Source organism: Rhamphochromis sp. 'chilingali' (assembly GCF_963969265.1).
Source record: "Rhamphochromis sp. 'chilingali' genome assembly, chromosome: 1".
Lineage (NCBI taxonomy): Eukaryota > Metazoa > Chordata > Actinopteri > Cichliformes > Cichlidae > Rhamphochromis > Rhamphochromis sp. 'chilingali'.
The window spans coordinates 23,210,108-23,271,055 of NC_137929.1; the positions used below are offsets into that span (position 1 = coordinate 23,210,108).

At 41.0% G+C, this 60,948-nt stretch overlaps 1 protein-coding gene and 1 long non-coding RNA gene across 4 annotated transcripts in view; both read right to left on the reverse strand.

The window, feature by feature from the left end:
- Nucleotides 1-13,439, reverse strand: part of fgf11a (fibroblast growth factor 11a) — a 105,660-nt gene extending 92,221 nt beyond the window's left edge. The window contains exons 1-2 of the mRNA XM_080891446.1: nt 13,412-13,439; nt 11,264-12,340 (exon numbers count right to left, since the gene is read on the reverse strand). Coding sequence (XP_080747572.1) covers nt 11,264-11,456 — 193 coding nt within the window. The 5' untranslated portion in view covers nt 11,457-12,340; nt 13,412-13,439. The remainder of the gene's footprint in view (nt 1-11,263; nt 12,341-13,411) is intronic.
- A 40,669-nt stretch (nt 13,440-54,108) lies between these two features.
- Nucleotides 54,109-57,852, reverse strand: LOC308407399. 3 transcript variants are annotated; one of them, XR_013973668.1, is made up of 5 exons: nt 57,739-57,826; nt 56,976-57,041; nt 56,470-56,625; nt 55,925-56,017; nt 54,109-55,627 (listed from the first exon to the last, which is right to left on the reverse strand). It is a non-coding gene; the product is annotated as an uncharacterized lncRNA (long non-coding RNA). The 3 variants fall into 3 exon arrangements; XR_013973669.1 differs by lacking the exon at nt 57,739-57,826 and adding an exon at nt 57,583-57,731; XR_013973667.1 differs by lacking the exon at nt 56,976-57,041 and having other exon boundaries at nt 57,739-57,852.
- Between the last annotated feature and the right edge of the window lie 3,096 nt (nt 57,853-60,948).

The window sequence follows — 60,948 nt, forward strand, 5'->3', positions numbered from 1 at the left end:
GTCTTGCTGGCTAGCAGAGTTGTGTAAACACAGCAGTTGCAACGCCAATAGTTTCTACACCGCTAATACCCGTTAGGCGGCCCGCGACGACAGCTGCCACTGATGCATTTGTCTTAATGTTAAGTATGCAAATTAAGAACTAATAACCGAGCTGTTCCACTCAAGCAACACACCTGCACTCCTGTAGAGAGCTTGTGCTCGCCAAGATGTGCTGCATGATGAAGTAAGAGAAATAGTAAATAGAAGTAGCCCACTGTGCTAGCTTTGCCCTGTAAGATGTAAAGGATAAGCTAAGTATTTCCTTTTATTTTGTGAAAAGGAAGTAGGCTAAAGCAGCTGAGGCAAATTATTAGACTACATATAAACGTACATTGCATACATGTATTTGGATTTTGGCATTTCACAGTTTCAAAATGGGTTTTTCCAAACAAACATTTGATGTTATTGTAGCTGCAAGCATCTTGTATGCTAATTAGCAAAGAACCAGTTTCAGTTTGATTTCAATTACACCACTTCAGAACAAATCTCAAGGACCATGACTTATAATAATAATTATGATATAATCACTTGGCTTCGGTGCACCATTCGGTGACCACTGATTTAGATGCTTAAAACATAGTTGGTGTAAGAGTGCTAATTATTGCAGCTTATACACACAAAAATTCAACCATATAGTGTAGCATTTATTCGTGTCCAATTTACACCTTAAAAAATTTGGTTGCAGATTATTATGCCAATTCATCTTTGCTAAAAATTGAGAGATGACATTTTTGTGATATTTCTGCTTGGTTTAAGGACAATAACAGAGCAGGCTGATCAAAGATCTACAAATTGAAATTTTTCATTTGACTTATAAGATTTTAATGCTCAGTGCAGACTTAATAAATGGTGAAGAGGACCTTCTATCACTCTCGATCCGTCTCTGCCCATTTCTGATGAATGACAACCTAATTGCATGATGGATAATTTAATGGCACAGGGAAAGCCCCGGGATTAGAAGAAATTCTCCTCTCGATTCTATGCAAACTCTCATGTTAAGGCAAGCATTTCCACCATACATTAACCGCACACACACGTATGGCTGCGTGTGTCCATACGTGATGTGTGCAGTGGCTTGGGAAGGTTGCACTTTGGCTTGCCTCCAGCTTTCCAGATTGATGGCACATTAAAGTGAAGGGCACGTTATGCACCTGTGCTTGTGTACCGCTGGGGAACAACACACAGGTAGACAGGATGCCGCAATCAGCAAGATGACTCACACACACACAAACACATGCATATACATATGAATTATGTGTGTGACATATAAAAGAAATTAACAGAAAATCCTTTACATAAGAAACGTGTGTGCTGTAGGTTCCAGTTTAAGATTTACACAGTATTAAAACTACAGACCTGCCTAAAGAGGGTGATACAGTGTAGACTGCAGCTCTTTTATCACCTGTGTGTGTGTGTGTGTGTGTGTGTGTGTGTGTGTGTGTGTGTGTGTGTGTGTGTGTGTGTGTGTGTGTGTGTGTGTGTGTACTGCAAATGTAAACTGCAAGTCTGTCTATGCAATTTGCCACATTTCTTTCCAAAACAAGTACAGTAGTGTTTGTGTTACTGTGCACACATTGTGTGCGTATCCGTTGGAGAGTTGTCTGAAAAGCTGTACCTGTTCAATGTCTGTACACTAACACAATCAATTATGATTATATAAGGAAGACATTTGCCTCTGCTGCCTCTCTATAGACACTCGTAAGAGGCGTAATGCAGGATTATTCGTGCAGTGACTTGGAAACAGCACTGTAAATACAGTACAGGACAAGTGGTAAATATCTGTGGGGGTCCTGGGATTTGGTCCTGCGTGTGCTTGTGTCTCCCTGTGTTTGTGGCTGAATACGTTTCTCTTCACTGCAAAATACAAATATATTGGAAGCAGCCCTGTTTATCATACAGTATGCTGCCATATAGCCGCTCTTGCTCAGACATCAATAAAAGGGACACTTGATTCAGTATTACACTTCCATGAGGAATTTAGTTAAAATTGGAATGAAAGCAGCAGTAGTCCACTTGCCACACTGAGTTCTTTGGATGGATCATATGCCAGAAGCTCTGGATCTTGTAATTTAGGTTAATATCATTCATAGCAGTCTTAGAAGCCCCTGGCTGTTAAAGTCCAAACCCAGCTCATTGGGCAGGTTTTCTGTTATAAATTTACTTTGAATGACTTGTGCAAGCTGAAGTTTATGGACTGGAAACTAGATCACACTTTGGTTGGTATATAGTAGATTGCAAAAGTCTTGAACCACACTCTTTATATTTTTCTAGGAAAACAGGAGGTAGGTGCAGGGATTTGTTGAAAAACATGCTAACCTATAATAAAAAAGGTAAAAAAAACTAAAAAAAACTAAAAAAAACCTGAACAACACAGCTTGAACTCTTCTAGACAGGTTTTCTTGTAATTTTTTTAAGTGGTGTTCAATAATAGTTCTCCAGGCTTCTTAAAGGGTATTCAAAGCTCTTCTTTTCTTTCATTCTTTGTCAAGATAATCCCACACTGCTTTATTAATGTTGATGTCCAGGCTCTCAGTGATCAATGGTATGTTTTCCTCTTCAGGTATGCTTTAACTGGCAGCGTGTTTGGGATTGTCATGCTAATAAATGAAGCTATTCAAGCCCTGTGTCAGGTCTTTGCTGGATCTTTTGTCCTATTTCTTAAAGACACGACTTTCTATGCTGTTCATGTGCCGCAGATAGTTCTTAGGCCTGCCACTTCTTCTTTTGTCCTTCACTTAACCAGTTTCTCAAATTTTGTAGGGACATTAGCCAATTAGCAAAACATGCTAAACTACTAGCAGATTAGCATGTTTTGCTAATCTGCTAAGAGCTCTTTAAGAATCATCTTGTTGGTAGTGGTATTTTTTTGTTGTTGATTCAATTAAAGGAAAATCGAACAAATTATATTTTTATGACAGGTTATTAGTAACAAAGTGCCCAAAAAAATAATTTAAAATTATTTGTTGTCAGTGCAACACAACACTGGTTCGTCCTTTTAGTTATTCCTCTGAAAATGATCATGTGCAAGGACTGGACTGATATAAGTGAAAAGAAATGTCCAAAGAAAAACTCTAAAAGACCTTCAGAAAGCCTGGAGATCTACTTCTTATGACCAGTTATAGAAGAAAACATAACAAGTCTAACCCCATGTTAGCAACATTTTAAAAGAATTATATAAAGAAGCTATAAAGAAAAGGGTTGCTCGTGTGTGCTGTGTGCTGATCTGCCACGGGCCAGAGCACCTGTCAGTAAATCCTACACCACCACCCTGTGATCAGAGTAAATTAACACGTAATCAGATACAGACGCAAGCAGAAAAGCATGCACACAGAGACTTTTCCCATAAGGCCAGCTTATCTTTGCACATCACTCGACAGCACTTTTGATGTGGTGCGTATGTGTTAGAATGAGAGGTTTATACACACAAACACACACAGAGAGAGTAAGAAAGGGAGATAAAAATGGCATCTGATTTCATGAGTTTTCTTTTGGAGAGCCTCACTTCGGTCAGGGACACTGTGTGGTGGAGCTGAAAGAGAGATCAGACTCCGAACGCGTGACCACGACATGTACGTGCGTGTGTGTTGTGTGCTTATGTGGATCTCCCTGCACTGCTGTGTGTCATCATGTTAGACAGAAGGGTCTCGTGCCGCTTGATTGTTGCTGCAGTCGTACGTCTGTCTGTGTTCCCTGTACCCCTAAACTGTCATCGCCATGTGATGCACGTTTCGCCCGGCTCCGCACAGAGACCATGCGGCAAATTGATTGCATATCAAATGCAAATGATGGCTTCGCTGCCCTCAGCATGTTAATATAATGGGTTAAACTACAAGCATTGATTAAAGGGACAGTCTTCCTGTAGGGGTTTGTGACATTGAGAAAGGCGATGTTGGGTTGGTGGTGATGGTGGTAGCGTTGGCTTGACGTTATTTGTTATTTGTTACTCGGGCTCTCAAGATGGTAAATCACAGTGTCTGATGCCAAAGCAGGATGTTGAGTATTAGGATTGATGAACTCAAACGTCTTCCCATGCACACACAAACACTGAGTTTCAGTTGTGTGTGATACTCAACTGGAGGTCATTTGAAGAGCAACGTCTTCAGATCTGAAACTCATCGTGGCACTCGTTGCCCTGCTCTAATTACACTTTGACGCACTCAGTGCCTCGCTGTGCCGTGTCGTGCCAACAAAATGCCATATAAGCAGCTCGCTTTATTCCTACTAGGGTAGGAACTACTAGACTTCATAAACCAAACGTGTCCCAATCAGCGCTCACCCACAGTTCAGACAGATGCCAGATAAAATACAACACACACACACACAGATACGGGCACTTCCACCAGAAATATTCGATTTTGTTTGATAATGATGATTGATGCTGATCCAAAAAAACTCTGCAGCAAAAACAAACGCCGGTTGTCTCCATAAATCAATTGTTTGGGAGGGGCGGGACTGAAAGCCCACATTGATCATCACACAGGGCAAATGTTAGCATCTCTGAATCATTTATTCTGGGCCCCATTTCATACACAACATCTGCCGCACTGGCAAAGACGGAGAGCAGAACCGGTTATAAAACAATGGATGTAATCAGCTACTAATGCACTGCATGAAGCATGTGGTAGTAGTAGTTTGGCTGACAGCAGATTGAAGGCTGGTTATCTCTAACTAACTGTCAGTAACAGAGAAACTGAAAATAAAAATGTGGTACACAAAAAGTGCTTTACGATGGCTCCTGTGAACTCGCACCACATGAAAAGCTGAATCAGAGATTTTTCTGGTAACAATGTCTCCATTAAATCCATCCATCCATTTTTCTTTAACATGCAATTAATTCAAGTGATATCAGAGTGTGTTTTTGGGACCCTTGAAAGAGCTACAAATATTTGAAGTGTTGTCTTTTAAACTCCTGTCTATAGTTGCATTTTAATAAACATGGGCCATTTTCTAATGTTGGGTAAGGACTGTGGTTTTAACCCTTTCACGCATAGTTGTCACTACAGTGGACAGCTATTCAAAGGCTGTTTTCTCCTATTTGTGTCAGTGTTGATGGTGCACTTGCACATAAACCATTACATTGGGCAATGATCTGTCACTCCATATCCTGCCACCCACTGGTCGTTTAATGTTACTATAGATGTATGACGTGTTTCATTGTAATTATTGTTATTTAACCCTTTCATGCATGAAATTCTGATTGTTGTTGTCATAATTGATGCATTAAAGGGTTAATTAAATAGACATGTTGTCTTTCCAGTCACTTTATCTGTAATGCCCAATAACATTGCAGTTAAAATCCAGTTTACAACCTTGTAAAAACAACATTTTTGGTCTTTGTGGATAATAAGTTTGTTTTCTGATAGTGATAAATGCAACCTTGCGGTGGCGCACCAATGAGTGATGTCACAGTGGCAAGGTCTATCACATCCATACAGTCTATGGTGGGTTGAACTTTTCCTAGAATGTATCATCTGCTGAAAATTAGTACACCGGTATAATTTTAGAAGATAAAGCTGGTATAGGGCATGCATCACACCCACTGGTGATCAGTTAACAACTCAACCACATGTTACATCACATGGATTCACAATAACAAGAGTCTCTCTAGTGTCCAGTGAATAAACAAAGAAAGGACCAAAGAAAAGATGATTAGACACAGGAAGACACTGAGAGACGGACAGTTATAAGAAAGCAAGATGTCCTTGAAAAGATAAGTGTATGTGTGTGTGGAGGAAGATCGGGGTGATCAAAGCTATGGGCGAAAAGAGAAAAAAAGAGAGGTGAGATAGAGAGAGAAGGAGAAAGCTGATGGATTGACCAGCAGGAGGAGAGAGGGAGAACGCTGATAAAGAGAGAGACAAACAGAGAGGCAGAGAAAGAAATATAGTTACCTCGTTTGGCCTGTCCAGAGTGTCCGGTCTACGAGGCAGTAAATCGCCCCGGTTCAATGTGTGCTCTCCAAACGCTGCCGCACGTTATTGATAAATCAGTGTGTGTTAATGAGAGGAGCTGATGTGCCCTGATGTATCACGACACAACAATGAGCCTCGGACACACTCACACGCACACACACAGAGTCAGGCTGAAGTGTGCATGCCCACTATTGTCACACTGTCATTCCTCTTTTGTCTCTGATACAAATGCACGCAGATTTTCTCTCTGTGCTGCACACACACACACACACACACACCAATTTGCCGTTGCTGGATGAACACTTGGCCCCCGTGCTGCAGAAACAACTCCGAGTGTTATTCTATCCTGTTAACAGAAGAGAGGAGGGTTTCCACAGCAGCTCCAGCCGGCAGTCAGAGGACAAGACAAGCTATACTGGTTTCGCTTTGATATCCAATAGGCGGCTTAACATCCTCATTAGATCATATCAACCCTGCTTACACACACAAGCACAAAGCCGGGGTGAAATTATCTCTCTCCTACACACTCTACCTAAATTATCATAAAATCTCATCATTTGTTTGTGTTTGTCCCTGTATGAGTGTGTGGGTTTGTATGTTTGTACTTGAAATTGTGTCTCTGCTCAGGGTGGTTTGTGTGTGTGTAAGTGTGTGTGTTTGTGTGGGGCAAGATGACCTTGTTATAAGCTGAGTGGGCTGTAGTGCTGGGGCATCATTAGTATGGTTTAGGTGAGGGTTAGAGGGTGTGTGTGTGTGTGTGTGGAGGTGCAGGAGTGAGATAGCGGGAGACGTGGGGTGACAGTAGAAGAGGGAAGGTAAGGGGGAGATGTATGTGGGTCGGGCCAGGACACACAAACACACGTCACTCCGGCCGTCACTACAGCACAGGTACAAAGCGAATGTTTGAGGACACATACGTGCGCACGCACACACAATTGTTTCAGAGTACACCTCCTCCTCTCCTGCAATAGCCTCAAATGGTCTTCAACAAAGGGAACCTGAAGTATCCAGTCACAATGTAGTGACGTACTAGCAGAGAGCGGTTGACACACGATAGCGTAAACACGCACGCTTACAGGCATACGGAAAGACTGAGGTGCACGTTTGAGGTGTCTGTGGAGAGTCCCTGACACACTGGTCTGTAAATACGGTGGGCAGATTGTTAAACTGGCACACAGCAGCTCATCTGTGCTGACTCATGCCACACAACTCTCTAGATTTGAAGTTTTCCATCGGTTAATGTATTCAAAATGGCACTACAAGATTACATAATTAAATGAGCTCTGGTAGGCTGAATAAATCATTTCACTAATGCTTTCTGCTTACTTATAGGATATGGCATTTTGTGTGCTTCGTCAAAGGATTGAATCCCCACCTAAATTTGCACCAAGCTGTGTAATCTCCTTTGGGGTTCCCTGGAAAAGACCTGCAGCACATCATAAGTGGTATCAAAACTACCAACCTTTCCACATTTTTCTCCAATAGGTTGTATCAGAACATTCAACAATAACTCAAGCTGTGTAACATTCGCTATAGAGTAGGAAGCAAAGATAGATTAACTTCCAGGTTCTTAAAGGTAAAGTCAATGTAGAAGCACTTTAACCCTGCAATCTCTTCAATAACCAGCAGACTAGTAATATTGGCTTTATTTTTAAACACACAACAAGACCCATCAAACATTTTAGACTTCCTGGGACTAAAAAGGTCCAGTTACTTCAGATGGAAACAAGTAAGGATGACAGAGACCGATTTTTAATGAACAATGGCAAAAACAAGGAGAAAAAGCAGCACAGATCACATTGCAAGTGGTCTGATGTTACAACGTTGGCTCGGAGTTAAAGATTCACTGCTGCTTTCTGGTGAGTTGTGGACTAACGTGTAACTTGAGTGAGTTAATGGTGCTCTGGGGTTGATCAGTGTTTCTCTACCTGCCTTGGGGATACTTGCACATGTGCACCTTATTCATAAGTTCATGTGTTTAGCTTCTTCTTTTTTTTACTGTGAAAGCTCTCGTGTTGTAATATGTCTGTAGTTAAATCTGGGCTGAATTTTAATTTAACAGTCTCAGAGTTAAAAGAAACCAATAAAAGGCAACCAGAGCCAAAGGAGCTCATGTCAGATAACAGCGACCAATGAAAATACATGACTATTCAACAGACTGTAAGCCACAGCATGCAGAATAAGCCAAAAGAAGGCAAATGAAGCCCATGGAAACAATGGAAGGCAGTTGGAAGCAAAGTGAAGGTAAGCTGTAAGCAAGCTGGTCTGAAGTGATGCCAGGAGGAGGAAGAAGAGGAGGAGGTAGAGGCCACAGCTCGAGAATATTCCAGTTGTTTATTCCTGGCCAGGGGTCAACTGTAGCCTCGGGTAAATCTCTGAGAGGGAGGGAGAAACTCACACACGATGAGGATTCAAACTCGCACTCACCAGCTAGCATACACACAGACACACGGGGGGGGTCCATGACACATGCACACATGATGAAGATATCTTGTCACACGCGGTGCTCATCACAGGCTTCTGTAGATCATAACTTGAAATGGAGAAGCTGGTAATGTGTCTCAAACCACAGCCTCCATACGTGCCCGTGATTACGATAATAAATCCACAGGAGTGTGAGAAGCAGTGAAGCCAGCAGGATGTAAATGGCTTTAAACAATGGGAATGGTAGCGCACGTGGCCTTTTCCCAAGGAGCTGGCAATGCCACGGCCTGTCCAACATATTTTACAACCATAATTATAATATAGAGAGCAGCTGCCTCTATGGCAGATGCTGCTTCACACGCCAGAGGTTTCCCTACGTAATTATCACAAAGAACTCGGCATACCGCTAATAAATATCACACAGGTGCACAGGAACATGCATACTTTGCACAGAGTAGCAATAAAGGACAGCGGAGGGCAAGTAAACAGGAAAAGGCAACGTCCAAACTGGTCAGTCGACTATCACATCCGGTCACACACACAACTGTTCAGATTGTCTAAAGTTTTATTAATAATGTGAAACATAGTAATGACAGCAGAATGTTGATATTCCTCAATATAGTTCCCAATCATCTGAGTTCAATTAGATGCTTAAAAAATATAAGAAAGACAAATAATTAAATATACAATTAAGTTTTATGATCCCCAAATCCCTAATCTATGGAAGCCCATTTCTGCCACTAAAAAAAAAGTATTTATAACTCAAAATTTCAAGTTATTTTCTTGAAATTTTGACTTACTTTTCTCAAAATTTCGAGTTAATAACTCAAAATTTTGAGTTATCACTGCCAATCAGTAATTACGTGAATGATGTCATTTCCTTATTACCCGGAAGCTGAAGCCCTCAGCTGCAAATGCTACAGCTAAGCTATCAGTATTAGAGCCAGTCATGAAAGCACAAATTGCTGATTATCTTCAGCGTGGCTTCACAAGTGATGAAATCCTTGTGTTATTAGCTGAATTAAATGGCGTTACTATCAGCAAACGTACTCTCGAAAGCACCAATTTGTTGTGATCCGGTTTTGAGGGGGCATTCCATGTAGATTACTGACTGGCAGAGCTAACTCAAATTTTCAAGTTACTTTTCTCAAAACGAAAAGTAACTTGAAATTTTGAGTTAATAAGTCAAAATTTCGAGAAAGATAACTCGAAATTCGAGTTATCGATACGTTTTTAATTCCATACTAATCTGATGGTAGGGTTAAATCTGAAAAAAAAAATCAAGGCACAAATATAATAAAATGACATACCTGAAAAATGATGTGCTTCATCTATTTTGGTTTTTTCCCCTGTCTCTAAAGCATATATGGCTAGCTCTAACCTCAGAGTTACACCTATTCCTAATCCTTTGTTAATTCAGTGAGGCTCAAGGCTCAAGTAAGTCAGTCGACCAGTTGACCAGTGTTGCCACCTTAGCGACTTTTTTTCTAAAAAGTGACTAGCAACAAATCTGGCGACTTTTTCTGGTGTTATTGGAGACTTATTTATGACGACTTTTTGATGTGAAAGCGCGTATCACTCTTACAGTCAACAAGCGGCGGGTACTGCCGTGGGCACCTTGCCTGTGCCAAAGCGCTATCAGGGCAGGAGATGTTCACACCAATGCATCCAAACTGCAAATGAATCGCGCACTGACTGTAACACAGTCAGTTCTTCTTTTGCTGTTATGTGGATCACAAGGTTTAAAACTACTTATAAACACACACAAAGTAACTCTACCAGAGTGCCTATTTCGGGTCACTTCTGCCAGTCCAAGCCCGGATAAAGGAGCAGGGTTGGAATTGTGACATTAAAAAAACAATAACTGCTAAAAGAAATTTTATTTGTAGTTCTAAATAAATTCTAAGTGCATTTAGGACATTTTTTACTCACTTTATGTCTCTTCCACGATGTCATTTCTGTCTCCAACAACGTAGGTTACAATTACATTAGCATGACCAATTATGCAAATTAGGTGATGACGTCATTTAGTGACTTCTAGCGACTTTTAGGACAGCCAATAGCGATTTTCCTTACTGAGGAGTTGGCAACACTGCCAGTGACCAAGTCCACTCCACTTGTACGTGTGCCTGTGTTTCACGACCCAGTCCTGCCTCTCTTTATCTAAATTTAGAAAAGTATTTTCTAACAGACCCCAAAGGTTTATATCAGGGGCACAAACCCTCTTGTGCAACTTGTGCAGCAAGGTCACCCTAATCAAACAAATCAACTGTTTAGTTCAGTGTGAAAAAAAAAACTTGCAAACAAGACATGTTAGTCCAAAGTGTGTTTAACCTGTTTTGAAGGAAGCACAGGGAGAGTAATGGCTGTCAGAATTACAAATGAGAGACCTCTTGACATTTTTACTTCCCAGTAAATCACTGCATGCATGGGCCACATTTACCGTAGGCTTGCAGATTACCAGAGTGTGTGTGCGTGTCTGTGTCAGTGTATGAGTGTGAATGTGTCCACATGCACCCTGACAAAGTCATCACTAAAGTCACAGCACAGGTTGGCTGATGCCTGTGGTGAGTGTTACAGAGCTGAGTGTATTAGCTGTAATTTACTCTGTCCATTTCCTGTACGAGCCCTGTTACAATAAACACAGGACATGTTGGGTACAGCTACCAGGAAGATGGGCTGGAATGTTTCCCAGATTCAGATTAAGTCCTGAACTCTGAAATTACAGGCTTTACAGCTGAGGATTAATCTGTCGTCTGGCAAGTCAACTAAAATTCAGTTATCCAGCAAACAGAGCAAAGAAAAAGAGGGGATTGGGTGGGGGTTACAGAGGGGAAGTGCCAAACTGGAAAAGGGGATTTGAATGAGGAAGGCCTTTACAAACTCACCTGGTCTTTTCTCCATTTTTCTCCCTCGACTGCCACATAATCGAACTTTTGATATTAATATGAGGATTTGCTTCTGGCAAAGTGACTTGTTGCTCTTCGGGCAGGGCTTTCGCTTGCTGGCGATCTGCCGGTTTGCCTGGGGGTCCTTGACCTCCCTGCGCTGGCGGATGAGGGAACTGGCAAGAGCGGCCATCTTCCCAGTGCTGACCCAGCTGCCCCCTCACCAGCCTCTGGCGGCTCGGTGGCACCCAGGTGTCGGGGGGTACCGTGGGCCACCCCCCTGCCCACTCACCCAGGGCGACGGAGCACCACTGAGGGAGGGGTGCAGAGCGGAGGAGGGGGCTTCCTAGGACGAATCAACTGGGAGGGAACAGAAAAAGAAGGAGAGGAAGGGAGGAAGAGTTGGAGGTGGAGGAAAGAGAAGGGTGGATCCTTTAAAAGCCCTCCCAAGTCTGACAACCACTGCTCACGGAGGTTTGGATGAGTGGTCGTTTGCCTTTATATGTCCTTCTGGGATTTGTGCGTTGTGGTTGGGAGACCGATTCAAGTAAAGCTTTCACATGTCACTCTACCTCTGCCAGGACGAGTCATGTTGTTATCCACCCAAATTCCAGTGCAGTGTAGCCGCTATCCCTCTGACACCTCTGTCCCAGTCTAAGAGTACTCCAAGCACAAATGAAGTTTGTCTCAAAACGGGACTCGTCGCATTATAAAACCAGAACCATTAAAAAAACGATGAAATTTAGTCCTCTTCACCTGCTCAGTCCCAAAAATAAGAAGCCTGATGCTGTTCACTGGGACAAAAAAGGGGTCCACACATTAACTCTCCAAAATGACAGGAGTATCACTGTTGGGACAGCCTGTGACTCCCGTCCTTTCTTTGCCTTCACCTGTAAAAATTCTCCACCTCGAACACAGTCAGAGCAAGAGAAGTAGAGGAAGAAGTAGTGACTGTCCGACCTGAGGTATCAGCTCTGCAAGCTGATGAAGGGATGCGGCTTCTGCTGAACGGAGCGCGGCTTGTTTCCTCAGCATCTTTCAGGCTCCCCTGGAATCCCCGTCGCGTTCACCCGCGCCCTGAGAGAAGACAGGGAAAAAGACGGAGACTTGACAAATCCAGCATTTCCCAGAGATAGAGGTGACATTCATGAACGAGAGAGCGCGGGGACAGAGAGACAGACAGCGACACAGAGGGGGGGAGAGAGAGAGAGAGAGGGAGGGAAAGAAAGAGAGGGAGGGAGTGCAGTGAGTCTATCTATCCCTCCTGTCGGATCAGGCTCACCAACTCTAACAGCAGCGCACTACACCACAGCAGAGCGGAGCGCTGTGTCCTTCAGAAACTCATGCCACTTCACAGCGGGGGGGAAGAGAGATGAATGAATAGAGGGAGACAGAGAGAGACGGTGGGAGGGAGAGGTGATGAGGAGAAGGGAGTGACAGAGGAAGGGGGGGTGTGCAAGCAGGTAGCTCTGCCTTACGGTGGGTGCTGTGTTGCCGGTGCGCGTGCAAAAGTGTCTACTGGTGGGTGACAGCAGTGTGGTGTGGTTCTGCCGAGTCCACCTGCACAGTCCGCGTCCGTGTGAGAGGAAAGTCTGTGTCTCCGGTATAAGGCTTCTCTCAGCCCGATTGCACACGTGCAAGGGAGTGAATATGGGAGATGGGTGTGTGTGCATGTGTATACACTGTGAAGGTGTACGGGTGCGAGGGTGTGTGACACAGATGACCAGCATGTCGTGTAAGTGTGAGTGTGCATGTGTGACTCGCTTTCCGGCATGTTCCCGTTCACAGTGCATTCACCGAGCGTGTGCTGGCAGCGTGCTTCACACGCTCAATCCCTCCCTCCTCTCGCTCTGTCTGTCTCTCGCTCTCTCTCACACACACACACACACACACACACACACACACACACACACACACACACACACAGACACTCCCTCCCTCACTCTTTCTCAAATCTATTTCCCTAAACCCTCCCCTTTGCTCCTCTTCTTCCCTCCCTTTTCTCCTCCCCCTCTGTCATTCAGATCTCTCCTTCTACGTCTGAGATTCACCGTCGCCTCCTCCCCTATCTCCCATCTATCACCTCTCATATGTTATACCAGTTCAGACCAAGCCACCTCCACTCCACAACATCTAAAGTGATGTTACCTTAAAGAGTCCAACTAAGCAAGGTTGTCGGTGCTGCATTCTCCGCCGTGATGAGGACATACAGATGCTGTGACACATAGCCTGATTCAGTCAGGACCTCCTATCTCTGCCGTCATGTTATCTGCACACAAACACAACATCACATAGTTATGGGGTCATATCACGCAGAATGAAATGAGAGTGTTTACACCCAGACTTTGGTTAATGGGCCTAAATTGCACTGTAAGGTTTTGTACAGACACCAGTATGGAAGACAGGCTAGACAGCTAGCTCATTAAACGCTCTAGTAAAGTACATTAAACATCATGTAAATTTACCCAGAACTCACTTTTCTCAACTTAGAACAGGCAGATACTCACTTTTAATGCCGTGGCTAACAAGACGCTGTCTGTTCTTCTTAGTTTCCATTTTCTGTAATTCAGGCTGGAGCTCAGTTTCCTCCAGCTCAAGCACAACACTCAAACGCTCCACGCGTAGCATTTCTGATAGCATTTGTTCGTTCTTCCAATAAGAATTAATTATTGACCCATAGTGTCCCGGTTTCTTACCAAACTGACCATATTGAACTAATGCACATTCCCAGACGTGTGCGGTTAACCTGAACAAAGACAAAAAAAATGTAAAAAATAAAATATTAATATATTTGATGAATTGCCTTGAAATTATGTATTCATGGAACAATGGACCAGCTTGCTAACCTTTCAAGGATACTTGAGGGTGTGTGGTAGTTTGTCCAGTCGGCCTACTTTGTGGCCTTGGAGAAGGAATTCAACCAAATCAGTTGGAAAGTTGGTTCGGGAGCATGTTTTGGTGCTGTTAGACCCGTTGGGTGTCAGTGTCCAACTGTTATTTCTTGCAAAACCTTCACAGACAGGATTTCTGGACACAGCCAGGGCCTAGAAGGTATTAGGTTTGGTGGTGTCAGGATGATATCTATGCTTTGTGGATGATGTGGTCCTGTTGACTTTGTTGAGCGATGTAGCTGAGTACAAAGATGTTGGTATACTCTACCTGAGTGCTCGAAGCACTTTGTACAACTTGCTGTATTTAAACTACCACACTTTCCCTGCCCTCAATGCTTTTTCTAAATAAGTACTTTCTCTCTAACATTCACACTCTGAAGGATTCATCGGAGAGCAACTTCGGGTTAGGGATCGAAAAACCAGCCTTTCAATTATCAGATGATCTGCTCAACCTCCTAAACCAGAACTGGCACATCATCTCAGGAGCTTGATCAGGTGTGTCCTCAGAGTTTGTTTTTGGGTTTGTTGGTTTTTTGTCATTATTCTGCATATAAAGACTGAGGTCTATTATAAGTATTCTGTGGTACTGGCCTACATACTTGAAAAAACTTTGGCCACACCAATAAACACAAGTTCACTGTATGTGCGCTATCTGCCTATTAGTTTGGGCTCGCCAGCCACTTTGTTGGAAATGCTGTTATGTCCAGCTTCTGTCTAGCATACATGGTAGATGTGAAAATGGTCAAATAAAGTCTTTGAGCATTATGACCTTGAGTAATATTTTTTGGGTGACACTTCTGATGTTCCATCAATGATGCCTAAAATTTTCTGGACCCACCAATAATCCAAGTAAGTCATTCTTTTTTAAAAAAATAAACATACTTGTGCTGACTGCTTGCTCAGCTAACATCCTGTAATTACCACTTCCACCAAGGCTCTTACACTGTCAGATAAAAACTGTTTTAATCTCTAAAGACTACACTGATTAAGGCCTATTAAAAAATAAAAGAAAGAAAGAAAGAAAGAAAGAAAGAAAGAAAGAAAGAAAGAAAGAAAGAAAGAAAGAAAGAAAGAAAGAAAGAAAGAAAGAAAGAAAGAAAGAAAGAAAGAAAGAAAGAAAGAAAAAGAAGTTTAGCACTTTGGGAGTTTGAGCAGGTGATTGTGAAAGGCAGGAGTAGCTACAGATTTAGAGTGCATTTAATCTTGTGAGAGAACTGGCAGTTGCCTCTAACTTCAGCTGACATCTCCATACATATTTCTGTTCTTTTGGCCCATGTTCAAATTTTGATGCCGGAGGGCAAATTTATGAATGCCCAGACTGAATGACACAGGTGGTAAGCTGGCAGCAGGACATCACTCAGTTGCCAAGGATGTAGCAATATGGTAAATTATGGCAATTAATCACATCGTACCTCTCTATCTGTCATTTATCAGTCTGTTCACCTATTCAGTGATTATTGGACCAATAAGAATCGAGTTAAGTAGCAACAATGAAATTACCACACAATTCTTATTCAAATCAAGCAAGGCATGTGACTGTACAAGCTTTTGTAAGTAATTTCAAAGAAAAAAAGGGTAATGAAATCCACTTGGCTATATGTAAAAGACCCCGAGAGATAATCGACTGATGGTGAAGAGATTCAGAAGCACAAACACTTCTGCATTTATATTCTTCAACATTCATCAATAAATAAAAAAAGAGCTGTATGATGGGTTTTTTTCAAATTTTCAAATACTAAAAAATGTTAACAAAAAAGAGTTTTTGCAGCTGTTTTTTTTTTTTGTCTAAAATGTGTTTTTCATTGCCAATATTTTCCCATCAATGCACCTAGAAGTTGTTTGCTGAGTCCCATTAAGCGACAAAAATAGAGGAACACATTCCTGACTGCATGCATCAGACCAGTAAAGCATGTGTGGTGCTCTGCAGTTAGGACTCTCTTAAACTATGCACTCACATCTGACACCATTTTGGGGTGGGCATGATATAGAAAGAACCAAAAAATTCATTAAAAGAATTCCCAGTAAACCTGCACTTTTTCTTGGAATGCCCAATCACTACTTTTAACACATATTTTCACCAGTATACCACCAAATGTTACTTTTTATATCAAGCAAAAATCTTTATGGAAGTGTCTTAAACCTCTCTTTTTTTTAATGGCCAGCAGTGGTTGATTTCTCTGATGATTTCCAAAAAGAAGTTCAGCTGTATAAGTCTATAATATACGCTATAATGTTATAATATAGCATATATACAGTGTTGGTCAAGTTACTTGAAAAAAGTAATCAGTAACTAATTACTGATTACTTCCCCAAAAAAGTAATCCCGTTACTTTACTGATTACTTATTTAAGTAATTAATTGCTGAGTTACTTAGTTACTTAGTTACTTTTTAAAAACACGATTTACAACCTGAAGAGGTGATAAAGCGATAGATCTTTCAGCCCAATTCTACTTTTTCTGCATAATCCATCATACAAAATGTAATCAAATGGAAAAGTCTCTTTTTTTAACTTGTTTTATCAGTTTTAATCTTTTAACTTTATGCATCAAATAAATATTAAATTATATGCACCATTCTCTGACTTGAAGAACTTAGTTTAATATTTAAACTTATTTTCTGCACATTCCAGCACATAAAATAAAATATTTTTTGTGTTTACACTCAGTCTTTCAAATAGAATCAAGTAAAACACAGCAGAAAATAAATAAAATCAAAGACTCAGCGGTCCTGTTGCTCTATTTTCACCTGTAAAGCAGGAGTAGGGTAGGCGGAGGTTTACCCTGGTGCAGGTGTGCCGCAGCGGTCAGTGGAAGAATCCGCGAGTTTCTCTGTGAGTTTCCCATTACGTCGTTGCGCACTCGGTGCTTGCTTGGAAGTTTAGAGGGTTTTTTCGCTGTAAAAAGAAGTTTTCTTCCCACGCACGATGGACGCTAATGTTTTTGTCACTTTTTATGGAATCAAACTGAAAGTAAGGTCAGTACCTCCACGCTTTAAACGCTGCACGCTCATACTCTCTCCTGCACTCAATATATTATCCATTGTTGATCTGCACACAGCTGTTGTCACGAACGTCGCACTCGCTTACGTCAATGTCATGAGACATTCTCGCAAAAAAAAATCACGGTTTTCGTAACGCAGTAACGCAGCGTTCCTACGGGAAAGTAACGGTAATCTAATTACTGTTTTGCGATAGTAATCCCTTACTTTACTCGTTATTTTTTTTAAGTAATCAGATTACAGTAACGCGTTACAAGTAGCGCGTTACTGCCCATCTCTGCATATATATCCTATATAATATAGGGTACATGGTTTTTTTTTTTTTGATGGATTGATTTCAGCACAGGCTTACTGTGTGAATGACAAGCTGGTACTGTATGAGTGGGGAACAGGTTGGTGCTTGATAAGGAGAGGATCCTGGTCTTGAATATGGAGTATATTCTACCTGCGCCTGTGTGGCTTTTTCTGTGGGTGTTCCAACTACTTTCAAACACATGCATGTTTGGTTAGTTAACTATAGATTTGAGGTACATAAAGTACTTCAAGTACATTGAGTATGTGAATTTAAGGGTTAAATGTGACTTGTAGTCAAGGGACTGATGAAGAGCTTTGACTGGTCATTAACCCCATGACCACAATTGGCCCAACTGCCAAGGTGGTGAAACAGCACAAAACTACATCGAGCTCCCAACGGATGGTGATTGATGGTTTATATTTCTTACATTTCCAAATAATGGCACCAACAGTTTATGCTCTTGTAGCCCATTCAACCCATGTGCAGATCGACAGTCTTGTCCCTGACCTTTAACGGCTGTTGACAATTATGCCTTATACAAAATACAAGTAGAGATCAGGAGTATCTGTGATTGATTGGTTGGTTGGTTGGTTGGTTGGTTAGTTGTGATCTGTGTGCCGCATGGCCACAGTGCCAGTCTGTGGGAGCCAGAATTCTGGCTGCTTGTTGGGGATCAAATACTTATTTTACTCAATGACATTCAAATCTATTTATGACTTTTATGTAACATGTTTTTCTTGATTGTTGGTTGATACGCTGTCTCTCTTCGTTAAAATGAAACTACCATAAAATTAGAGAGTGTTTATTGTTTTGAGCACACTTACAAATTCAGCGGTGCCCAATACCCAGTGTACTTCTAGTGTAAGAGTAGAAAAGCAATCGCGTTCCCATTCCCATTTGGTATGACTAATATGTTTCCCAAGCACATTGGCACTATGTACTTTTGAACAGCTGAAATGGTGATGGACACGACACTCAGAGCATCATTTATGCACAGAGCCAAAATAGATTCGGTGTTGCAACGTCCATAAAAAGGGACCACTGAAGAAATATGGCACCTGCTTCGCAGCACTTAAACTTAGCCACAGTGTTTGTTTCTTTACGAGAACGTCCCCAGGGCTAATTTAAGAACTCCTAGCAACTGCCGCTGAATCACTGTTTACGTACCCTGGGATTGGTGAGACCACTGCTACACTCCTGATTAGCCCCAGCCTGATATGAATGTAGCAGCCCACAAAACATGGACAGGATTTCAGCCTGAATAGTGAAGAGAAACTAAATACTAATTTACCTAGACAGTCAATTTACAGTAAGGAGTGATTTACAAATTCTACTGGCAACCATCAGGAAATATTACAGGGGGAGTTCCCATGATAAAACTCATAACATAAGCTAAAAAGAAAAATGGAGCCCAGATCCTCTCCTGTTTGTGATTCAAGATTTTTATGAAACTGTAATGGCAGGAAAACAAGAGTGTGTCAGCCCCCGGAGCGGCCAGCTTTTTCCTGAGAAGGCAAATGTAAGATGATTCTGTGATTTGTAGGCAAACCTGTCACTGGTCTCTCTTCCTCGCTGTTTCTGCTGGACTGCAGGATCCTCCCCACCCCCAGCAAATACCCACTTAGCCCCGCATATATATGCACATAACACCCTTGTATTGCAGTTTCCCAAGTTGTTAAAATAGTAGTTACCTTTCTTTCTGTCAGTGCACTCTCCTCTTACAGCAGTATGGGTGTCTTTCCCAAACATCCCACCCCTAGGCCATCCCATAACTCTCTACAGAATTACACCAACCCACATCAGAAGTCATCCTACCACGATCGGCCTCTGCCATATCTTTTAAATCATGCCTTGTGCCAACTCTGGCACCTTTTAAGCCTGGCAGCTTAGAGGGTCCAGTCCCAACAACAACTGGTGCATCAAGATTTTTGGTTTAGGAGATTGTGGAGAGGCACAAGACATTACTTGGCACCCATGTGTCAAGACACAGTACAGATAGTACCAGTAGGGAGAGCAGAACTGCCAAGGAGACGAGCACAAACGCTGGCCAAGACACAGGGACATAAATACAGAGAGAGAGAAAGAGACAATAAAACCAAGAAGGTCAAAGAGGGCAAGATGTGCACATTTTCATTTGTGGGTCTGTGTGTGTGAGACAAGTGAATTTGATGACACGGATCTAGCCACCCAACTGACAGTTTACACTTTCCCATAAGCTTCCTCTTACTCATCACTCTTTAGTTAGACACAAAAACCACAGACTGCAAAGACTGTGGCTGCAAGTGGACGCACCAAATCACGTAAGAAGTCTGGGAGAAATTACACAGGTTACAAACACACATACAAGTTTTTTTGACTTTGTTCCAAGGTTATAATTTAACCAGATTATGATGATTCACCTTTTCAGGATATAAATGAGGAGAGCGGAAATCCGTTTTGAAGTCCAAGTCATAGTACTTGAAACTTTGTACAGATAAATATTTCTGAAGCATTAAAAATGTATTATGCTGTTAGCAATGGACTTTCCAACCTCACAGGACTGCTAGCTTTCACACCTAGCAAGACTGTTAGCATACGGGGTTTTTTCTTTCACAAATCTATCAAAAGAACTGGGATCAAGTGGGAATATTAAATAACTATTTTCACACAATATGTTACATTAGTTTTTGTTCCCTGCATGCCAGGATATTAGTCGTCATATTGATTGATACATATGAAAACTAAATGCTAATTTATTCTCAGGCTAGCTCAAAACATGACAGTTAATTTAGAGTAAGAAGTGATTCACAAACTCTGTTTGCAACCCTCAAGAAAATGTACAAAGGGGGAGTTCCCATTATAAAAAAAACCTGTTTGTGACTCAAGGTTTACATTAAACTGTAATGACAAGAAAGCAAGTGTGTTTAATGTAAAGCTCTTCATTGTTTTTAGCGAGTGTCAGCAATCAACAACCTGCAAAACTTCTCTTCACCATCCATTTCTTCATCATCTTTCTGTTTTTTCTAACAGTGAGGAGTGAATATCATGCATCACTTACATGGTTTTGTTTTGTTTTCCCTGAAACAGATGGGAGGCATTCAGTTAAAAAAAATGATGACACAGTGAGTGTTTCGCTGTGGGCGGCTCAATGATATTCAGATTTCAGGGATTCAGCGAAGGCTATAAAATGCCACAAAAAGCAGCAGGGAATGGAAAAGGTAAAAACTGCTCAACTGAATGCGAATAAAACTGGGTACTGACTGGCACACACTTCTTGGTGCTGGACAAAATATACAAGTTGTGGCTTTGAGGAATCTTTGATTGAAGGTTGTGAACTACTGTTTGCAACATATGTTGGAAGAAAATTCATAGGCTGCACATTTACAGACAGCTAAGCTCCTTGTTGTGTTTTTTTAACCTCCCCAAACAACACGGCCATTTATTTGTGATGGTGTGTGACTCACCAGCGGAAAGTCAAAGTGAAAAACACCACTTCAAAAAATAAAAGTAATGGTTCATGCTAACCGGTTCATGCCTCATTTGCTGTACAGTATTCATGCACGGTTATCTGTCACCCACCCTTTCTCCCCCTGCTGGGAGCCAGCAGGAGTGGATGTGTGTGTAAAGAAGTGTAGCAGAAGAAAGCAGTGCAGAGGGCTGCAGCCTTGTCTTATATAGGTTAGCATATATACACAGTATATACTGCATGTGACAGCAGGAAGCCTCAGGCTAATTCATAAAGTCTCATGCTGCAGACGAATTCAAAGGAAGGAATTTTGGGATGTGTGTTGAAGCGTGCAACAATGAAGGACTGCATGCTTTTTATTGCATTCAAGCATCTATACTGTGTACAGAAAAAAATATGAGCTGTGCAACATATAGCTCAGGATTTGTCATCTCGACATCAGCAATTGCACGGAGGTAGCTGAGGGCGCTAATGCATTATGGCGCCATATTTCAACCTACGTCATGCTGGGACTTTGGTGTCACAGATAAATATACCCAATAAAGATAGAAAATACATACAACGCATTTATAAAACCATAAACGGAGCCGTGTCAAAGCCGATCTGAAGGCTGGAAAAAGTGCGTGTTTATCATTTGTGTGTTTTATAAATGGTGTACGAGTTCCGCTTCCTCGTTATGTGTGATTGCTGGTGTTGTTCTACCCCTTCTAACCTCTAAATCTCCAGGTACAGCTGTGGATTAGATGCTGGTAAATTACACCCCAGCGGCTCTACGCTGTCTCAAATAATCCAATAATGCACCATTCCTATGTGTCAGTCAGTGCCGTTTAACTCGTACAGGCCTGAGAGAAATGAGCCCCAAATTGGGATTGATGTGGAGGGTATTTCTGTGGGGGGGCTTTAATGAACACATAATGAAGGTATCCACCGCTTTGGCCTCCCTAGGTGCTGCAAATAAATCTCTCAGTGGTGGCAAGTGAGACTGGACCAGGATGCTAATCTGTGTTTAACTTGCGTCGTGCAAGAAACGAGGCACAAGGCAACATGCATGCTCTGTGTTATCCCCTGTTTGTCCTTCTTCGTTGTATTGGAGGTTACTGGTAGGCAAAGTTCAGTAGTGCAACTGGGAGAACAAATGAAGAGCTGGTTCACGCAGCTCCATTCACCAGCAACCATATTTGGTTGGCAGAATTGGTAGAGTTCATTTAAATTAGCTGGTTTGTTGGCACAAACCAGGCTTTTTTAAGTACAGTCTACAAATTTTCAATAGGTTTGAGGTCATGGCTTTGGGAAGTCAACTCTAAAAGCTTAATGGGCCCTTTCTAAACAACTGCAGATTCAAAAATCATTAGTTCAAACAATTGCAGGCAAGAACAAGTTGTTCAGATGTGTCCCCACTTTGGAGGTAGAGCAGATTGGAAGGTTGGTGGTTCAATCCCTGCTTCTACTGTCAGGAGAGCCCGGAGGCTAGTGCGGGAAGCCAAAAGCAGATTCAAGTACAGAAGGCAATGGTAAGGTTTCCACTAGTTAATTTTAATTGAGCACCGGAATTAATGTCAACACAGAGGAGAGCAGGTCTGAACTGGGCAGAGAGAGAGTGTGGTTAGAGAGGACTGCAGGGGAAACTAGACAGGAGAAGTGAGGAGTATTGGAAAGGAGTCTAACCTGAGCGGTGAAGTGTGCAGCGATAAAACGAAGCCTTGTCATGGAGATCAGCGTCCAGAAGATCCTGAGCTGCGGGCAGTAGAATGATGGAGAAACGTGGCAACTAGAAGCGCAGAGAAGATATGGTAAGTACGAGTCTTTCACAGGGAACATGAAGTGAGGGCCTGCTACCAACTTGAGGTTTTAGCTGACGAACTGGCAAAGGAAAGATGAGGACGCTGCCGATAGCTTGCGGATCAGGAACAGGTGAGCTGAGCAGGTGGCATTCAATTCAATTCAATTCAATTTTATTTATATAGCGCCAAATCACAACAAAAGTCGCCTCAAGGCATGACAAGTTCTTCATTCAGGGTGGATACCAGAGAACGCAGGAAGGTATAGGAAAACACTGGAGCTCACCTGGACCATTACAGCCCTATCCTTGGGCAAGATACTAACCCCGAATTGCAATTTGGAGTATGTATGTGTGTGAATGCTAGATCAGTCCATTTACCATGGTACCAGTGGTTAGAATAATGAAGAAGGAGAACTATATAAAGACGCATGTTCCAACTAAACAACACATCAAGGTTGCTTTTGGAATGGATAAAGCAAGCTAACATTTAACTGCTGGGATGGCCTTCCCAAATCCAAGACCTCAATCCATTGAAAATTTGTGGCAGATGACTAAAAGTCTGGTTCGTGCCAATTTAAATGATCTCTACTAATTCTGCCAGGAAGAGTGAACAAATATTCAGCCAGAAGTTTGTCAATGGCTTCTAAAAGCATTTAGTACTTGTGCGACTTGCTAGGAGACATTAAACCAAATATTAGGTAAGTTATATGTTTACTTTTGAGCCTGTTTGGAATACAGAAAACTCAATTTCCAACTTCTGAACCCAAATCTTCCTTTTAAAGTCATTATTGAAGTCACATTTATGCTATACAATTATTCCACTCTGGAAAAGAACAGTTTAAAGAAATGATTAAAAGCCCAAAATTATGATGACACCTAAGTTCATGATGAGTATGTGGAAACTTTCAACCTTACTTGCATTATTTTGTCCTCTGTTTGCCAAGACTGGGGAGAAAATGTTGAAACTAATTCTGATATCATAGAGTTATGACTAAAGACGACTTTGGGTTCATTCTTATCAATGTACCAAATGTCCAAACAGTTTAGTATACGGGGATGCCCCTAGATATTAGACTTGACACAGCTGTTCAAGCAGTCAGGCAGAAGCTATACACACAGTGAAAGTACTCGCTCTTCAACACCGTACGATCTAACCAGTTACAGCCAGAAACAGCATGGCCAGCTGTAATCCATGCTGTACCCGTGACAAAGCTGGCCAGTCTCTCAGCGCTCAACCACATTACTCTAAGCTGCACAGCAGTAGTCACACAAAAATGCGTACTGCTTGCTGCTTCGCAAGTTACCCATCTAGTTAGCCACAATTTCTGCATCCTTTGTGCAACCCACCAACTTTTTCATCTCTAATTTGAGCATGCAGAAAGAACTAAACCCCTGTTTTCCTCACAAAAAGTGATTATGTGGGTGCAGCAAAGCAGCCCTCCCTTCAATTCTGTGTCTGCAGGACAAGACAAGTAACAAGGAAGCAGCTCACAGAAATTCATTAAGAATTCAATTAAAAAGAAAAAGAAAAAGAAAAAAAAACATTGCAAACAGCCTGGGGCCAAAGTCTGGAACCAAAATGACAATTAATGAGTACAGGCGCTGTTAGTTTCAGCTAAAGAGAAAAGTGTGAGTCTTGATATGCTATATGAGTAGAATATATGTGCTTAATTCTTACTGGACACAATCTTCTGCTATTTAGTCTTCACCAAACAAAGTGGCATTAACCTTCTTGCCTGTTTTTTCTTCTTTTGTTTTGAAAATACAAACTCGTGCTCTATGTTAGCAGATAAAAATATGAAACTCTTCTAAACATTCAAGGCAGCAAAGCTTGATATTAGTGCTAGATATCAGCTTCAAACAAAAATGCCTGCATTTGCATAAAAGCACAGCACAGCTTTTTGCCTCGGGTCAACATTGTGCGCTGCTAAGAGCTCCATTAGATTTGAGGTTTGGCTGGACTTGTTATTGTCTTGTCATAAATATTAAACTACCTTCTGTTGCCATTTATTTTAGCAAAGCCAGACCTTGGACTGTTTCTGTGACACTGTGTATTTATTGAGGGATGAAGGTGTAATGACTTCCGGTCAAGGTTGTTTTTCCTGCTCGGAGCAAGTGGTTACCCAACAAACCAATCAGGATTGTGAAAAGACAGGTGATGATGATGAGATCATAGATGATTTAAGACTATTTCTCAAAGTACAAAATGCTGGAACGAACTGTTTTTCTATGTGATTATCCCATTCAGCAGCAGACACAATAGAATGAGAAAGGACACAGAGACACGGGACACAGATGCCATGTAATGAAAATTACTCATAATTTATAAATGACTCAATAACTAAAAGTTGAATCCATCTATGGTTACTGGGAGCTTTATTAATATACAACAATGTTATACAGGAACTTTTTCTATCAGCTTTTCCAGAGAATCACCGGCTTTATTTTATTTATATGATGTATATAACTCACCCACTTGCTGCACATAATGTCTCTTTGTATATATTCACTCACTGTATGTGTCCTTTTTGCACAGTTGTGAATCGTATCAGGTCACATTTCACTGCGTGTTGTACTTGTATGACCATGCACGTGACAAATAAAGAATCTTGAATCTTGAATGGAAGTGATTGGGACACCTGAGCACAATGATTTGGATGGCGGAGTGAATTGTTTTGGCAGAATATATTGTATATAGGTCCCTTTAAATTTAGGTGGACGGAAGCTCACTTAATGTTTCAGTCGGTATTGCTCTTCAACTTTGAAGGGTTCCCTGTAGAAATGGTCCAACTACAGCACTGTACATCGCGGGTGCCTCTGTGGATCTGCTCTCTTATAAAAACACACAGTTAAGAACAAAGGGGCGGAGATACCAAAGGAATCAAGGCAATTAAGGCAGGATCCCAGCAGCTGCTGCTACAACAAACTTCTCTTTTCAGCAAAATGAAAGTGACTCAGTTCAGAAGGCTCTCTGGCAATCTCCAAAACAATACACGGATCAAGGAACAGCCCTCTCCTCTCATCTACAGTGCTGTGTGTGTGCGCTCCTGCTGCTGAGTATACAGTATGAGACGAAGAGTAGAAGCTCCATCTGCGAACCAGTCACTCTCTTCCACACACACACACACACACTGCCTCTTTGTATGTGTCTCCTTTGCAGGCACGATCATGAATATTCATGTGTGGGCACAAACACAGACTGTAAGGCTAGACTCATAAGCAGAGGTCCAGAGCAGGTAGGTTCACTGACGCTTTATTTGAGGAGACAGAGCAGGACAGGACGTGACAGGGCAACAAAATGCAACACAGATATGACATTTTAAGAGAAAGAAAAAGGGACAGAGAAGCCAGGAGACACGAGGGGACACTGACATTATGTCTGCGGACAGAAATATGCTGATGAGGGAAAGAAGACATGAAAGGAAATGGAAAGAGGAGATGGGGGGAAAAAGGAAGGAGAATAGGGGAAGCTGACAAGGGAGTATTAGAGCCACTTAAAAAGACAGAGTTAGAGGAGCAGAAGAGAAGGCTAGCAGCTCTGAATACTTACAGAGCCACAGCGGACTGAGCAACACAGAGACAGGAGGAAGAGAACTGACCCGTTGTCTCGAGCAGATACGAACACCCAGTCGAGCAGAGCGGACAATCTCTCCGCAGCGCTGGGCGCAGCTCAGAGGCCTCCAGCAGCTCCCTCATTTTGTTCAATACAACTTTCTTTACTCCCTTTGAGAGTTGTGGAAGAAGTGGGGCGAGCACGATACAACTGTAAAACTTTCAACTTCAACTTTCAACCGCATCACACCGTTTGCTTGCTGCATGTCTGCCTCCACGTAAATGAGCTCTATTCCTGAAGTTTTAATTAAAGCCGTTGATGACTTCTGGGTGTTTAGGAGGTCGTGGCGATGCTATCAATATGCAGAGTGATACGTGGGGGGGGTTTATTGACAAACAGCTAAGGAGATGAATGCAGTACAGATTAAGTGGAGTGGAAAATGAAAACAGCTTCATGGTCAAAGTGAGGGTGGGTTACGCTGTGGAAAAGACGGATAAATCCACAGCTTTGTCCAGTTATTGGTATATCTTCACAAACCTGGTTGTCCTGCATTCATCTAAGTAGCAGTGTTCGTATCTGGGGACGTCGGTGAAACTGCTGTGAAAACATTCAAAAAACAAAAGCAGTGGGAAACTAATGGAACTGCAACTAAGTTCAGGCAGGCGTCACTAATATCCTTCTGACATGTCAGTGGAACTGCATCCCTGTCCGCTGTTTCAACCCCTCCACCGCCCCAACATCTACCTGCAGATATTTCGGTTTGAATAATATATCCAGGGAAGGATAAGCTGAGAGACTACATGGCAAACGTTTACTGTGTTTTCTTATGCTGTAAAAAACAGACTGTTTCAAACTGGTAAAACAACTGAATTTTTACCCAGTTACTAATAATCAAAAGTACAATTACTCTTTAGATTTGTTTAACTTAAAAGCACAAACTTAATTAACTCCTACAATCTTGACCATTTCAAATTATAAAGGAGTAGTTTGAGGATGAGCAGAATAGTAGCTGAGGTACTGGATCCTGGGTCTTGTAAAACGTGGGCAGACCAAGAACTGTGTTTACCTCAGAAACTGATGCCTTATAGGAATTTATTGCCAGACTGAAATACTTCCCCCAAAGCTTTCTGCCTGAGATAACCGCAGCTCTTTGTGTCCCTGGAATCATTAGTTGTGTCTGGTGGTCAGTGCCATCTTTGCCTGCAGTCTTCGTCTTTCGGCAAAGACTGCAGGCAATAGATGGATGTATAGGTTCAGTCGGGGAGTCGTGTTTTGAAGCGACTTTGCTGATGCCATAGTAGCTTTAAAAAAAAACAGCAATGGTGAGCCTTCGGGCAGCACCGACTGCCAAACTGAGGCAGACTGGTCTTAGTTTAGGCAACTGACTGGTTGTTAGGGTGCCATTCTGGATTTGGACCCATGTGTCATAGTAAATCTGGGGCAGCAGGAGATCAAGAAACAAAATTATCCAGAATTATTTGTAATCTTTTCTAAGGTTCAGGTCTGTATAAAGCTGGGGTGTCAAACATAAGGCTCAGGGACCAGCAAAGACTCAAATCTGAACCACTGTGCTGCTTTAGAAAATGTGAAGAAGGTCATAAAATTTGGACTTTTAACTATATTTTAAGTTTTACAACGTTTTCGCCTAATAAAGACTTCCCAATTGGCCATTCATACTACAACAAAGAAATAAAGCAATAAATAAACAATGAAAGACGATTTAATGGAAAAATTTCTTTATTTACAATGGATATGCATTTTTTTTAACGCCACTTTTCTATGAATTCAATAAAACTTTCTATTTTATAACTATAGGACAGTTCTTAGAAAGCCCAAAGAGTTATGCTGACAGATGTCTTTCATCTACAGCAACATTTCTTTATCACGTAGAAAGCCTGACATACATTGGAAATGCTACACTTCTTAACACTGATTCAAGATCTAAGTGTGTATGTGGCCTGCAATCCAAAATGAGTTTGACATCCCTGCTATGAAGTATTCAAGTAGCACATTATGAGTCTTTGATTTACTTTGATTTACCTCCACTCCTAGAAAAATGCTGCTGGTGCCAAGGTCATAAGCCAAATAGACTGGGAATGCCTCAAGAAGAACAAAAGTTTCAAATAAAAAGTGCGGTGAAGTATTGCATTCAGAGTTTCAGAAATATGACGAGGTCTCTTAAATCTAATGAACTTATAATAATGATGTGATCTCGGTCTAATTGGCATTAAGAAGCTGTAATCTGTGATTAAAAGTCTGTAGCGACAGTAAAAGTGACAGAAATGAAGGTGTGCACACTTGGGAAATTCAGCAGAGGCACAGTTTTACAGACTGTACTCTCACTTTGTGTAACAGCATAGACACGCAGACACGCAGAGACACACAGTGTAGCATCTAATTAAACACGTTTAAGCAATTGTTCACAGAGGAGCTCCCATCAAGGGCTGGTTCAGTGGAGACACATCAACCGGAGCCACTAAAAGTGAAACTGTCATTAAAAACTGTTGGGATTTTGGGAAAATTCAGCAACTTTATGTGAAACCCCATCAAAGCGAAGCAATTGCTTCCCATGTGTTCATTAAAAACTCCTAATTTCAGTTAAGAAAAAATTATAGGATTGCTTAAAAGCCTGAGCATTTTACTTGCAGTCTTAATTAGTCTCAGTGTCGTTGGAAAGCGGAGCGTGAACGTCTCAGTGTGTGAAGCAGGGGACGGAACAATCGGCACAATGGCAGAGAGACGCTGTTGGAGCAGCTGAGCTGAGTGTTTGTGCACGGCTGATGGAAACCCCCCCAACACTAAAGTTAGGCGAGCGCCAGAGCTGCCGCGAGCCGGTGCCGGCTGGCAGACCGGCGAGCCCAATGGGCTGGCGCCGCTGCAGCTACAGAGCTGTTGTGTGATATCTCAGCGAAACAGATTGAGATTAGTCTGCCATGATCCACACAGGAGAAAAGAGGGATGGAAGAGGAAGCGAAGGATGGAGAGGGAAGTGGAGATAGAGCTGTAGAGCTGCTTTCATGCGATGCTAGGAGCATGCTCTAAAGTAGAGAGGAAGACAAGTTCTTTCTTCCTTTTTCTTCCATATTTCCTAATAACACAATTGCACTTTGGTTGCATCCCAGCTTTGCTATATTTAATGATTGGATGACAGCCACTGTATCACTTCAGCACACATGCAGAATTTTTCCCCAGTATGTTCTCATCACTTTATGTTCCATCCTTTGTCTTCCTGAGGTTTCGCCTCAGGCTCTGTGTCTTTGTAATCTCACCCCTGTATTACCTTGAGAAGGCAGTCAACCCTCTGGGTAAATTAGTCTTTCAGTCTTTCATCTTTATTTTCTGATCCCAACAATTATGACATCTCCTCGTGTGGAAGCTCTTCTTCTTCTTCTGTACTCACTGCTCTGTCCTGTTGGAGTCTGCCTGGCACATGAAGACAGCCCAGAGACCGGTCTTTGATGTTACTAGCTTAGAGAGTTTTTCTCCACGATGAATCATGATGAAACATGGCACAGCATGAGGTCTTATGTGTATTCTACAGATCTGTTCCCCACTGTATTGGGTGCTGTATGTTGAGTTTTTGACAGCGGGGATTTGCTAAATTGGATTAGCCATTATTGCTGAGCTTTTCGAATCTGACAGCAGTAGCCAGGGGACAGTCATCCATACAGCCTGGTCAACAGCTGATCGGTCACCATGGATGAGGCCCACGCACTGAGTGGGGGGTGTCCTGAGGCTTGGAAAAAGTTCAAGAAGCAGCTGATTGGCTGGCTACTTGGAAATCAAATTGAGTCCCGGATCAGAAGCTTGTTTAGCATTTGTTTGGATAATGAGAGTTCTCCAGAGATGAAGTTCAAGAAGATAATCTGATTAGAAGCCCGTAATGTTATTAATAAACCATTGATGGTGGAGCTGACTTTATGAGGGTGAGATGATGAAAGGCTCATAGGCAGTCAAGCTCCTGAGGGGAAGAAGTGCGCTGAAAGATGGCACTGATGAAAGTAAAAATAGATACTGGATGCTGTATTTGTTAGATTTAGGTGCGCTTTCAGGGTTGTTTGGAGGCAGCAAAGGAGATAAAAACGACATTTTAAAAAATGTAAAAGATATTATCAGATATGGAAGTTCATGGCTGCTAAAATTAAACTTACTGCCAAAAGTGAAATTCCAAAAATGCTGAATTTACACTGCAGTAATGATGATCACATGTGTAAGAAATTATGTTTACTGATTATTTCTGTTTCGAGTCAAGCTGAAAGGAATTATGAACAAAGTAAGGATTGATTATCTTGTGCTTGTATTACACAGAACAATCCGTGTCTTGTGAGTGCATTACACTCTGACCATGAACAGGATAAAAACCATGAGAAATGGAATAAAGTGTTACTTACTGTGAGCTAAGCACATATTATACTGCAAGAGTGTATTCAAAGTATTGATTGTCCATACTGCAAAGTTTAGTATCAATCTGATACTACAAGTTTAAATTCAATTTCAATTTCAGTTTGATTTATATAGCGCCAAATCATGACAACAGTCTCCTCAAGGCGCTTTGTAAGGCCCCTACAATAATACATGCAGAGAAAAACCCAACAATCATATGACCCCCTATGAGCAAGCACTTTGGTGACAGTGGGAAGAAAAACTCCCTTTTAACAGGAAGAAACCTCCAGCAGAACCAGGCTCAGGGAGGGGCGGAGCCATCTGCTGCGACCGGTTGGGGTGAGAGAAGGAAGACAGGATAAAAGACATGCTGTGGAAGAGAGACAGAGGTTAATAACAGATATGATTCAATGCAGAGAGGTCTGTTAATACATAGTGAGTGAGAAAGGTGACTGGAAAGGAAAAACTCAATGCATCATGGGAATCCCCGGCAGCCTACGTCTATTGCAGCATAACTAAGGGAGGATCTTCTATTTTTATCATTGTGTATATTTCCAGTTTTTATCTGTTGTACAGTGTCCTTGGGTGCTTTGAAAGGCGCTATTTAAATAAAATGTATTATTATTATTATTATTATTCAGGGTCACCTGGTCCAGCCCTAACTATATGCTTTAGCAAAAAGGAAAGTTTTAAGCCTAATCTTGAAAGTAGAGATAGTGTCTGTCTCCCGAATCCAAACTGGGCCTGATTATTTAAGACCTTGTATGTGAGGAGCAGGATTTTGAATTCTGGATTTAACAGGGAGCCAATGAAGGGAAGCCAAAACAGGAGAAATCTGCTCTCTCAAGTAGACTTCTTCTCAAGGAAAACACTACAGGGCGAGTGTTGTCGATACCAATACTTCTGACCCATAAAAACAGTGTATGTAGGGGAGATCAGTGGTTTATGACACGAATCATCATTAATTTGCAAATTCTGAACACATTTAATGATCACTAAATTAATGTGATTTTACTTTCCACAATAATTAGTTAACACAACAAAACACACTTTTCAGCATTTTATGTGCTGCTTCTTTTTTTTCCTTTTTTGTTCTGGGTACTCTTTGTCAAGTCTTCAGTTTAAAAACCTTTCAAAGTAAAACATTCTGTAGAGAGAATTAGTTGATTTTGTGCCAGGAAAAATTATTAAAAATACCTACAGTGATCTGTAACAGTCTTTAGGAATTATATGTATATGGAAGATCCAAAGCTCTTCTTTGGATCTTGGCTGCCTTTTGTTCCGTTCTCTGGCGAGATGATCCCACACTGCTTCAATAATGTTGACATTTCCACTCTACAAGACCTGTTGCCACTCATTTTGCATCCAGTTCTTGTGTAATTTACCTCAGCATTTTCTCTGTTTCGCTTAAGCTGAGATGTTTCTGATGAGGCTTCAGCGAACATTCGATGGAGAGTGAAGGACTCTCAGGTGTCAGGTCTTTGCTGGATTATTTCCGACTTTTTACTGTTAATCTTTTGCAGATATTTTTCTTTTTAGGATTGGAACTTCTTCTTTTATCCTCCACTTGTCCAGTTTCCTTCGTTCTTTGTTTTTTTAAGGACACACTGCACATCATCCTGAAACATACCAAACGTTTGCCTCATATTTCTTTGGGAATCACTTTTTGGTGCAAAAATGTCTGTCAAACTGTGTTATCTTTGGCATTTTTGATAGAATTTACTAAAGAATCAGGAGCAAGTGATGTGTTTTTTGTGACAGGCTGCCAGTTATGAAGTGCCTAAAGAATAAATTAATACATTTAAATAAATAAATTGGGTACGTGTTGATGTGTGTGCTGATGAATTCTGTTTAAAGAAGAAGCCCCACAACAAGGTTTACTGTGAACCAACATAAATATTCCACATTTTGCTGAGCCTGTGTAGCTTGATGAAGAAGCTTTTGATAGGAGATCATTTCCAGACCACATTAAAAGGTCTTCAAGGTATTAGGTGGCTTACTGAAAACAGAGCGAACACCATGCATTATGTGCAGTGTTGTGCTTGGTTAGTGGGACAGGTTGAAGCGGGTAATGAAGAGTGGAAGATGCAAGTGATTGTTTATCTTCTGCTTCGTAGATAGAAATGATTACTGGGTGAAATCACTCAGTTAACCTTTCATGACCTCAGCAAACCCTGAATTGTTTACTGTGGAGTGCACACGGCTGCGTCTGCACAAATGTATCCTTTGTTATCATGCAACAGAGCTTTAGGTTCTCTATATCATTTTACATGTTTGTGTGTATGTGAGTGTGTGTGAGAGAGAGAGAGAGAGAGAGAGAGAGAAAGCTATCGTGGCTATGCTAAAGAGGAAATGGAGGAGAACATGACCAGAGTCTTAAATCATACAGCCCTCGCTTGTCATGCTGCAGCGTGTATGTGTGTGCACGCAGTCGCTCCCTCGGCCAGTGGCATAAATAGCGCTAATGTTTTTCCTTGTGCATGTCACCTTTGTTTGCACACTCAGCTCTCTCCCTCGGTGCACAATCTAAAAACACATGTACAAAGAGTCTTTAACCTTCATTGGGAGGTTTAACTGCATGAAAAAGATGAGTCACTGCAACAAACCACACATCAAAAATCATTACAAGTCAACATGGAATTTAAAAAAGACACACAAAACTAAACTCTACAAATAATCAAAGGGATCTGACTTTTAGTTTAGTTTTACGTTTTAATTTCTCCATCACAGTAAAGCGGGAAATTCACTTAATTACATTTGTGTGGTATGTGCAGTGTGGCAGAAAGTTGGTGAGAACCAATTTAAAAGTGCATTAAAGGAAAAGGTAGAATCCATCATCTGCTACATTAACTTGTGACACGTGAGCCACATCCAGTTCTGCTGTTTTTAGAAGACATAGAAAGCAGTAAATATGGGGCATAATCAATGAAAAATTAAGAAAAACTCTTTTTTTCCTATGATAGAGTTCAAAACCACTTCCTCTTTTGTGAATTAGGGTGTTCCAACAAAACCATCCTTTAAAACTACAAACCACATGAAAAATCTAATCGTGTTTCTAAATGCTTTGCCCCGTTTTAGTCTCAATATAAAGATGCCTTTGTTTGTGAAAAGCAGCGATGATCATTTAGGTGGATTATATTACCTGCTGACAAATGAAATTCAGTGTTTGATCTTATTTACTTTGATGTATCAGCTTGAGTCTTGGCGGATTTGCAATCCCCGTACATCAGCCCTCAATACATGAGTGTAAAACAGCATATGGCTGAGTTTGCCATGAAGATAACAATAATCCTGTTAATTGTTGCCTTTGGACCGCAAAGTCAGTAACCCTCCCTTCAAGCTAACAGTGAACGGCTAACAGCAAACATGAATCTACAATATTACATAAATCATGCGATTAAAATAGATTACCTTACATCTTTATCTGCCTCATAAGATGTTTTGTGTGCTTTTGGGACATGTTTCTATTTCCTGATATTTTTAAGTCGCAGTGTATTTGTGTTCGCTCAAGCCATCATAGTTGAGTGTTTTGTGCTTGAATTGAATTAAACCATAATCATAAAGGCGACGATCACAGAATGGTTCTGTAAGGAACTTTTTAAATGATATATGCCATTACAGATTTTGATATTTATTTAAAAGGACTGGAAGATTGTATAATCATCCATCCATTTTTTTAACCAATTTCCCAAGTCTGGATCACAGGAGGCTGGTACCTGCCTGAGGTGACTGGGTGACAGGCAGTGTGCACCATCAACAGACTGCCAATTACCATAGCGGTAACGCAAAGAGATGGACAACCACACCTTCACATTCATGCCATAGGCCAGTTTAGGCCTAATTTATTTAATTTGTGGGTATTTACCTGGTTAGAACCCACAAAGAAACAGGACGAACGCTCCATGCTGGAAGGTCCCAGTGGGGCCCAGTTGACTCGAAACCAGGGCCATTTTGGTGTGAGCTAACAGTGCTAACCACTACACCTTGCAGCAGCCCCTTAGGCAAGGAATAAAAGGATAACAAAACAACACAGCATGCCAATTCACTTTGTTCCAGCTGCTTCAAAGTGAGGAAAGTAGCAACTTTTGCAAACCTATTTTACATGCCTGAAATATGCTCAATAAAAAAATATACTGAGCCAAAATGCACGATGATTAAAGTACGAAATAGTTTTATGTTATGAGAACTGCTATGTTAAAAAACTTGTACTGTATCAGCCAAGCATAGATGTACTTATAGCCTCAAAGTCAGGGTAGTTCATTCCTTGAACATCCTCCAGCGCTCTGAAAATAATCCATTTATAAACAGCATTCAGGGAGAGAAAAGACAGAATGTGTGTGCCATGAGGGTTTAGTCCTCATAAAATAGTGATTGGCTTTCTTCATCTGCGTCCTCACGCTCCTTCACAGAAAGGAGGAACGAAGTACAGTACTGCTTTACACACAGTCACACACACCAGCTGTTCACTGCTTGCTGACAAAAGTACACACTTGAAATGTATGGCTGAGGAACACACAGAATGCAACTGTGAATACACACACGGTGTCATGGAAATGATGCGCTCAAACACACATCAAATAAGCAGGCTGTATAGGCAGATGCCCCGCAGCGAGAGACCAGCGGCATAAATATTCATGCGCTCCCATGATTGCAAAAATGTAAATAAGTCAACAGTCATGAAATTGCCAGCATCTGGTCACTTTTGGGGGGAGAGGAGAATAGGGAGAGGGGGGGGGGAAGTAGGGAGGAGATCGGCAAAGGGGGGGAGGGCACAACAAGGTGGATTAAGTGGAGAAGGATGGCAAGACCAGGAGGGGAAATGGCTGGCAATGGGAGAGAACGCAGAGGAAGGCTGATGGGTGGGGAGCCAAATCACCCCAGATTATTTTCTACTTTCAGCATAATGACTCTCACTTGGATCCGTGCGCAATTACTTAATGATAAATATCCTGGAGAGCTTATCTATTTTGTGTTGTTCGAGTGGAGAGCAGCAGCTGTAACCGGCGCTGAGGAATGAGGAACATCTGTTTTACATGAAGAGAGTTAATGTTTCTGCGGGCACCAGAGGATCACAGGTTGGGATCGGATCTCTCTTGAAGTCAGCAACAGTTTGTTGTGAAGCAAAATAAATAAATGTAGTTAACAGTTTATTTTCTATTATAAGAGGATCAAATTAATACAGTGAGAAGTGAATTTACAGAAATGCCATTTCCCCCTCCTCAAAGTGTTTACATGATTTCCATGTGAAAAGTAACGGGCCACCTTTACAAACCACCTTCAGCTCAGTATCTCAGATGTGCTGAAAGAGGAACCTGTGGGGAAGAGACTGTTTATTAATAATATTTTTGAATTAATTTTTAAAAACAGTCATTTCAGACCGGTTGACTTATATGGGAGAGAGCTTGAAGCAGCTCGACCGTGTTTCAACTGACAATGCAAGTCTCTGTGCCGTGAAAATTTTAAACGGAGTCGATACAGAGCCAGTGGAGAGGAAACAGTTTGTGAGGGAGTGATGTGGAACCATCTGTTTGTTCCAGGATGTAGCCTAGCAGCAACAGAGCTGTTTTACACAAAAATCTTAGACTACACACACTGACGTGAACAGAGCATATAGGCTCGAGATTATCATGTAGGCAGCATTTTCTGGTGCAACAATTAAAGATTCTGCCTTATCATCAGTGTATTTGATAGTATTTAGACTGTCCATTAACCTGGATAATCTGTAAACCTTATCATTTCAGTCACATGTTAAGCTGCATGGCATAAGTAATTAAGTAATAGTTCATGTTGAAATGCTTAGTAATCTGTTCCAAGTACAGCAGAGATAAAATGAATAAACAGTGTCCCAGAAATGAGCCCTGGGGGACACCACTGGAGAGAGTGAAATATTTGGTTACTAATACTAATACATTTAGTTTATAAATCTCTTTTTAAACAAAGGTAGAGAATTTAACTGTGACTATAATATTTAAGATATTATAGTTTTGCTTTATGAAGGCATCAAACTTAAAAAATAAGAGTCTTCAGAGTCACCTGATCTAGCCCTAACTATGCTTTCTCAAAACCAGCAGTTTGAGAGTGAAGTGCTCTAATGGGGTGATAGGGTACTGTGAGGTCTTTAAGAAGGACTTTAAATTTGATTTTGGATTTACAAGCAGCCAAATGAAGAGAAGTCATTATAGGAGAAATCTGCTCTCTCTTTCTAGCCCCTGTCAGTACTCTTGCTGCAGCATTTTTGGATTAATTGGAGGCTTTCATGGAGTTTTTAGGACATCCTGATAATAATAAATTACAACAGTAACATCTCGAAGTAATAAATGCATGAACTAGTTTTTTAGTGTCACTCTGAGACAGGATTTTTATAATTTTAGAGATATTATACAAATGGTAGAAGGCAGTCCTACATATTTGTGTAATATGCGCATTGAAGGACGTATTCTGTTAAAAAAAAAAAAATGACACCAAGATTCCTCACAGTGTTACCGGAGGCCAAGGTAAAACCATGTGGTTAGATACTCTGTTTCTAAGATTTTTAGAGCGGAGTACAATAACCTCAGTTTTACCTGAATTTAGAAGCAGGAAATTCTTTAAATAGTAAATGGCCTGTGTTTGTATAGCGCTTTACTAGTCCCTAAGGACTCCAAAGCACTTTACACATCCAGTCATCCACCCATTCACACACTGGTGATTGCAAGATACATTGTAGCCACAGCCACCCTGGGGCGCACTGACAGAGGCGAGGCTGCCGGACACTGGCGCCACCAGGCCTCTGACCACCACCAGTAGGCAACGGGTGAAGTGTCTTGCCCAAGGACACAACGACCGAGACTGTCCAAGCCGGGGCTCGAACCGGCAACCTTCCGATTACAAGGCGAAACCCCAACTCTTGAGCCACAATCGCCCCATTAAGTGTAAGTAGTTGCTGTGTGTTATCTGGCTTCATGGATAGATAAAGATGGGCATCATCTAGATCTAGCTTTAAGTAATATTGCCTAAGGGAAGCATGTATAATGAAAAAAATAATTGGTCCTAGCAAGGAACCCTGTGGAGCTCCATAACTACATGTACACATTAGAGTCCATTAGATTGATACAATTCAAACCACTGCGGTGCAGTAGCTACAGCATGCACTAATCTTTGCAGTAAATATTGTACTCAGTGGTATTGAAGGCTGCACTCGTGTCTCACAGGACAAGCACAGACGAGTCTACTGTCAGAAGCCATAAGAAGATCATTAGTAACCATCACTAATGCTGTTTCTGTACTGTGATGGAATCCGACTGGCGATGTGGATGCAGATGATCAGCCAGCTGTTTGACAACTACTCTTTCAAGAATTCTTCAGAGGAAGGTTGAAGGGCTATAATCAGGTGGCACTGTCATGCATTGCTATGCTACACATCCTTTAAAATAATATTCTGCTCACAATCTGTACAAAGTAGAATTTCCAGCTGACTGTACTGGACAGTAAATGTATTCATGTTTAATATCTCCATATTTTGAATACATTTTAGCTCTGTATATTAGTCAGCTAAATACGTCTGTAGTTCAAACAGCTTGGATTGCCAGAAGGTTTGAATTCTTAAGACACTGTTTGTGTGCGTGTAAGGGTAGGGGGATTGAATATTTTAAGACAAAAATTAAAATATAAATTACCGTAAGAGTATTTGCTGTTATCTGAAGAAGATGGCTTTTGCTTCTGCTAAGCCGAGCCAACTTCATCTGTGCAGCCCTGACCAGCTATGCATGCATAAGTAACAGTAGTGCTGATACTGTGCTGGAAGGCAGGCGAGAACTCGTACAATCTAGGCCAGAGCACTTATCTCTGTTTGGTTTGCAGTCCTCGTTACTACGTGACATTGTAAACTTCACAGGGCCCTGTGGTAGCCTCTTCTGTACATTAGTCCTCTAGTTTTAAATTATTTTGTCTGGTTTATAAAGTCCTGGCCTGCTCTTTATACCAGTATTTTTTGTTTTTCATGAAATGTCTGAAAAATATCTTCTAAGATTTTTACAGGTATGTAACTTTTTAATTCACAACTTGAGCTTGGTTTAACTTTTTTATTGTCACAAAGCAAAGTGAGTTAATATAAAGTTGTCCAGCGTAGGTCAGACGAACCTGTTCACCAATCAAAAACTATTTTGCCTGTGCATTTGGTACAGAGCTACATCTGGCTAGCTCAAGACCCGGATTATGCACGTTTGCAAACTCACATCCAGATAACTGCAAACATTGCACTAAAGCTGTTATTCTCACAGTCCACTTGGGAAAAAGTTGGGCATACAATAGTGTCGCGTGGATGTCTCTGTCTGGCAACAAAAGATTGTAACACCTTGTGTTTGCGTCCTATAATAAGATGCACAGACACAAGAGCACCTTCTTCTGATTCAAGCAGATAACCATCAGTCCTACATTTACCATTCTTTTCCAATATTCAGTAGTATTCAGAATGTAGTGCACGAACGAAAATGAATCGCTCTATTTTTGAGCTAGTGCTAATGGAAATTGTAAGAAAGAGAAGCCTTCATGTCCTTGTGCTTTTACTATGTTGCAAAGGGTGAGAAATTGTTGCAGAGGCTACAGTGACTGATGACGGCAACAGAAACAACCTTGATCTGTGTTTGAGATGCTTTGACATTTTGTATTTACCAAAGTCAACCCAGCAGGAGCCTGTAAAGAACATATTTTACCTCACATCAAAAGCTCTCATTTCAACAACAGTTAAAATTCTTCTATGCATGCCCTTTGGAAATACAACCTGGGTGTTAAGGAACAGAAATCCCTCGGTGAAAGGGATAGCCATGGCTGTTCCTATGGCACATTATAGTTCTATAGTGTTAAAGTATACGTGTGTGTTCATGTATCCAAGGTCTGTAATGATTGATGTTCCCTCAAAGGCCTCTGGGCTTTGGGGATGGCAAATATGACCTCTACAGAGGTGAGTGGATCAGCAGCTCTGCTATGACTGACTGCTTGCGTGGAGGAATACTCTAGATGCCTCCTGTGACCTTGTCCAGCTTGGAAAACACAAGGCGACACTTTGTACGCAGATCTGAGTTGTTCATGTGTGTGGCAGTTGCACACCGTTACCCAAATGCATCCCCAACATCTAGTGGGCAATCCTTATCTTCCTACAAGGGTAATGGACTGATAAACAAAATGCACTGCACCCCGCCTCTGAACCTCCAAAACCAACCAATCAGAGCAGAGTGTTTCTCTGATGTAATTCTTACACAATCCTTCTTATAGGTCTTGTGGAATACCACTGAGACACACAGAGACACACAGAGATTAACAGAGCATTTTCTGTCTGTTGGCAACGCACAAAGACGTGAAAACAAGCTGGAAAATAAACCTAAGAAGTGTCATCATTCATTTAAACAGTATCCCACTTCACACACATCATGAGAGTGCCTGTGTGGGCAGCTTACATACATGTCAGGATTCACATGGGTGACTGTGTGGGGAAGGGGACAGACGTAGTGTTAACAGGGAGACACACACCTCATAGCGGAGGTCCTAAATCTTCATCAGCAGTACCAGCTCGCCTGAGGATCGGAGCAGAGAAAAAACTCACTGATGAATGGCCTTATACAAGTGTGTCTGGCAAAGGCTGTGTGTGCGCGTGTGTGTGTGTGCATTCATCTGTGTGAGGATGTCCGTTAGTGCTAATGTTCCAGGGGGGATTAGCTTCAAACCAATCAGGACAGCACGTTGTGATTAACCCCAGTGTGATATAACAAACCAGGAACATGCACATCCACAAAGCAAGCATCCTCTGCAAATGATGCACACGCACACACACAGGGTCAGTCAGTAACACAATGCATTATTCCTGAACATATAGCTGTTCAGTTTTGAATTTTAATCTTTGAAATGCCATAACCAATTCCCCAAATATAGGCCTCTAACATTTGTCATGCATAAATCAGCAGCTGGCTTGCAGCATAAAGTTTTCATTTCAGTTTTTACCAATGTAACTTTGAAGCCACATCAATCTAGATTTTTATATTAACATCAGAATATTTGTATGTAATGTGAAAATGGTAGCTATTATGAGCACACGGGGAATTATTATTTAACTTTGCACTTTGCAAGCTGCATCCTTAAACCATACAGGTGGAATGCACAGACACACACTAACACTGCTACATCAGCGACTAATAAAATACTAGGAATTTACACACTAAAACTAAACCACAAACTTCTAGGACGGGCTGTACCTCACAGCGGGCCATACTGAAACTCAGCTGCTTCTAATAAAATGCCAAAAAGTTACCACCAGCACAAACACATTGTCAGGGCGCTGGGTCTTTTGACCCTGCATTTTGAGTTTAAGTTTTACAGTTTAGCCTTGGGTTTAGTTTTTTCTGTGTTTTTGACTTTTCTTGTGTTTCCAGTTTATGGTTTATTGGCTGCGAGATTCCTCTTGTGTCTTCGTCTCACCCCTGTGTCACTTGTGTGAGCCTGTTGTGTCATCTGTGTTTACGTCTCCCTTGCCCTCTGTGTGTCCTAGTCATGTCCTTGTTCCTCTCCTTGTGGTTCATCTCTCTGCCTCCTCAGTCCATCTCTTCCCCATGTCTGTTTCTTTCCTCTTGTCCCCGCGTCAAGGGAGTTTTAGTGTGTGCCTTAGTGTGTTTCCTGTTTTATTTGACAGTCTCTCATCCAATGTTCAGTGTGTTGTCATTAACCTCTGTCTCTCTTCCACAGCATGTCTTCTATCTTGTCTTCCTTCTCTCACCCCAACCGGTTGTGGCAGATCGCCACCCCTCCCTGTGCCTGGAGGTTTCTTCCTGTTAAAAGGGAGTTTTTCCTTCCCACTGTCGCCAAAGTGCTTGCTCATAGGGGGTCATAAGATTGTTGGGTTTTCTCTGTATGTATTATTGTAGGATCTGCCTTACAATATAAAGCCCCTTGAGGCGACTGTTGTTGTGATTTGGCGCTATATAAATAAAATTGAATTGAAATTGAATTGAATTTAGTTTTGCTTCCCCTGAGTGTCGTTTAGTCTATTTGCCTCCTCTGGGTTCACATGAGTTTCCTCTCTCCCTAATCACCTTTGTGCTTTTTATATTGTGTGAGTTTCCCTTTGTTCCCCGTCAGATCGTCTATTCCTTGTGTTTCATGTTCCAGGTCTTTCCATGTCCAGGTTTCAGTGTTTCAGTGTTCAGTGCTCATTGTTTAGGTTATTTTTTCCCAGTTTTGTTTGTGGTTAACTTCGTCTTTGTTCACTTCGGCCTTTCGTTTATATTGTTTCTACAGCCTAAATAAATGTAAGTAATACTTTCTAACATGGAAGTCTATGAGGACTTGCTTGGTTTGGGAGCCAAAAGAACTGCTAGTTACAATATGTGTCATGTGTGGTGTGTTAAAAAAAAATCAAAAACCTTTTCTCATTCCAATTTGTCCGATCCCACCTTCAAGGTCTTCTTGGGCATGCCTTGTATAGCTCCAGACTGCTCTTTGTTTGTTCTCACCAGTTTGAGCTCAAACTTGCACAAAGATCAATCATCAAAGTTCTGCTTCAGACTGATCCACATTTTGCATCCATGATCACTTCCGGTGATGAGAACTGGAATCTATCCCAGCTGCCACTGGTCGAGAAGCAGGGTACACCCTGGGCAGGTCGCCAGCATAACACAGAGCTTACACAGAGAGACACACAACATGACATTCACATTCACACCTGACTCAGAATTGTGAGTTAGTATTCAGAGAGAACCCAAGCAGCCACAGTCACAACATGCAAACTCCACAGAGGAACTGGACCACAGGGCCAGACTGAGCTGTGTCAGAACTTTTCAATGACACCTTATATCTTCATTGGCTGATTGTCATACCAAAAGCAATTTGTTCAGACTACACAGTTGTTGTGTCATCATCTAATGTTTTTCACCCCATTACACTTAAATACATTATTAAAAGGACTAGCAGGTCAAGCTGCCCATAAGCCATAGACCTTGTGTATAGTGACTGCTGTAATTACTTCTCATTAAAGGGGCTTAATCAAAATTAAATGTATGTTGAGCGCATTTATTGGCTCCAGGCTCCTGGAGTATTTGACCTTAATGCTACCTTATCATTTATTAAAGTTTGATTATATTTGACTTCTGAATGCAAATATGAGTAAAAAGCTGTGACTCCTTTTGGGATCACTGCAAGCTGTAGAAATCTGAAATCTAACATTTAGAGCATGGTGTTAAAAGAATATGCCTTGCAGTATGCATCATACATGAGATATGAGCCCAACACAACAACAGAAGAGTTAGCAGAAAACACTGAGTGGGTGGACCCCGATGGAGCCCTCATCTTTAGCTCCGTTCTCTTATCAGTGTAACTCAAAGGAACCACATCTATAGATCTCCATCCAGCTTCAAGTCGTTGACCCAACCACTGGCTCAGCAAAAGATTCCAATTCCATTTATCGATCTGCTCTCCTTCGTTTGTGGTTTTGTCGTTATCCGCTTCAACTGATGCTTCCATTCGCAATTTGATATTGATGCCTCTGCTTTGATCTGCTTTTCGTAGCGCCACAAGATTTTTGACTTTCCTTTGAGTTTTCCCATTAACTCGTGTTATTCTTTGACAGGGTTCCCTTTTCCACTCAATAGGAGCTAGTGAACCGTGACAAATGACAATACAGGCGATTGGTTCAAATAATTGATTTGATTGACCAACTTATTGCCCTGTAATTAAAATTGGTTCATGTCCTACATTTAAATGCCTCAAGATAAGGAAAACAACAGCATATACTTTAATCAATACCAACTAAAGACTTGAATGTATGAGTATCCACAATCGCATGCATGCTGTAGGAATATCCTATTCAGCCATTTAGAGAGATGCAGCAGTTCTCTATGACAAGTCTTGATAAAAGACTTTTTAATCCAGACTAATCTTCATAGAAATCAACTAGCTGAGATGAAAAAAGTCAGTGGCATTCAGTGACTGCATGTGCTGATGACAGGAAATAACCACTGGCAACAGGAAGTGCACAACTATCATGTTAAACTTTCGTCAAGGTGCTATAATTGAACAACAGTGCCAACAAAGGAGGCTGTTGTGACATCAACATACTTACGGCTTTGTTTCCTACAGCTACCTTTTGGTTCCTGTCATAAAACAATGGTTACCAAAGATTAAAATGTTTTTAACCTGTTTTTCTTTCTTTTTCTCCAGTACAAAAATTGTAGGTCAGAAGTGATGCCATGGACACAACACAACTGCCATCCCAGAAGTCAGCTTTAATCTCGTTCCTCCATAATGAGCTGAACTGCATAACTTTGTGAGAGGACAGTGCGAGAATCCTTCAGATAGATGAGTCTGAAGATGACTCATGTGTTCTCACTTCTGCATCTTCCTCCAGCTCAGCTTCTCCTTTGACCTTGTTTAGCGACACTAACCCAGCTCCTGCCATACCCTCCACCCTGGCCCCTTGATTTGTTCCCATACACCTACTGAATACATTTGAGTGTACTGTTGAATAATGACGTGGATCAACTCTTCCTCCACACCCAAGCGTGTCCTCTGCTATCAACCTTGCTTTTGAAAGCCTGTAATTGAAGATCTTTTTGTTCCCAGCTGGCTGGAAAAGGTTTTGTCAACTCAAATCAAAGGGGGAAGGTTTGCGAGAAAAACACGAGGCAGGGATCCATAACGCTCTGCTCCTAACAACATAGTGTCCTCTGCTAGATCTTCCATCCCAGAGTGTCTGCTCAAATGGACTGTTTACCAGGGCCGATTTATCACTGGGCAATCAATGAGAAGAAAGCAGAAGAAATGTTTTGCACCTACAACTGCTTAAGGAATGATACAAAGTATTTATAGTTGTGAAGGGTAACCCGGATCACCAGGTGCATCTACTTTATCGACCTGAGGCTGATAAATTGCGATTGCAATGGAAGTGCAGTTCTTTGAATGGCCAATTGAGGGAGGCTCAAAAAGCATGTTGATCTCTGGCCTCTAGAATTAATTTCTCCCTTTAAAATGTCGACTGACACAATGCTAAAAATGAGAAACCAATGGGCAACCTCATTGTGTAGCACTAATACATGTATAGACTACATTTAGGGTTCAACGTAAAGCGTTTTAAAGTGAATATAATGTTTGAAAAACGCACTTCGATGACAGCTGTAAACTCCAGTCACCACTCGCAGATGGAACGCTCTCGTAAGCAAATTTTTATTGCTGCTGTAACACTGGGATGGACTACAGCAGGCTACAGGTGTGGCTGTAGCTCAGGAGGTAGCGCAGGTCACCTACTGATCAGAAGGTTAGTGGTTCAATCCCTGGCTCCTCCAGTCTGCATGCTCTGCCAGCATGTCCGGTACTGTCCCTGGAGCTCGCTGCATGACTCCTGTCCTGCAGCAGAACCAGAGATCACACCTCTGCAAACAACCATAGAAAATTCTTAAAGTACATTTGAAGAACATACACAAAATATAACAAGTAAATACTGCCCAGAGAGTGAGCTGCGTTCTTCAGGATCCGGAGCATCTTTCTAAGATGACGACTTATCCATAAAAACAGGAGCCATTTCACCAGTTCTGTGTAGTTTTTCTTCAACATTACAAACATTCAGCATCTCATACGTACAACTTTGGAACCTTTCACTTAATAGCAATCACTTTGATATATTTTTTTGTTTTATATATTATATTTTACTTTGCACAAATGCATCATCATTCAATTTCTCTCTATAACTCAGTGCGGTTTCTATTCAAACACTCTGTCCCCCCTCCTGTCTGTCACTCATCCTTTTTCCTCCTATTTGCAGCAGGAGATTCGGCAGACACTAGGGTTGTTGTTGTTTTTTTTTTGCTTGTTTGCTTGTTTGTTTTTTCCTCTATGTGACTGTATGATGCTTTCTAGCCCTCTGTCACACTCTACAGCCCCTCTCTGCAGGTGTCTCTCCCCATTCTGTTTCGTTCACAGCGCAGTGCCGAGTGCGATGACTCATCCTACAGTGTGAAAGATGTGAATTGCTGTCTGTGTTCAGCGCAGCACTTGCTTCTCTTCTCGTCTCCCTCACTGTCCTTCCTGTGGTCTCTCTTGCTCCTGCACCCCCCCCCCCCCCTCTGTCTCCGTCTATGAAGCACTGAGCCGTAGCTCGGCTCTGTCACATGTAGACGTTGATGGACAAGAGGAGTAAGTGGCTGAGACAAAGGAGCACATGTTATATATGCAGATAGAGCTGAATGACAGCCACCTCATGTCACCTCGCTGCTGCTGCTGCTGGCTGTTACTGTACACATCACTAGATACTCAGCACCAGAGACTCGACATGAGCCAGAGTCCCGTTGCTCTCACGGTACATGTGTGCTCAAATTTTACTGTGGAAAAAAAATATTAAAAAACTGAGTCATAGAATACATGTGTGCCTATGATATCATTTTACAAATGTGTTGCCAACGGGGATCAGGAATATGTAGCCATTAATCACATGGGAAGCTACGTATTAGCATGCTAGCTGTATGCAGAAAATTTCCAAATTTCAAGAGGATTTAAATCAGCTTAGCTTCTTTCCTCAGATTAATCATCTCTGTGCACAAAGATTATTTCAAACTAGTGAATCAGACCTAACAAATGTTGTCCTTATGCTACAAGGAAATCTGAGAAAATGCTTTAAAGTTACAAGAAAATGCAGAAAGGTGTAACCGTAGTTACATTATATCCCGACCGTCCTAAATTCCCGACATAGCATAGAGGTTTGTCTTAACTGTGTTTGGTTCCAAGGCTAGCCAATAGATAACAGCTAGCATGCAACGTAGCACCCAGGGCTGGAAAATAAAGCTAGCATACCACCGATGCACAAAAGGCAAGACTTGAACTGGGTCAGACTTCTTAAAATTGCCCAACTTTACATTAAAAAGCATGTTTACTCTGCCATGTCAAGCTGCTGAACTCAACCTCTCGATCAAGGTTGTGCTGTTGGTTCATTTTATAGCATTTCAATGGAAATATCTAACAAAAAATTTGGTTTTCTGTGAGGTACAGTCCATCTAAGAACAATGTGCTCCAGCTTTGGTAAGCGAAATTGTAGTGTTTGATTAGTGTGTTACTTAGCAGGAATTAGCAGGTATCGTGTGTCATTTTTTGTGCCTGTATAATTTATTAATGTCGGCTGCTAATCAAAGTTGTTACCCAATAAATCAATAACATGATATTTTTTGGCTCCAAGATGGTGGTGGCCATTTTGCTAACATTAATTTTGATTACTAAAGTCCAGAAACAATGGGTGGCAGACAAAATTCTGTTGAAACTACGTGAAAATTAACAGTATTTTTATTAAATGTGTAAAACAGACTTTTGTAGAAGCAGAAATCTTTTAACAAACGCAGCTATCATCATCATGTGGCTTTCACATAGAATGCATTTTTAGGCACCTCCTCATGGGCTTCATTTTTCCAGCCGGGAGCAACGTCGATGTTTATTTTTGCAGAGGTTTAACTCCATATAAACACCCTTTTGTGTTTATAATGGTTTGCTCCACTAGCATACAGCTTCTTCCTGTTAAAAGGGAGTTTTTCCTTCCTACTCTCGCCAAGTGCTGGCTTGTAGGGGGTCGTCTGACTGTAACATTGTAGGGTCTTTGCCTTACAATGTAAAGCGCCCTGGGGCAACTGTTATAAAAATGAAATGAATTAAGCAGTATTTTCATGTAGCAGTCTTTTAGTTGATCTCTTTTATTATCATCGCTTTTAGGTAATAATTTTGTCATATTTTAGGGTTTAAAATAAAACCCACTTTTTGAACACTACAGCTCTGCCTTCCTACACATTCTACAAAACAATCTGATATGTTTTTGTTTTGTTTTTTGTAGCTGTCGCATGTTTCTTGTCAGTATTAAATCCCAACAACATACACAGCAGTGAGTGTAAACAGCATTCTGCACTTTGGGTGCCGGAGGTCTGCCGTAACAATGTGTGTGTGTGTGTGTGTGTGTGTGTGTGTGTGTGTGTGTGTGTGTGTGTGTGTGTGTGTGTGTGTGTGTGTGTGTGTGTGTGTGTGTGTGTGTGCAAGCCACAGAGTGAGTTACTACAACAGTTCTGTTGTGGTGCTTTTGTGGGCTGTAATCTCTCTGTATGTTTACTTGTAAAATTGCTTTGTATTGTAAGTAGAGCAAATGATGAATTACCCACAAAAAACATGCACACACATAGTATGAATACACATACACACATGCACCAGCTCTCTGGCTGCTCCTCTTGTGCTGTTTGTATAATGTAAGTTCGCACCACTGCCCGTACATGAAAGGTAATATAAGGCTGAGATTATTACTCTATATCATATCTCCATATTTTTCTGCTCCTTTCATCTGTTTCCATTATCTCTCCCTGGAGTATTCCACCGTTCTTCCAATCAGCCTGTTTTCACCTCTTTTTTCCCGTCACTACAGCCTCCCATCGTTTCCCCAAACACACACCCAGAGGAAAAAGTGTGTGCAAAAATGGATTACCTGCCTTTTTAAGTCATATCTGAAATGGCACCTTTGAGCCCAATCATAAGCTCTGCATATATATGTATACATATATATGTGTGTGTGTGTGTGTGTGTGTGTGTAAATATATGCACATACACTCACAGAAATACAGTACACATGTAGATTTTAGGGAAAAGTACAGTTTTGTAAAAGCACACATTTAAAGGCTAACACATAGACACACACATGCGTGCGTGCAGACACACATACAGAGGTTTCTTCTTCTGTTCATTACTTTACTTATTTTCCCTGTCATCAGTGTCAATAAAAGCTGGAACAACACATACACAATGTTGCATCATGGACCATGGATATTCACGATGAGAGGTACATTTCTATTCATGCCAACAAGCTTCCATCTCTGTGTAGAGAGTACAATTGACGGAGGACAAATTGATGGGTGAAAGAGAGGCTCACATGCACAAACACATACACACTCGTATTAGTCTCAGTCCTATTAAACTAAATGCAAGAATAAATACAGCTCTGCTAGAATTATTCATGTGTTCTGCCGTCCCCTGGCCTGAGCGGTTCATGTAGGAGGGATGGTGAATAATCACAGAATGAAGAGTCGATGATGGCAGCAGGTTAGCCTGGAGGGAAAGAGGATGATTGACATCTCACATGTTATTAGTCTGGAATAAGGTTGAAGCACTTTTGTGAACTCGAGACTGGCGAGCGACCAGGGAACAAAGACATGTAAACACTTGGAATTTAGCGATATAACATTTGCTTTACAAACAGCATTAGAACATTTTGCAACATTGCAACTGTGAAAATCATAGACTTTATTTGAAAGATGGATGAAGCCACCGTGACATCACCCAGTGAAATCAGGTAGGTTTGGTGGTGGTGGGCAATAAAGCAGTGGTCCCCAATCCCCGGGCCATGGACTGGTACCAGTCCGTGAGTCGTTTGGTTTCGGGCCATGAGAGTTGAGGCTCAGGTTTATGGTTTTCAGGGTGTTTATCATCATTTTTTTATCGTGTTTATTGTTAACTCAGTTTCCCTGGGTTTTTTCCCGTGTTATGAATAAATCTTTTTTTTGGTACTGGTTTTATTTAGTTGTATTTATCCACAACACCTTAAAGGCCTGTCCGTGAAAATATTGTCGGACATAAATTGGTCTGCGGCACAAAAAAGGTTGGGGACCGCTGCAATAAAGGATGTGGCAATATGTGAACATGAGGGTAGAGCTGGAAAACGTTTGCTTTGTGTAATTAGCACTGGCTACCTAGCTTGCCTCGGATCACAAAGTTGCTGGGTGCTATATTTTTATTATACTGTTGGTCTTTTTTTTTTCTAAGCGAGTGTCCTAGCTGATCGTGCCTCAAGAGTTGGCAGTTCATCTTGTAATTGGAAGGTTGCCGGTTCGAGCCCTGGCTCCGACAGTCTCGGTCGTTGTGTCCTTGGGCAAGACACTTCACCCGTTGCCTACTGGTGGTGGTCAGAGTGTCCAGCAGCCTCGCCTCTGTCAGTGCGCCCCAGGGCAGCTGTGGCTATAATGTAGCTTGCCATCACCAGTGTGTGAATGACTGAATGTAGTGTAAAGCACTCTGGGGTCCTTAGGGACTAAGTAAAGCGCTATACAAATACAGGCCATTTACCATTTATCTGTAAATATGATTAAAAACCCTTTGGGACAAAAAATTGTTTAAGCAATGCAAATGCAATCTCTGTCATTTAAAAAAAACATTGTTTTTACAAGGCTACCAAAATACATCGATTTTACCGTCAGTATGGCAATCCCACTCTGCGTAATCTATTTTAAACAACAGATAAGAAATTAGCACTGGTAACAGGTAGATTTCTAAGTGTGTTCACCATCACTGACCCCCTGAAAACCACCCACCTTTTGGGAAAAATGTGAATTCCTTGAGTGGTTGAAAGAGGTTACCTGCACAACTAAGTGAAGCTGACTGTGCTAGGGACTGTGATTAGTTAGCATATGTTTACAGACAAGTCAGCATCTTACCAGTAAAATTACGGACAACTGCAGCAATCTGCTAGCAACCAAAGCAATCTTTGGAATTGATTTCACCTAGCGACAGCTACGAGCCATTTGCCAACCGGTTGAGAGAATATACCTTTTATCCTTGTGGTTGCCAGGGGATCATCGATCAAGGCGATCTGGACCTGTTAGTCTAAGGCTATTGCCGTTGCTTAATTGTCTGTGTGACGTCAGAGACTGGCTACTGCATAATTCGCTCACCCTCAATGAAAACAAAACAGAAATTATCGTCTTTGGTAGCCACATGCCGTTGAAACAGCTTTCGGAGACTTTAGGTTCCTATGCCAGCCACTTATCGCCCACTGTCAGAAATCTCGGAGTAATGCTGGACAGCTCCCTCAAATTAGATAAGCAAGTGGCTGCAGTGGTAAAAACCAGCTTCTACCAACTACGCCAAATTTCGAAGGCAATGCCTTACCTACGACATAAAGACCTTGAAAGGCTCATTCATGCTTTTATAACCTCTAGACTGGACTACTGTAATTCTCTTTACTTAGGCCTCCAACTCTCTCTTATTCAACGCCTACAATTAGTCCAGAATGCCGCAGCACGCCTTTTAAGCGGCGCTAGAAGACAGGATCATATTACTCCCATTCTAGCTGACCTCCACTGGCTTCCTGTCAAATACCGTATTGTTTTTAAAATTCTTTTATATACTTTTAAAATCTTAAATAACTTGGCACCCAGTTATTTGATTGACCTTCTTAATCTATATATCCCTACAAGGGCACTCAGATCCTCTAATCAGGGGCTTCTAATGCAACCAATGTCTCGATTAAAGACGAAGGGGGATCGGGCCTTTGCTTTCGCTGCACCAAAACTCTGGAACAGCCTACCGGTTGATGTCCGTGTGTCGGAAACTATCCAATCTTTTAAATCTCGGTTAAAAACCCATCTATTTAAGCTCGCTTTTCAAACTACTTAGCTTAATTTTCCCTGATTCATGCCTGTTCTTATATTATTATTTTATAATTTTATTCTTTGTTAACTGTTTTCTCCTGTTGTAAATTGCAAGTATGGTTCGTTTGTGAAGCACTTTGTTGTACTTGTGACTTTTAAATGTGCTATAGAAATAAAATTGAAATTGAAATTGAAATTGAAAGGCACAGGTGTTGAACTCCAGGCCTCGAGGGCCAGTGTCCTGCAGGTTTTAGATGTGTCCTTGATCCAACACAGCTGATTTAAATGTCTAAATTACCTCCTCAACATGTCCTGAAGTTCTCAACAGGCCTGGTAATGAACTAATCATTTGATTCAGGTGTGTTGATCCAGGGTGAGATCAAGGCCTGGAGTTCGACACCCCTGGTCTAAGGCCTCAGACTTTCAAAATTCACCACCAGTTGTCCCAAACACAGGAAATTAGCTACAGATACTCAAACTGTTGATGGCCCAGCTGAGTGTATCTATTTCTCCTGTAAAGTTGGGGATTTTAACATGAGCGTCTACAGACTGCCCTGTTTATTACTGTCTATATTCAGCTGAGAAGGTACACATGAAAACCGCTTTCAGTATTTCTAATTTGCTTTCAGCGTGTCACACCACAAACTCAACATGTAATCTGTACTATTGGTTTAACTCGTCGCTCTCCTACAAAGTCACAGCTTCACATAGTTGTCTTCCAGCGCCTGTAGCAGCTATGAATAATTAGTCTCTTTTCATAAATAAACTATTAAAGATGCTACGGGGAAACATTTGCTCTGAGGTCAGGAAATGAGGACAAGCAGGCGAGATACAGCAACAAATCATTGCACAATCTTTATTGAAGGCTCTGTCCTCTCACCCCTCTCAGTCTCCCTGTTCCCCCTCCTGTATCCTCATAGTGGGGTCAGATGTCACATTGAGGTTGCAACAAGTGAAAGCTTGTTCCCAGCGTCACATTTTGGACATTAAGATTTTAAGCCTCCACCTTCCTCTGCGTGTCGATCCCGATGAAGCATCTTTATGTTCGGGTAGTAAATTTTGCTCAAGTAATTTCACTTCAAAGATACCGAGGCCGTGACCAATTTTCTTTGCTCGTCTCAGATTCCCTTCTTGACGATAGTAATTACATACAGATTTAATTAATGTGGGAACGGGAAGGGAGGAGCAGGAGGGGTCTTTGAACTGTACGTTCATAGTAGACGGAGGAAAAGATGGAAAAGGAAAAGAGAAGAAAGAGAGGGAGAGATTAGTGAGCCAAGGCAGAACGAGTTATTTTAGATCCCAAATTGTGAGCCGGAGCTGGGACCAGTAATCTCTGGTAGATGCGTAACATGTCAGTCTCTCATCTGTCTCGTCATTTTCTTGCTGTAAAGTTTAATGTGTATGGTTTGCCTCTCCATCACACGTGTCTTTGCTAGCCTTGCCGTTGCTCTTTCTCCATGCCGCCATCTAGGATGGTAGCCATCCTATCACCTCCCTCTCCTCCTGCTCCTTCCTCCCTCGTTTCCTTTTCTCCTGGGCTGCGGAAGCAAAAAGGGGTTGGAAAAGAAAAAACGCAGACGGCACAAGACAACTCCTTAGTGCTGCGTCAGCACCAGGCGCCTCAGGAGGATAATAAAACGACAGCATAATTCTGTACTGACGAAAGGCTAATGAGGGATGTAGAGGGGAAGAAGAGAAAGCAGGTTGACGGGGCTGGTTGCAGGTGGTCTGCCTATCAGGTGAGGCCATACTGCAAAAATAACAAACTCCTGATTTGTGTAGTTAGTTAGAACTTGTTACATTTTAGCAGACAAAAAGCAGCAGGTATGAGTCAATTAAAACCTCCCCCACCTATTTGAATAGTCACCCACTTCATGGCTTTTATCGCCTGCTATCAGTCCCACATCACAAGCAGGCATCCTCCTGGGCGACGTCTGCTTAGTTTAAAACAGAAGCTCAAGTCCACATTAGCAGAGGTGGGGTGGAGGGGCAACCCCCTTGAATTAATGAAAAGTACCTTTTGAGCCTGCTACGCGGGCGTATCACCCACAGTGATACGTATGGGACTGATAACAGCTGATAAGAATTCAATGGGCAGATAGCAGCCAAATGAGTTGCAATACCTCAGTGACATCTTAATGAGAGTACGGATGGCCGTCTAAGTACCGCACTACACCGCACAACAGACTAACCAGTGTTGGGCAAGTTACTTTGAAAAAGTAATTAATTATAGTTACTAGTTACTTCTTCAAAAAAAGTAACTGAGTTAGTAACTGAGTTACGAGATTCTAAAAGTAATTAATTTATTGCGTTACTTTTAAAAAAAAAACGTTTAACTCTCTGGGGTCCAGGGTATAATTGGCCATTTTTAACTACTTTTGATTTTCCCTCCACATTTCACCTTTAAAAACTATTTACTTTGCCTTGTTTGGTGTCATCCTTTTCAGCACAACCTCACGTGTCTGAATTTACAGTTATGTTTTCATTTTGACATACTGTATTAACACAATTGATCTAAAATCAGACAAAAAAAATGAAATCTGAGTAGAAAAAGTTATATTTTTACTGTAACAACCACAAACATGTTTATTTAATCATGTTTCATGACTTTAAATGCAAATTTAAATGGTCAATTTTAAAATCCTATGCACAAGTTTTGCAAACAACAAAGATATTTGCAGCCATTTACCTTTTACCCCTTTTTTAAATAACCATTTCAAACTATTTACATAACACACTCAAAAAAATGAAACGTTGACTTTAATTAAAATTATTTTGTCAACAGGTTCCACGAAATTGAATTATGTTAGTTTAAAGCAAAAATCTTTAGTTCATCTAATTTAAAAAAACTACTTAAGATTAACAAGACATATTTAAGACCAACTAAATCAAGTTATGTTGTATGAACATAGATGATATATTTTCAGGTTAGATAGTTTAGATTAGTTACTTCAACACATTTCTTATTTGTGGCAGTAAAATGTTAAATTTAAGTTAGATTAATTCAAATATTATATTTTCAGCCACCTTGTGCTTTATTAATTAGTTTTACATAAATCTATTTTGTCAACAGGTTCCACACAAATGAATTAAGTACATCCAACTTATTTTTTAAAATTTATTTTATTGCCAACACATTCAGTGAGCATTTGTGTAAACCCAGTCCAAAATAAAACACAACAGCTCATTAGGGTTAGTAATTAACAGTATGTAGACAGATGCAACATCAAGACTTTAAATTAAATGTCTGTATCTACCAGAAATAGAAGAGAAAAAAAAAACGCATTGAAGATCACATAACACATTGATAAGATGACACTTGAGTTATGCACATGTGATGCTAGTAAGGTCTGTGAGTGTTTTTTTTCTTTTAGTGTCTAAAATGGATAGCAAAGTTGCTATTTGCAATGATTGCTTAGGGTCAGTCCAGTAACACAATGCCAATGAAGTGCTTTCCTTTAACAATGCAAAGTGAAGTGTCCACCTCAACAGCCACAATTTTAAAAAAAAAATTATGTAACAACAACAACAACAATAATAATAATAATAATAATAATAAATAGTCCACTGATATTAGCAATCAAAGAAAATTACATCACCATCCCAAATAAAACTTTAACAAAACATGCCAACATTATGGTCTAACAATAAAACAGCTTGTCAGCGTTCAGTTTTTTTGCAACAGCACAGCAGTAACCATTTAACACTCGCCACTGTCAACATTTATTTTACCAGTGTTTGGGCAAAAAACTTCAGATGTAAACATTTTAACATGGAAACAATTGTTCGTCTTTAAAAGTCCACAAAATATACATTCATCCTGCATTCCCAACTTGGATGATCTGATATCCTCGTGTTGGTGTTGTTCCCAGACCATCATGAAAATGTTGTTCCAGGTTCAACATTGCAAGTGACCAATCACATTGTTGTGACGTTATTCTATTCCAAGCCATTTGTGCATTTATGAAATTCCAATGTTGCAAGGACAATATCAATTCTGCTTACTGTTTATCAAAGGGTTAGGGTTAGGGTCAGTTGATCGGCGGACAGAGGCGGTTTCACGCAGCTTAAGTACAGTTTTTTGTTTTACGCCGGTTTTTCCCGAAGTCGCAAAAGTATGACGTCACAACATTCTGATTGGTCACTTGCAATGTTGATCCTGGAACAACATTTAGTATGATGATCTGGGAACAACACCAACACGGGGATATCAGATCAACCTCCTAACTTACCCTTATTTTTAGTATGTATTGCAATTACCTTTACAATGCACACAATGTAACACAAACTGAATATGAACATATTTCCACCTCATAACAATATGCCTTGAACGCTAATATACACACCACCCTTCAACATTTCTGGTGCAGTATCATCTCTCAATTAAATCCTTTAAATCTCAATGCTTTTGATTGTCTCTTAGCTTTCAGTCTTGAGGTTAACTGAGATTCAGTGCATATATCCCACCCATTAAGAGTGCACATGCAGAGGCCAGGTCTTCCAGGTCATGCAGGACACACTAGATGGTTATACCCACATCGGCTGGAGGAGTGCTGGCATCAGCTCTTTCGATGGTAAAGATAGCAAGGGTAATTTGTTCCAGCTCCCTCTGAACAGCTGTAGCTTAGACACAAAAACATAGAAAAATGGCATCCAGTTTTAAAAAAAGAAAGAAAAAGGGCCAAAGCTACCCTTTAATGACGTAAACACAATATTAGGAACATGCACCCCAGTGCGCCACTATTTTAGACTACAGATTCAACGATAAATATAAATAGTTTGGGTATACAAGAAGATTTCCCAAAACATTTAAACAGGTTCCATGCAAATTACAACAACAACAACATTACAACATGCAACAACATTAGTTATTCAAAATTTGGTTTAATACAGATAAAAAACTAAACTAAAATTACCAACCAATTATTCTTTGAAGAGGATGCTTGGGTCTTCATTCAGGTAAAAAGGTAGTGCCCTGAGGACACACTCCCTCCCCTTTTCAATGGTTTCCTTCTGTAGAGAGTGGCAGAGATACAGGAAGAGAAAACAGAAATACTTTAGGATGACAGAAACTCACATTATACGCAAAATGAATGACATATCCACTGCACAGATAGACATGTACACAAGACCAACTAATCATCACATGGACATGAATAGTTAACCTGTTGGGCAGGGTTTCCACCACATTATATATGTCCATAATGGAGGTAAAGACAAACTAATACATCATCTTTTTTGCATTCAAAACATAACATAAAAACATTCACTTCTGGTTTAACCTAAATCAAGGGATCAGATTTTACATATGTTTAGGTAATTTAAATTTTCCAACGTTTTGAGTACCAAACTTTGTCTTGCTTAATATAAATGTAAGTGCACTGTGCAGCTACCATACACTAGCTGTTTAAATTTGAAAATGATCTTATTAGCCATAATATTTTGCTACCAACAGAATAACGCACCTGTGTGGCTGGGGCCAAAGTTTGTCTAATTTTCTTCCCTGCAACGCCTCCTTTTTTCTTGAAGACTTTTATGAGCTGGTCAGTGTATTGGTCAAGTTGTGTAAAAAGCCTTGGAACATGTGCAGCAGTAGTAATCCTCACATATTCTGCTTCCACCTGAAAATATGTCAACAAACACAACATACTGTACTGTAAATATACATACTATATGTACACATATACAAACTAAAACTAATGTAGAAAGACCTCATTAAAGCTATAATTTTAACACAAACATTTACACAAAATGCTAATGGAGCCATTACAGCTTTTATTGTTATTTATCAAGTTCCAAAAAATATTGATCACAGCTGATCTGAAAAGAATTTCATGCCTCAGGCCCTTGAACTGCAACCTTTACCATGGTTCAGATGTGGAGACGAAATAACAGGGGCATGGGATGGGTCACAAAAGAAAACTTAACTTATAAAACAGTTTTGTTTTTAAAAGTATAACAGTTCACATACCACATACAAGCTCAGCAGTACCACATACACCACATCAGTATAGGAGGGAGCAGGTAAAGGCAGGATCTGAGATTTATAAAGTAAAACAAGAAATTCATTACTTAATTTCAAGAAGCAAATTATTGTTTGAATTACAACTAAATAAAATACTACTCAGAAGAAAAGCAAGAGATTGACACTGCCATGTGCTAACTTTCTATAGAAGCAATTATCACCAGGTCTGTCGACCTCCATTGTCTGTCCACTCATGTCTTGAATAATTTTATTAAAAAAATTAAGTGTGTACTTTCACAAACTGTAATTTATAACTACATTGATATGTATAACTCCGCTAGGAAACATGCTGTATTTACAGACCATTTTTACATAATACAGATTACTGATAGAGCAGAACAATGGTGTCACAGTGGCTTTCGCCCTTGACTTTTTGGATTTTAAATGTCACTTTATGCTATCCTTGCTATCCTATTCGATATTTCCGACTCTCGGATTACAGAAAAGGAATCCCAAGAAAGCAAATGGAAAAATAACCCCTTGAAAGAATAACCCCATGAACCCCTGTAGCTAATCCCTTAATAAAACAAAAAACAATAAAAATGTTTCTTACACAGTCCACAAAATAAGCATGTCCAGGACCCAGTAAAACTAATGTAAAACAAGCACACGCAAACGATATAACATGTCTTGTAAGACAAACGCAAAATATAACCATGCTGGACATATAGATACTACACAACATAGTCAAAGAAAAAAGTGGTCTTACCTCTCAAAGAAACAGCAGCTTGGCGCCAAAACAGCCTTTTTCAGTTAAATTTGAAGTCTTGCGCATGAGCAGGCACAAGCCGTGAAACCTTCTTGTTCTGCGCGGTTTCATTACAACTGTTTTTGCATTACTGCCACCTTGTGGATATACAAGGTATATCGATCCTCATTGACTTAACTTAAATGTTATGCGATCAAGTAACACATTAGTATTATGTACGTTGAATAATAGACACAATTACGTAGACTTGATTAGAAAAACATATGTTAACTTAACAAAAACATATATTTTAAGTAAAATGAAAATAAATAATTAATATACACTGAACAATCCACCTCATTCATTTTTTTGAGTGCAGTCAGCTGTTCTGCATTCAATAAGATGCAACACAAATTATTTGTGCCACTCCAAAAATTTCTGTCCACTATAAAGGAGAACATCACAGCCTGATACCTGCAGGTCTGACAGCAGCAGGTGTATCACTCCTCCTGTTTTCTACCCGTAGTCAGCAGTCGCCTCATTCTGACACACAACACAAAACTATCCACAACACTACACACTAACTACACAAGACAACACATTAACTACACACTCCAAACCCGCTAAACGTCACAAATCTCTCACATTTCAAAACTTTCTCTCTCTCTCACCATCACTCCTAAAACTTCCCCCTCTTCCTAAACAACCAAATGTCATGTTGCCATATCATTTTCTGATTGGTCGACGTGGTGCATTTTTCCACCAACACGAAAGGGCAGGTTTTGTTTTGTTTGGGGGGGGATTTGCTCATAAGCAGAGAGTGCTTGCTAGCGCTGTCCTTAGACAGTAAACATGACGAAACTATTCAGGAAAAAACACGCGTGTATATTGTTTATCATGACTCTGGTTTTACGTGGCCTATCGACACAATTTCAAAACTGGTATATATCACCTTGTTGCTTTGTCATGTTGAAGTGTTCGTGTGATTGGCTTACCACGACTACTTTATTCTTCCTCAGTCAAACAGCAGCATTCATGCGACTGTTTTGCCCCCTTAGCTACAGGTGTTGTGCCAAAAAGTTATTGTATGCCAGAAAGTGACTGCCGCCCGCGGGAGTGCAAATGGAAACCGAATCTGTGACTCTGTTACTTGCAAATTGTCACAGCTATCAATCAAAAGGAGATTTTTAAAAAGTTCAGATTTTGTAAGATTTAGTCAGAACTCTGAGATAATGATGTAATTTGTGATACATTCTATCTAAAGCTTGGCAACAGACATCGCAAATTGTCTAAATAGTAAAAACGAAACAAAAAATTATTTCTTTCTTCTTGTTTGTCATGGTGCAAATCTGAAACACGTGGCTGTATAAAATCAATATTATTTTACAGTTGGTTATGACTGACTGGTGAAACTTTTCTCCCTCACCTCCAGGTCTTATGTCTGTTTCCTGTTCTCAGCCGAACAAATCGCCTCTTATGGGACATTGATAAAACTCCCACGTCTGTGCCATACACTATGTCCCATCTGTTAGCAGCACATTTGTTAGTCATGTAGCTGCAAGTAAAAGAGGACAACAATTATATCTGATGTGTAAAGCTCGCTGGAGATTAAGTCAAAGCTGGTCTGCTGCTAAAGATGTTATCCAAGTTTTAAAGAAGATTTCTCTGGATATGAGTTAGACATTTCCTGCTGTGCGCACACACACACTCACACACACATGGATCTGACGCCAACAGCAGTGTCTGCAAAGTTGAAAGGAGGCGAGCAAAGGAGAGGAGAGAAGGTAGAGATGATCGATAAAAGTAATTGTGTCCAATGATGGGCATCACTGGCAGCATTACAATCAACAGTGATGTCATCAAGTGCCTCCTGCAAGAGTCGTGGAGCAGTCTACAGACAGAGACAACTGAGGAAGATGCTTATATAATAAGATGAAGGAACTGCTATGTGAGAGATTAATTCTGCAAGTGAACTTGATGACAAACTAAACAGAAAAAGTGCTTAAGTCATGAACAGCAGGGCAAACACTCTGCATGAGAAAGACACGCTGGTTTTTACCCCCGCTCCTTCTTCCGCTTCCTCTCTCCTGAGCCTGTAGATAAGAAAACTTGAGGCAGGAGGTTTTACATTCTCTGGCCAAGCCACAAAGTCAACAGCATCGACTACCCTGTCAAAAATCGATGGGCGCAAAAATCATTTTGGCATCTCTGCTTCTGCTCGGAGCCAAACTTACAGGGCCTCATTTGTATAAGGCATTCTCACCCTATATTTGATGGAGATTGGCTTAACACACACACACGTACGCTGGTGAAAAATGTGACCTGCTGGTATTTCACATCATTAAATCAGAGCTGCAGCTGAGATGTGTAACAGTAGTTGCTGAGAAAACTAGCAGACCTGACCCGAGATAAAGGTTGGTCTGTGGCTAAAGGTCATTACTCACCGAGCATGCTGCAAAAACATGACACAAAATTCAAAATTATTTGGGTCTGAAGTTGTTGTGTAATGTATATGCACACACCAAACATACAGTACATACATACAAAAACACATTGTGAAAACAATAAAGTTGACATCAGCGCTGGTCCTGATGTTTCTTGACAAGAAAAGGAAGAAACGGAAATTCTGGTTCATTTAAATGTCACAAGGAGGCAACAGCAGGAAGTTGAAGCTGTATCGCAGCTGCTTTTGTACATTTCAGGAGGTCAGCATGGCAGTTTGAGCTCTTGTCGGCAGAGTTGGCACCACATCTAAGGAGGCAAAGAAATCATTTCAGAGACCCATTCAAAGCAGTGGTCAGATTGGTCAAATCTGTTTATACAGGTCAGCAAAATCTAGCTTGTTTCTACAAAACAAAACTTGAAGTATTTGCATAGATTTTACGTGTTCGTAAAGCTTACGTCAAGATCTTAAATGGGTAAGGTCTCCAATATATCAAACTGGCAGTTCCTTTGACCGAATTACAGGAGGAGCCAGTTCACAATGAGAAAAACAGCGCTGCCAAAAAGCTAGCTGTTCTATCAGTGTAGAAATTAACATAGCGCAAGCTAGCAAGCTAGATAAAAGTTTAGTCTTTTACATTTTGTTTCATAGAGGTACTCACCTCATACTAATGTCATGTGAGCATATGGTTTTTAAACAGCATACTACAAGAATATAGACCTGTCACAGCTGCTGTTTGTCGCTATTATATGTAGGTTCAAAGAAGGTGCGCATAATGCTACAGCATA